Source organism: Pinus tabuliformis, chromosome 5_2 (assembly GCF_031772625.1).
Source record: "Pinus tabuliformis cultivar Carrire ecotype Pingquan chromosome 5_2, CPIR1, whole genome shotgun sequence".
NCBI lineage: Eukaryota > Viridiplantae > Streptophyta > Pinopsida > Pinales > Pinaceae > Pinus > Pinus tabuliformis.
In genome coordinates, this window is record NC_142306.1 from 1,085,334,423 (window position 1) to 1,085,406,511 (window position 72,089).

A 72,089-nucleotide genomic window follows, 5' to 3' on the forward strand; every position below is an offset into this window, starting at 1 on the left:
TTCTTTGACATTTGAGTCACTTGCATATATATTCTCAAGCTTGTCCCATACACTTTTGGTGGTTTTACAACCAAACACCTTATGATAAGAAAATTCAATAAGTCCACTGATAATAATATTCTTTGCTTTTGCATCATTTACCAAATTCTTCTTACCTTGTTCATTTGTAGTTGGTGTAAATCCATTTTGAATAGTGTCCCATACTTCGTAACCTTGTGCCAAGAGATAGACCTCCACTCTTCCTTTCCAAAGTGCATAATTATTGTCATTGACTAGAGGTACACCATTCTTGGTATGCTCCATGATCTCCTTCTAGTTGTTAAACTTCTATTGAAGGAACCAAGCTCTGATACCAATTGTTGGAAAATACTGGGGGGGTGAATTAGTATTCCTTAGCAATTAGCACTTTTAAATCTTTTCAGAGCATTAGTTAATCTTCAATTATCATTAATGTTTATGGAGTAACAACAGTGAATAAAATAACATAGGAGGCACAAAAATTTCAGGTGAAAACCCCCTCCTGGTCAAAAACCACCAAACTCTTTTCTAATATTTCTTTAATATTCAACTCCAGTTGAAAAGAAAGCTCCAACTTCCTAGAATCTAGAAAAGTATTCTTCTCTAGCTCCCACTGGATCGACACTCCAATGCCTGAGATTCTTCATTTGTCAACTAAACAGATGCCCCAACACCCAATGAGATACAACTCACCCTAGCTCCACCCTACCACCCTGAAGTTTTCACGGGCTTGAACCTGTTGGTGACTTCATGCACCAGCCTAGCACCACCCCACCACCCTATAGAAGAATAAAAGAAGAATGGACTCCCGTACTAGGGAAAATAGTCCACTTTACAACGATATAGAATGATGTAGAAGAAGAAGACACATTAGACCATAACCCAAACTATGACACACCCACATAATGATGATCCTAGACCTCTCAACACTTCCTCCTCAACTCTTGGTAGATAGACACTTGTACAACTTTTACAAAGATGCTTTTACAATGAATCTGTACAATGATACTTTTGCAATGTCTGTATGCAGTGCTGCCCACTTGAAGACTTCATGTGGTGAACTTCTTGCTGTTGTTCTACACCTTAATTTCTGCTCTTGTCATGCTACCCTTTCTCATTCTTCACAACATTGTATTATGCATTGAGTCTTCTCTTAATGAATATATAATACCTGCAAAAAGTCTTCAAGGAAATAACCATGACATGATAATAGCAAAACTTACCTCATCCTGCAGAGCATATGTCAGTGCTAAACAAAAACAACAAATCAGATTACAAAGAACCTAATGCAATTAAGAGATGAACATGCATATATAGAACATACTTACCTGTAGCTTACCTCTGCTGCATCATTTTTCTACACCTTGCTCTCTGCTGCCCTAGAAAGTCTGGTCCTTTTCGCCCCTTGAAAACACTTGATCTAGTTTTTCTTGCCTTCTAGGAGCACAATATTTAATCTAATGTATCTCTATGATTTCAGATACCAAAGATGTGATAATCAGTCCTATAGAAGCCCTCTGAGTCTTATTTCCGATGCCATAGGTCTGACCCGATTTGGACTCTTCAAGGAAAAGTGATGCCCAATCTCTCGTGGTGACCTAATTATGGACTAGTTGAGTAGAGTGAACTTGTGCGACGTATCACGTGTCATTGTTTCATCCTTTGGATCTAAAATTCATACAAAACAAACTACAGTTAGTGCACTGTCCACCACATTTTACATTGTTCCAATCCTCTTCTCCGAGAGAGAGTTATGACGATTGTCCCAAGGTCACTTCTTTGGCATGAAATTCGGCAGCCTGTAAACACCCTAATTTCCACAGATCATATCTCTGAAATACAGAGAACCAAGATCTTAAATTCAGTCACGACATTCATCAGTGTTGTGAATCAAATGGGTTTTAATTTTAGAATCTAATACTTCGTAGAAATGAAGTTATAGTGAAAATTACGTGATTGCTTAATTTGGAGCATATATGAGATTTCTTTTTATAGAGTTGAGAGGGGCTTCTGTAGAGAATGTCGAAGGGATTTCAGGAGCTTAAAAAATTATTAATTATTGACTATTTAATGACCAAAACCAATTATGATTTCCATGCCACAACCCCATAGGGTTTTAGCCCACTAATTGGGGTTACTAACTTGAAACATGAATATCTTTCAAACCGTGAAGAATTACTTGGCATGCCATATATCAATAGAAACATCTCAATGACTAGAATCTATCTAGAAGATCCTTGACTCAAAATAGAGTAAGTTTTCAAGTCAAAATTCCCTTGCAAGATCAGGGTAGCGCTTGGTTCTACTTGGGTTGACATCAATGAGAACCACAGATCATCTTTAGATCAACAATCACCTTGCTACAACCTACACACAATCTCCATGTACCTCAAATCCTATTGTTGTGCTTGCAAGATCCTATCTTGTAAATCTATCCCATAGGAGCTCATAACTGCCAAGTGATGTACCTGTATCCATCTACTGAGAGAATTTGACACCCTGTTCTCCTTACCTTTGATGTACCCAATCTCGAGATCAAAATCACTTATCTTGGCCAACCATCTAGCCTGGCTAGCATTTAGATTCGGCTAGTCAAACAAATACCTCAACTCAATGTGATCACTCATAAGCACAAACCACCTGTCAAGACGATAGTACCTCCACATCTTCAGTGCATGTATAATCACTGTTAACTCAATATCATGTGTTGGGTATTTCTACTCATGCTTGTTTAGTTTTCGCAACTCATAACATACCACATGTCTGTCCTACATATGGACTCCACCAAGCTCTCTCTTGCAATCGTTTATGCATACCACAAACTCTTGTCCAGATCTGGAATCTATAGTACTAGTGCATGTGTCAACAACTACTTAAGGTGCTCAAGCTAGCCTCACACTCCTCAGTCCATTCGAACTTCTTACCTTTCCTCTACATGGATGTAATGGGATAAGCAATCTACGGGAAATTCTTGATGAATCTATTGTAATATCCTGGCAAACCCATGAAAGATCTTACCTCATCTACACTCTTAGGAGCTACCTAATCCATGATGGCCCTTATCTTTTTCTAGATCTACTGTAATGCCTTTCTTGGAGACAATATATCCCAAGTAGTGCATCTCATTCTAAAGAAACTACACTTGTTGAGCTTAGCATACCACTGATGCTCTCTCAACAACCTCAATACTACTGCTAAGTGCTCGACGGCCTCTTACTCACTTTTAGAATATACCAGTATATCATCAATGAACACAATAATAAACGTATCCAAATATGGACACAACACATTATTCATGAAACACATGAATGTAGTTGAAGCATTAGATAAGCCAAATGGAAAAACAACAAACTCATAATGCCCATACCTAGTCCTAAACGTAGTCTTGTAAATGTCCTCCTCTTTGATGCATACCTGATGGTATCCAGATCTCAAGTCAATCTTCTAGAACACAGCTGCTCCCTTCATCTAATCAAACAAGTCATCAATCCTCAACTAAGGGTACTTGTTCTTGATAGTCACTTTGTTCCACTACCTGTGATTAATGAATAATCTAACGGTACCATCTTTCTTCTTCACAAACAAGACTGGTGTGCCCCATGGTGATACATTTGGCCTAATGTATTCCTTTATCCAACATTTTCTTCAGCTGCAACCTTAACTCAACCAACTCAGGTGTGCTCATCCTATAAGGTGCTTTCAATGTTGGAGCTTCCCCTGGCACTAACTCAATAGAAAATTCTACCTCCCTGTGAGGTGGCAACTCTATAATGTCCTCAGGAGATACATCCCTGAACTGTTTTAAAATCGGGTACTTGTTCATCGTGTTGGTTCAAAATACAAACAAAATCTCGTTTGTCTGCAGTAAACATTTTCCCATTCAAACCAAAACGACAAGATTGCATTTTATAACGCTGGTGAAGGTCGATCCATGGATTTAATTTTTAAGCGCTATTGAATAATCAATAGGTACTCAATTAGACAGTATTTAGTAATGAAATCCATTTTGTTTTTAAAAGAAGCAATTTTGAATATGGCTTAAAGTTTCTACCGTAAGTCACTAGGGATTTTCTTTGATTAGTTGTCTTCAAAGTTCTTAAAACACGGTTATTGAGCTAAATATTGTTCAAAGGGGCTACTTGAATTTAAATGGAAATAATTGAAGGCCTGTGATTTGAATGGCACCATGGTTGATTCTCTAAGCTAGAATTTTCTTTCCCTCTGATGTTATGTGGCCCATTGCATTTACATTCTATCCCCGTCTCTCATTACTTGTGATGCTTACAGCTGCCATTGTCCATTGACTACTTGAAGATCCTATTTTTGGTACCTAGAATAACGCAGTGGCTTTGAACATAGCTTATGAACCCTGATTGTTAATGTCTCTTATTATCGCTGAAAATAAATCCCAAGCTGTCTATTCTATTCCCTATTTCAATCTGCTATGGTGATCCTTTGATTTAGAACACATATTTTTAATTCTGCTCAGCCTTACTTCCATTAGGGAGTTGTGGTATTTATGAGTCTATTCGTTTCCTCTCTAGATAAAGCTTTGAAATGAATCTTGTTTTTGGGAATAAAACAATGTTAGTATTAAATAACACCCTTAATCGTTAAAAATCCTTTCTATGCTTTTAACTAATACAGTTTGAATCTATATTATCTTGCTTCAATTCTCTACACCAGTGCTTTAGAGTTATCAACTGAAGCAATCTATTTTTGGTTTGTTCCTTGTACAAGTTTTTGGGTTGTTAGATGATAAATGAAAAAAAGAAAGTAAACATATTATTGTTCAGACAACAAAGTAGTCATTGGGAGTGATTATTAAAATATGATACAAACATTCTGCTTATTTTTGGAGTGCCCGAGGAAATAAATTTTGTATTGCAGAATGAAAATTTATATCAAAGCTTTTGTAAGTGATATCTCCTTTTAAGATGATGAATAGGAGCTTGGAATGAGAATTTTGGTTCACTAATTTCAAAATCCTCAACCAGTCTCTTTGATCAAGAATATGTTATTGCTACCAAGGGCAAGATCAACGTGCCTTAAGCTTTTATAGTCTGAAAAGCATTGCTCTAAGTTATTTTCCTTCAGATATTTTAGTAACACGTGCTTCTTTTGAAATAATCAGTGTCAGCATGGACTTGTATAGTAAGTAAGAGGTGTAATGCTATGATAAATCAGTTAGTTTGTAAATTCAAAGCAATTAGTTTGTGTGGACCTTGATATCATGTTTTCTGAATATATGACAGTCTAATATGTTTTGTTATTTAAATTTTTGTGCTAGTAAATCCACATATTGACATTTTACTCAAAGTTAAATTATGCAAAAAAAAAAGGACTTGCATTATGAACATAGTATGAAGGATGATCATAACAAGGACAATTGTTGGACATTACAGCTCAAGCTCATGTTCGAAGGAACTATACTAGAAAGACATTCTTGAATACGCAAGAGGTTAAAGGAATGAAAAATAGAACCATTAGATTTTATGACAATGTTTCATAAGGGCCTAATAGACCTAATTAGGTAATAATAATAATAATAATAATAATAAATTAATTAATTTGTTGAGAAAATTACTTAATCCAAAAGATGAAAACGATTTTGTTGACTGATTTTTAATAGCGAAAATTTGCTTTAAAAAAAATAAAAAATAAAAAAAAATCAGAGATACTTGTTACCAGAAGGTTAGCATGAGTTTCAGGAAGGATTCCTAGGATATGTGTCGTCTTTTTCCTTTATGTTCTAAGGACTTCGGGATGAAGTCCATTGTTAAGAGGGGGTGTATGTAGTGCCCACTCTAATTTCCTGACCCTAATATGCCATTATCTTGGATACTTTATTCTTTGAGGACCTCAGGTTGAGGAATCCGAACACATAACTCTATTATTAGTGATTGAGATGTTTATGTATGTTCTCCATTGACATTATGGTGATGATAGTATTAATGGTTAGGTATGTTCTAACATTAATGGTTATGCACGTTCTCTATTGATATTATGATTATTGTGGCATAAATGGTTGTGTTTGTTCTCTATTGAATTTATGATGATGATAGTACTAAAGGATATGTATGCTCTCTATTGATATCATGATGATGATAGCTTTGATGGATATGTATGTTTCCATTGATGTTATGATGATGATAGCCATGATGGATGTGTCCCCTATGTTACCTACTTGCATTAGTTCTGGTTCACAATGAACGATGATGCGAATGACTTGGTGATGTTAATGATGCTATTATGACAATGACTAACACTGAGGAACCTTGTTACTAATGATTATTGAGTATGGTAGGAAACCATCAGAGGAATTCACATATGACGAGTTGATGACACCTGGTTTGATGAAAATTTATATTATTTTATCTTTGAAATTCTAAGTCAATTTTAAAACCTGCCATATATGTTTAACTATATTTTGCTGATATGTTAATGGTTGTAGGCACATATTAGTTGCTTGACCGAATGACTCACATATGGGTGATGGGGTTGTACAGGTGGATGGAACTACATGGGAGGGGTGGGACAGTGTCCCTGATCTCACCCACTAGCACTCTCGCCGTGACTTGGGCTGGAAGGGTTGAAACACCTTCACCTTGAAGATCACGATGCCATGAGGGCAGTTCCCAAAGTTGGGTCACTCATGAGGATTTTACCAAGGGGCATGCATCAAGGTGGATTCCTTGATCCCCGACACCATTAGTCTCACTATAGCAGGCAACATAAGAGATGATAGTGGTCTATGACGTTGCACCTATATTTTCCCCTCGTAGTCACTGAATGCTTGAAGGGCAAGTGGTGTGGCACCCTTGGAACTTCAAGGGAATTTCTTGAAGGGCACGACCAACTTGGCACCCTTGGCATCACAAATAAACTATTAGGTGTGGCACCCTTGGAACTTCAAGGGAAGTTCTTGAAGGGCACAACCAAACTTGGCACCCTTGGAACCATTAAAAATAAATTAAATAATAGATATAATCAAGGAATGAAAGCTAGATAAATTTACATCAAGGGTAAATGATGTTAGAAACCGAGGTAATTAAATCTAAAATAAAACTTGGGTTAAGAGGATCATAGGAAGAAATAAAATAGATTACCTTAAAAACTCTACCCTTCCCATGTTGGAAAATACTAGGAAGATTATGTGGTTTAATTAGGTAAAATGGGGAAAGAGCAACATAATTGTAAGGATAAAGATTAATCCTCAACTAATTAAACCTAATTAAGAAAAGAGGAAGGTGAATTAAAATAAGAATAATAAATTAAATTTAGAGAAATGTAAAGAACTCCATGTGGCAACAAACAGCATAAGAATATCCATCTAAGAGATAACCTGAGTTAAATTAGGGAGTAGATAGGGGATCAAATATTGACTCATTAATTGACTTTAAGTAATGAACACAAATTAAGGAATAAAAAGGGGGGATAAAGAGACAACTAGGAGAAGAAATAGGAATCTTGTTGAGGTGAGGAAAATATTAGTTTTAAATAAAAATTTAAGTAAATAATTTTGGGAGACCCTTGATGAGAGAGTGACACATGGGTGGGTGAATAATCAAGCTATTGAATTATAAAAAAATAATTAATTATGCATGACATGACAAGTGTCACCTATGAGGACTCTTATAAAAGAAGGGGCAAGCCATGGGAGAAGGGACTTTGGGGAACCCTATTGTTGGATGGATGAGATGATGTCAGAACAGTGATTACGAAACTATAGTGAGTTTGGTGAGGTAGAGGATTTTAGAGAGAGGGGACTCTTGAGCCAAGGAGTGCTCTCCTCTACCAGCTAGTGCATTCCTCCATTGTACAACCCCATTGCAACTTGGGGGTCCGTGGGGAAGAAGAGTACCCAAGGAGTAGGCTGGGAGGTTAACCGGTGGATCTTCGCATTCAGATCAAGTACATCATCATTCATTCGCGGAGGTGACTGGCGACAAAGGAATACCAGTAACAGCAAAGCAAGTGGAGTCTCGCCTTCTGGTGAATGGTACATATGTGTTTCAATACTATTTGATCTTAGTTACATGTATGTAAATGTTATGATATGTTTCCTGATATGTTTTTGGTTGTATTCTGCTGTGATTTATCAAATATATATATATTGGAAGATATAGGACCTTACACAACCTCCTTACCCTTATCACTAGAAATATGCACTACGAATAGCTTGCACCCTTTCCTGCAGCTACACTTTGCTTGCATATCTTTCACCATTCTAACTTATTTGGCCTTCTTCTTTCCCTATAATATTCTTGGTTCTCAATTGTCATCAGCACACTCAATATATTTATCATAGCAGTCTACCTTGGTTCTATGTAGATACAACCAATCCATCCCCAATAAAATACTATATGAAACTAACAGTTATTCATTTAAATGTGTTATGGTAGGCATACCATTAAAATCAATTGTGCAAGCTCTTACCCAATGATGCACTCGCTTCTTTGTACCTATAGACAACTGCACTAACCAAGAATCTGCATGCAACTCCTTATTCAAGCCACACTTATCCACCAATTCAGGACTAACATAGCTATAATTAGATCTAGGGTCAATCAAAATAGAATTAACTTGATCACAAAGCTTACCATCCATCTCGATGATAGATTCCTGATGCTCTGCTTGTTTGTTATCCAAGAGTACACAGATACGTGGAATATTATGACCAATGTCTCCAACAATCTGTGCCTCCTTTGCACTGTATATATGAGGCCTACCACCCTGATTCTACGGACAATCTCTCTTGCGATGATCTTTTCCACAACTCCAACACTTTATCGGCTTCCAGTCTCCATCCTTATTATTTTCTTTAGATTGATGTCCCTATCCTCTATCTGATGCATTGAACCTCTTAGTTGCTGCAACATTATCCTTGTTATCTGTACCCTGTGGCCTTACTCGCTTTTTATCCAATTTTCCTTTTTTCTTTACATTACCTCTCCAACTTGTCTTAGTCTCAGTGCTACGCCTCGATTCTTCATAGCATTGCTTTAGCTTTTGAATGGCCTCCTCTAATGATCTAGGCTCATCGAATTCAATCCTATATTTGAATTAAACCAGTAGTCCACTAATGAATCTATGAATCTTAACCTTCTCCTCCTTGAGGTAAGGCACATACCTCAACAGTTCCAAGAACTTACTGGTGTACTCATCATTTGTCATGGATCCCATCTTTAGTTCATAGAATCATTTTTCCCTGCCATCAAAGTACCTCTCTGATAGATAATTTTTCTTTAATAGCCATTCAAATTCCATCCATGTCAGATCTTCCTCATTTATGTCCCTGAAATTATTCACATCTTCCCACCAGATGTCCACTTCACCTTTAATATTGAAAGTAGCCACTCTAACTTTCATGTTCTCTGACTAGTCATGCAACCTGAAGAACTTCTTCATACCGAGTAACCAAGCTTCTGCATCCTTTGATCTCTTTGCCTTTCCATTAAAATTAGGTGGATTTTCTTTCTTAAACTTGTTTGGAAAGTATCCCCTATCACTCCTCCTGTAAGGATGACAATGGTGATGATCATAGTGCTTATCTGAATCAGAACTAGAATCATACCTGTGTCTATCCATTCTCCTGTCCAAAGCATCCAAAAATTTTCCATCTCGGATTGTGTCATCTCTATTTGATTAGTGACTTCCATGCGATCTACTGCCATATGCCCCATTAGTTTTGTCTTCTTTCTCATCACTGGTCTGAAGTTGTCCTTGCCACTGCAAATCTGACAAGCTCTGGAGTATCACTACATTTACCTCTTCTAACATTTCCTATGTCTGTATGATCCGATCATTATCTACCTTACAACTCCTTATATCTTCCTTTAAACTTATTAGTGTTACTGCCAAATTGGAAGAGTTCCCAACACCATATTGCTCTTTAGATTCATAGGGAGAGTCTTTGTAGTCAACCATCTTGCTAGCCATTTGATATTTCTTCCTGCAAGGCATAATATGTTAGATAAACCAAATCACAAAAAATCAACACACCTTAGCATAGCTCGAGGAGGATAAATTATCTGTAAGATTACCAAATCAGCATGATACATGTATAACATAATCATAATAGCATATCAACATATGCAAATAAGTGTATCAACTCATAAACATCATTATAGCTACGGTCTTGTCATGAATGCAAGGCCATATCAGCAATGCATGTTATGACCTCATGCATGACAACAACCATTATTCCATTATACACATGACTACATCCAACTAACAATATGCATAAGCAATGCCTCGTCAACTACAAATACAGATAAATGCATGTAGTCAAACATAATTGATTAGTTCTTGCAATCAATCTACAAGACTGATACATGTAATCCAAATATTCAATAATGTAACCTAACATACAAGGATGTAAGTAGGCGACATAAAATAAAGATCTAAGCGACATATAATCCATATGAAACTATTCACATGCTCATGACAAATATGTTTCATGAAATCAATATCAAATCCTCCATGATAACCATACTACAACCCTAATCCAACATCAAGCAATTGCAATAAGTATATAAGTGTAAGAGACACACATGCAACTAACATGCATGCATCACTAACACATTCAACCCATCCAATCCAATAGTTGAACCATGCTTTGATACCACTCCGTAACACCCTTGTCTTAGGGCTACCCAAAGTAACCATGTCAACCCTGGTAAACATGAGAAGAGAGACTACTATGATCAGATTCGACCTCCTAGGTGACCTTAAGGAAGTGGAATCGACAAAACATCACATACAGTCATCCATCCTCATCAAAAAAACCCTAAAGACACAAGTTAGCCACTCATACAGCCTTTCCCCGAGTCCCACTATTGTTTTAGGTCTCTTAGGTCATAGTCAATCTCATGCTATGGGCAAGGGAGTGGCAAAAAACCCGAAGTCGCTCTCATAGGCCTTCCTGCCAATGACTGTGGACCAAACTTGCAAGTTCTGTGCCAGCAACCCCAAGAATTAAGCCAATTTTTCAAGACCAGAGCCCAGGCCACTACCAAAAATGGAATGAAAGCTCAAAATCAAGTAAGGTATAGGGAAACAATGATGCAAAATTAAATAGTTGATCAAGACCTTAACTAGACCCCTAATAGACATGATAGGAATTTCATCAAACATATTGTCAACATGTAACCTACAGGTGTAAACAAAAAAACTAAGTATAGGGATCTCATTCCTCCTCTAGAATAGGTCATTCCTCCTCTAATAAAAATCATGCTCACCTGTATGGATTCATTATTTAACAATCTCATACTTATCTGAGAATCGCTATGAACCATTGTTCCCTCATCCCATTTGCTGTATATCATCTATTAGGTCATAGAAACATTATCCATTCATATAGAAGTAAAAACATGTTGAGAGCCATACATAGTTGCTGTCATAAAATGTGCATCTAACCAACATAGTAGGAACATAAATATAATAAACATATCAATCATCAAAATCCATATATACATCAACACATTTACACATGAAAATCAAGGGAATGAATTTCTCATTAATGAATGCAATAAACCAACTAGAGATGGGACTACCACATTCCACCTGACCATAGAATGGTTGAGCCAAATCTCTCTTCAGCCATTCAACCCCATACCATATTCCAATCGTGAATGTGGGATCTCATAGAATACATCAATCAAAACTCATCCAGGGCTTCCAGAGGCCATCCAACTCAACCCATCAAATAGTGATTCCACCTCACGGTCAAACATCAAAAAACCATTATTACATTGGTCTCCATCCAAGCCTTCCAGGGCTTCCATAGCATTTTTGCAACCAAGGCTTCTAGAACTAGTAACTCAACCCACAACTTATATATGACTTTCAAAGAGATTTTCCAACCAAGGCTTCCAGGACTAGTAACTCAACCCACCAAGGGCTTCCAGAGTGTTTGTTCAACGAAGGATTCCAAGACTAGTAACTCAACCCAAGATGTTACAGGGCTTCGAGATAATTTGTTCAACCAAGGCTTCTAGGACTAATAACTCAACCTAAGATAAGGAAACATGAGACCCAACCACAAAAAAACGATGAAAGTAAACCCATAATCGCCATGGTTATATAGGAAATGCCAAGGCTGGGTAATCCACTGTCAATCCAAGAAATCCTCCATGCCAATGACATATCACAACCAAGAAACCATATGCATGTGCCATTCACTCCAAAACTAATGAAGAAATCATACATGCAACTCGGTACCTGCAAGAAAATCTGATGTAGCTGCTAATGTCGATGCCTTCTTGCACTTTCCTTCTCTTCCTTTGTATTTTTACTCCAAGAATCCAAGTATGCCTCACCATCCAAGGGTACTATAAGAAAACTGTACGTATCCAAGAGAATGAGAGAGAGAGAATAATGAGAGAGAGCTCCAACATTGAACTAAAAAATGATTATCGATTGATCCTCAGAAGCCTATTATGAATAAGGCCTCTATTTTCTTCATTTTCCATTATTTTCCTTCATTTTCCTCCTCACAAGTAACCCATGACCTTTCACCTCCTTTTTCTCCTAATTTCCATTATTTTCATAAATAAATGTGCCAAAAATGTCTTTTTTCCTTTTAATGCCTTAACCATTTCCTTTTCCAAATTCTTTAGCCATAAAAAACCAAATGAACACACCCTAGATTGTCTTGCCCAGCATTCAACTTGGAATAAGTATCCCATTCATCGGTGGTTATTATTTTTAACTTTTATTACATGGAATTTCTCCAGGGTTGTTACACACATAAATTCTTTATATGGAAGATATTAAAGGCACCAACCTATAAGGGACACCAATCCCCTTTATTTCTTTGGAGGAAACAACCTACTTGTCTTCATATGAAATATATTGAAGGCACCAACCTATTATTGCATCAATTTGTAGGCACCATCCTGTAAGAGACACCAATCCCCTTTGTTTCTTTAGAGGTGACAACCTACTTGACTTAGTTTTCTTTCTTCTGCACAATTTCTTTTAGTTTCTTTTTTTTTTCACCAATTCTTTTTTTTTCTTCTACCTTCACTAGGTCTATTAGTTGATTTTTCCTTTACTAGACCCACTTCCTACTTCTTCCTTCACTAGGTATACTTCTCCCAACACTTTTTTATTTTGTATTCTTTGCAAGAAAATAAATTCACAAGATGCTATGTATTCAATTTTTCAAATATGGTTCTAAAATTTCTGTCACAAGTACCTGATATCTCTTCTCTTCCTCCTCCATATTCTACATTATGGAACATCTCATAATTAAATTTATTGGAAAAATAACAAGCTAACATATTTGAAGCATGTTTCATGAGCATTCAAGAACAATAATGATCCGGATTTAAACAGGAATGCAAAAAATTACAGAGATAACCATATACACAAAGATGTAGTGGAAATAATACTTCATTTCATTAATGGAGAATACTGAAATATGCTTACAACCAAAAATGGAAATAAACCAGCTAGGGCGATGGTAGCTTATCTCTGAGAAGAGATGTGGTGGCTACATGCCTCTCAACTATGTTACAATGAGGCTCGAAGGCCTATTTATTGTTGAGAAACAATGGAAAACCCTTAACATTCCAAAACCTAACCCTAGGAGATGAAACGCCAAACTGTGGGCCCCGTTTGGGTAAATTGGTACATCAACTTCCCGGGGTCGTAACTTTGGCATACGATCTCCGTTTGACGCGTACAATAGCTCGTTAGAAAGATCTGTCCGAGCACTACCACTTTGGGAAGGGCAACATCGGTCCATGGACCCATGTTGCCCCCAGATTTCCCAAAAAACGTCGTTTAGGGCCTCAAAACGGCTCCAGAAGTTCAGGACCCGAAAAACTGCTAAAAATAGTAAGTTGTGCTACAATTAAGGAAACTGAAAATGCTGAGAGAAACAACGGTGGGGGTCCAGGTGGACTTGGAAGGTGGCCACCAATATCCACCTGGATCATTCCTCCCCCCTTAGGAAGCAATGGTCCCCATTGCGTTGAGTGCCTCCATGAGATGAGGAAACTTTTGTTGAACTTGTTCCCTGGTGAGCCACTTGCCCTGTTGAGGGAGTTGGCCTGCTTTGACAACTTGATACAGTTGGATATTCTGTTGGTGAGTGTTCTTGATCTGTGTGTCCATGATCTGATCAGTTGCAGCTTCTTCCATGCAATCTAGATTTAATTCTGTGGGTTTGAGCTATTCTGCAATCTCGAATGTGTCTAGCAATGGTGGAAAGTATGGTCGAAGGCGGTCCACATTGAACACTGGGTGCAGGCCAAGGAATGGGGGAATGCTGAGCTCAAATGCATTGTCTCCCATAGCCTTAGTAATGGTGTAAGGACCATATCGGAGTGGTTTGAATTTCCGATAGGCTTCAGTAAGGCATTCCTTTTGCAAATGCAACCAGACTTTGTCGCCCACCTGAAACTTGTGTGGCACCCGATGTTGATCATGTCGCTGCTTGTATTTGGAATTTGATTTCTCAAGAATGTCATGGACCTGCTGGAAAATATGTTGGATGTGCTCAATGAAGCTGGTGGCCTTATCTGTTTCGGACTGGACATGAGCTGAATTTATGTGAGTAGCTGCAAGTGGCATGGCCACATCAATGGAGCATAGTGGCTGGAATCCCAAACCCACCTGAAAAGGGCTATGGCCAGTGGAGCTGTGAAGAGCTCGATTGTAGCTATGCTGAACATAGGGGAGGCTCTCGTCCCATGTGCGTGGATGCTTTGAGTTCTACATGTGCAGAATGTGCACAATCATCCTATTGACAACCTCTGTCTGGCCATCAGTTTGAGGATGGAAGGCTGTGGACTTCATGGGTTTGGTGTCTAGCATTGACCAGAGACTGGACCAAAATGTGCTGAGAAACCGACTGTCCTGATCTGAGATGATAGACTCTGGGATCCCAAAGTGCACCCACACTCATTCAAAGAAGAGTTTAGCAGTGGCTTCTGCTGTGATATTCTTCTTGCAGGCCGCCATAATGGCCATCTTCGAGAACCTGTCGACGACCACAAAAACACAGTCATTTCCATGCTTAGTGGAAGGAAGGCCTGACATGTAATCCATGGAGATGGATTCCCAAGGTCGACTAGGGGTAGGCAACGGGGTATAGAGGCCGTGCTTCTTAATGGTCGGTTTGGCAATGGCATAGGCAGTACATGATCTGATGTACTTCCCAACATCCTGTCGAAGATTCGGCCAATAGAAATAATTTTGCAGTATTGCCACTGTTTTCTCGACCCCGAAATGCCCAGCAGCCCGACTGTAGTGTGCTTCCCAAATCATCTTGGCATGCTCACTTGAAGGAACACAAAGGTGACCCAAGTGGCATAACAGGGCATCCTGGAGGTGAAAATCTGGAACATGCCGACCCTCCAAGAGTGTCTGGTATGTGTGGCCGAATTCTAGGTCGCTTTTGTAGAGAAGTGGCCAATCAGAAGTCTCATGCCCACAAGAGTTGAGCACGGTGCTTAACGCCATGATCGGTGGTCGACTGAGGCAATCTGCAACATTATTGGTGCTGCCCTTCTTATACTTGATATTCAAGTGGAACTGTTGCAGGTATGTAGACCACTTCTGATGGCGATCATTCTGCAATTTCCCTTGGGTCTGTATGAACTGCAGGGGTCCGTGGTCTATGTGGATGACTGTTTCCTTCCCCAAAATGTAATGCTTCCATTGTCGGTAGGCCTGTACAATGGAATACATCTCTTTATCATAAGTGGGGTACTTCTGGACTGTTTCTGAAAGTGTTTCACTGTGATATGCCACTAGGTGTCCATGTTGAGTAAGGACTGCCCCAATAGCATAGTCAGAGGCATCTGTCTCGACCTCAAATGATTGTTGTAAATCTGGTAACGCGAGCACTGGTGCCATGCAGAGGCGATCCTTCAACTCCATGAATACCTTCTGTTGAGATTCATACCAAAAGAATTTTTCTTTCGCCCCTCCCTTGGTGACTTGACTCAAGGGCCAAGTAATATGAGAAAACCCCAACACGAACTTGCGGTAGAAGTTGGCAAGACCTAGAAAGCTGCGGAGCTCTGTTAGAGTTGTTGGAGATGGCCAATCCCAAATGACTTGGATCTTGGCTGGATCGACATGCACCCCTTGTTCATCAATGATGTATCCCAGATACTGAACCTGGGTCATGCCAAAAGTGCATTTCTCCAAATTGGCACATAGCTTGTGTTGCCGCAGTGTTTGGAGAACCTGTCGGATGTGGTGGAGGTGCTCTTCCCAACTCTCGCTGAAGATCAGAATGTCATCCAAGTATACTACTACGAAGGAGTTGGTGAATGGCCGCAAGATGTCATCCATTAGCCTCATGAAGGTTGCAGGAGCATTCGTCAATCCGAAAGGCATAACCAACCATTCGAAAAGGCCCTCCTTGGATTTGAAGGCAGTCTTCCACACATCAGAGGGTTCGAATTGTACCTAGTGATATCCTGTCTTCAGATCGATCTTGCTGAAATATTTCGCCCCCTTTAGTTGGTCCAGGAGGTCATCAATCCACAGGATCGGGTACCTATTACAGACAGTGATCTTGTTCAATGCCCGATAGTCAATACAGAGTCTCCACATCCCATCCTTATTCTGTACCAACACGATCGGGCTCCCACAAGGCGATGAACTCGGATGGATGTGACCTTTCTGCAGGAGCTCCTGAATCTTCCTCTTGATTTCATTGTTCTCTAGAACGGAGCGCCGATAAATTGGTCCATTGGGTAGCGGCGCACCTGGGGTCAGATAGATGGAGTGCTTGACCTGACAGTGCAGAGGAACCCCTGCAGGGGAGGTGAAGATGTACTCGTACTCCTCCACAACCTTGTCCATCTGTAGTTGTCATGCAAAGGGACCCCGTCTAGAGGCCGCGACCACCGTCTTCTTCTTTCCTTCAGGGCATATCATCAGGAAAACAAATTTCTTGGTTTTGGAAATGATCTTACTGCATTGTTTTGCAGTAATCAAAGAGATGGCGATAGGTGGTGCTACCTCTAGTATCCTGTACAACTTATTTCCCAATGTAATAATAACAGCACGGGGCCTTGATTCATACACAACATGTCGCTTCCACAAGTATGGCTGTCCTAATAATACATCACAAACTTTAAGGGCAGCAATGTCACACAATACCTCATCCGTGAAGGGCTTGATGTTGTATGGAAGGCGACACTGCTGGCTCACGCGAAGATCTCGTCCTTGGTGAAGCCACCTAATGGTGTATGGTTGTGGATGCGCTGTGGTCGGTAAGCCCAACCGCTTCACGACCTCTGCCGAAATGAGGTTCTTTTGACTCCTGCTATTAACAATGAACTGTATCGGGGAGCCCTTTACCCACATCTGGGAGTGCAAGAGACGCTCCTCCTCCTTTGGATCTTCGGGTTCATTTTTCTGGATCTTGGCGGTAGCAACAGTGGCGTTGGGATTCGCATCAATGATCTACTTCCCTTTTTCATTCCCCTTATCGGGTTTTGACTCAGAGTCAGAACATGCATTTGATTATGAAACCTTTAGCTCAACCACCAGTGACTTCTTCGCCCGAAACTCACTTGTGTTGTGAGTGGAGCTCTTATGGAACTCACACCATTTTCCAGTGTCCTTTTTCGGCTTCGCGGCGCTGTTCTTTGCTTGCAGCTTGGGCAGGTTGTCTTGAGCTGTCCTGCCTTGGCTTTGTCCTCTGTTCTATGGTTTAGGGGCACCTTTCCCCTGCTTTGGATTCGCAGATCCAAAGTCTCACTTCTTTTGTTTAAACTTCTGCTCGACCTTGACAGCATATCGGTATGCTGCGCAGAGCGAGGAGATGTTCAGGAATTGTATTTTATTCCTAGATGTACTTGTGCAGGCAGCCACAGTATTTGAGTATCAAATGTTGTTCTGAATCCTTGATACCCAACTTTGTGCGAAAGGTATGGAAAAGATTGGTGAACTCCGGCACGTCTTGGTCCCTTCCCTGCCGCAGCGTGGTCCACTTTATGTATTCATCCTCATAGCTTCCGACAGGGTAGTATTACTCCTTGATGGCATCCCAGAATGAATTCCAGGTGGGTGCGGCTGAAAATAGTGAGCCAGTACTTTCATCCTTCTGCTCGCAGTAGGTTTCCCACCAGTCCTTGACGTGGGGGGCTGCTTTGAGAAGAGCAAAAAAATCTTTTCCCGACTCGAAAATTCATGAACAGAAAAATAACCCTCTAGCAGATTTAACCATTTATCTACGACATCTGCGTCTATCTGACCCTTGAATATGGGGATTTCAAAATTGACTTGTACCTTAAAGGGCGTGGCGTTTCCAGAGTAGCTGCTGGAAGCCGATGCATCGCTTCTGGGTAGCCGCTGAAGGATCTACGCAAAGCTGTCCATCATCGCGTTCCGTTGTCGCTCGAGGGCTTCTTCGAGCAAGATTTTGATGGGATCTCCTGCCCCCTCATCTTTCTTCTCATCCGCCATGGGAGGCCGTCAGGATTTGCGAGGCTGGTCTTGGAAAGGTTCAACCAGTTCAAGCCCTAACTCCTTATATCCCGACCTTCTTGGGGACATGCAAAGAAAAACAGAGAAAAAGCAGACCGCTCTGATACCATTGATCCGGATTTAAACAGGAACACAAAAAATTACAGAGATAACCATATACACAAAGATGCAGCGGAAATAATACTTCATTTCATTAATGGAAAATACTGAAATATGCTTACAACCAGAAATGGAAATAAACCAGCTAGGGCGATGGTAGCTTATCCCTGAGAAGAGATGTGGTGGCTACATGCCTCTCAATTGTGTTACAATGAGGCTCGAAGGCCTATTTATTGTTGAGAAACAATGGAAAACCCTTAACATTCCCAAACCTAACCCTAGGAGATGAAACGCCAAACTGTGGGCCCCGTTTGGGTAAATTGGTACATCAACTTCCCGGGGTCGTAACTTTGGCATACGATCTCCGTTTGACACGTACAATAGCTCGTTAGAAAGATCTATCCTAGAACTACTACTTTGGGAAGGGCAACATCGGTCCATGGACCCATGTTGCCCCCAGATTTCCCAAAAAATGTCGTTTAGGGCCTCAAAACGGCTCCAGAAGTTCAGGACCCGAAAAACTGCTAAAAATAGTAAGTTGTGCTACAATTAAGGAAACTGAAAATGCTGAGAGAAACAATGGTGGGGGTCCAGGTGGACTTGGTAGGTGGCCACCAATATCCACCTGGATCAAATAACTTCTTCAAATCATATCTTTGAATTTGTAAAAAAACTAAGGTCTGAAATTTATACCATATATACCCTCAAATCTCACCTCTATCTCCACCTATATTTAAGTGTCTAAAATGTCAAATAAATAATTTTATGGTGAAAATACCATGTTGAGTATATTTGAAACAAATTTTACAATTATTCTAAAATCCTAACTTCCTCACTAGATATCTCCAAAATTATGGTGAATAAAGTTTGAAATTTATACCACAAATAAATTGGTATTTCTCCTCTTTCTACTCGAAATTTTAGATTTTGAAACATCATAAAGAGAAAGTTGTGAAAATACCAAGCTAACCTATTTGAAGCAAATTTTAAGAGCATTAAGTAAGCCTAAATTTCTTAGACCATATCTCCAAAATTATAGTGAACTAAGTATGAAATTTTAACCATGTGTACATGAAGATGTTCTATATATAATATCCAAGTCTCACATTCTGAAACATTCCAAAAAAAAAATTATAGTGAAAATGTCAAGCTGACCTATTTGATGAGCATTCAGAAATCCTAACTTACTTAGACCATATCTCTAAACCTATAGAGAATCAAGGATTGAAATTTGAACCCCAGGTACATGAATACCTTCCATCTATATCCTCCATGACTCATGTTATGAAACATCTTAGAAGAAAATTTATAGAAAAAATGCCAAGATGACTTATTTACCCCATTAATCACATTTTTGCTGCCACCTTTAAACTCTAAGAATCGCCCAAAAGATTATTTATCAACCCCTCTTGCAACCTCATTTCTCTTCTTTCTTGGATTTTTGTACAATTGAACTCATATTCCCTTTATTTTTAGTGTTTTTAAGTTCACTTATGGGGTTGACTTGTAAAACTAGTTGGGTCAGCTTGCTTGTACTTTGCATGGGTCATCTAGATAAAATGTATCATATCTCCTCACTCCTATGGAGTTAGAGGAAGTGCCATATACTATTAGAAAGGTATAAGAATAATATTTCTAAAAATATATCTTATGCTCATATTTGGGCTATGAAATTAGAGTAAATATGCATTTAAATGTAGGGTATCTAAATGGGGCATGAAAAGACCAAAAACAATATTTCCAACAATCTTCTTTTTTTTAATATTTATCTTGGACATAGGTAGGCTCCCCTTATATTTGACATCAATGAAAACAATATTTCCAACAAAATGTATTTTTCCTACAATCGTGAGCTTTGTGCCCAAATTTATTGCATTTGAAATATTCAACATGATATAATAAGGGGGGAATGAATTGTAATTTATGACACCATTCCCATTAAAAATTCTAGGACCGCTACTGGCACAAACATTCATTGAGATATTATATGATTTCCTACTCCTATTCCTCGATATAGTTATTTCTTACATATACCTTGCAATCTATTGCATTATGACCAAAATTATTACATCTGAAGGCATAGCCATAAAATATATTTTATACCTCAAAGTAAAAGACCTTAGTGGGGAAATTATTCTTCTATATCCATTATTTTGTCTCATATGGTTTTCACTTCCTTGAAAACTATTACTTTATTTCATTTGTAGATTAAATATCTATTGGCCCTCTCTTTTTTTCCTACTAGTATTTGCATTGATAGATATTCTGAGCAAATTAACATAGCTTTCAGGTTCCCTTTTGCATTTATCTTCTAATGAAAATGATCTTTCTTCTCCCTAGGAAATTTCATGACATGCAAGATTTGTTCTAATAAGTGGATATCTCTGGAAACTAATAATGTTATATAATGATTCAGTCCCTTTTACAAAATTTAATGTTAGATTCAACTAAGCATTTTCCTTCCCTAGATCCTTTCTTAAGGATAAAGTTTGTGTCTATCTTCTCACAATTTATTTCCTTTTCTTTCTGTCGATGTATCAGTGTATCATGTATTTTCTTAGCCTCTTCTAGTTTTGATTTTATTAAATTTTATCTACCTTTATAGAAATAGTTTTATGCATAGGATCAATATAAAAATATATTTATAACCTACTTCAATTTATAAACTACTTCAATTTAATTTATTTATAACCTATATATTTTAACATTTTATTTACAAAACAAACTTTATTTTCCTCTATAGGAATAATTTTATGCATAGATTCAATATAAAAATTGATTTTCTTCTCATTCCATTTAACATAGAAAGTATAAAAGTAACTTTTCTACTCAACATAGTAATCTACCAAGCTAACTTGTTTAATGAGCATTCAAGAGGCCTAACTTTCTTGAACCATATCTCTGAAATAATAGCAAACCAAATTCTGAAATTTGGATCACGTGTACATGAATATTTTATATCTGTATCCTCCAAGTCTCATGTTCCAAAACATCCCAGAATAAAAGTGATAGCAAAAACTCCAATATGATTTTTTCACCCCATAAATTACATTTTTGTTTGTACGTTCACTTATAGTGCTAATATGTCAAATTGGTTGGGTCATCCTTATTGTACTTTGGTTGGGTCATCTTGAGAAAATATTTCATATCTCCTCATTCCTTTGGAAGTAGAGGAAGTAGCATGAAATAGAGGGAGTAATATATACATTTTAAAGGTATCAAAATAAAATTTCCAACCATATATCATATGCTTCCATTTAAGCTAGGTGATTGCAGTAAAATTTCCTTAAAACATAGTGTATCCAAATGGGGCTTCAAAAGTCCATAAACAATATTTCCAGCAATCTTATTTCCCAATTTTTATCTTGGACATAAGTAGTACCCATCCATATTCTACATCAATGAAAATAATATTTCAAATAATCTCCCCCTTTGTCATTGATTGAAACCCTTATCCAATTATACAATAGTATTATATAACTCCCCCTGTCTACAATTTTTTTGTGCCTACAACTTCTTTCCCTTTGACATCAATGGAAAAGAGACGCTCCCCATCAAAAATTGCTTCTTCGTCTTTGTAACTTCTCTTCTATATTAATTTTTTCTTAGTGTCAATAAGTCTTCCTCTATTTGCAACTTCCCTTAGTGAAAACAACGTCTTTTCTATTTGTTATCTATGCTTATATCTACTTGTTCTCCCCCTTTAACATCAATGTGAAAGAGTTGTTTTTACTTCTGGATACAATTTATCCCCATGATATTTTAACACACAAAAATAAATCTTTGATTTATTATTTCTCCTTTGTATGCAACTAGGCTCCCCTTGTTAGTGTTATGTATATCTTTCCTCATACGCAATGGTTCCTCTTTTGTAGCTCTACTCTTAAAATTTCTCCGGTCCTTAAAATTCCTTTTATTTTTTCGTTTTGGTATTTCTCCCTTTGAATTGATTATTCTCCTTATTTAAAACTCTCCCCCTTTTTATTTTCTTTCCCATTGAATTTCACCATTCGCTTCATTTTCATCTTCTAATTCATATCCTACAAACATTTCATTTCATCATCTTTCTCCCACCTCACACTCTCAAAATTTACCATCTTCTTAATTTGGCCTAAAGTGGAACATTCACTCACTTAACTTATATGTATATTTTACTGATAATTTGTTAGGGATATTTCTCTGATATAGCATTTTTCTTTCTTTTAATTTCATTAAGAACATTTACATTGTTTGGATCCTTGATTGCATTTGTTAGCAATCTTCCTTAACCTACTTTTCTTACTTCACATCCTTTAGAATTGAATGTGAGATCATACCCTTCATCAACGATTTGATCTACACTCAATAAATTCTGCTCTAGACCTTCAACTAATAAACATTCTAAGTTTTTGTCCTTCCATCATAAAGGCTCACTATGTCATTTCCAACCATCCTTCTTGAATCACTATCTCCAAGAGTGACATTACCTCCTTTTAATTCCTTTACAGAGAGAAATTTGATTCTATCTCTTGTCATATGAATTGAACATCCAGTATCTATATACCATCAGCTATCTTTGTTTGAAAAAATAGAACTAGAATACATTCTACCTACTCCTCTTGCTTCCTTCTCCATACCTTTGTTCTTTGATTTATATTTTTGATAATATCTTCTTCTCTGCTTTGATTTGGATGCCTCAATGTGTTGAAATTCAAATATAAAATGGCATGGGGTGTGAATCAATATAATGCTAATTTTTACTTATTTAAAGTTAGTCAAACATTATAAAACATCAATCTCATAAACTAAACGAGTACCACATAATATATATGGAAACCGTACAAGAGAAAACGAAAGAAAATCTTTATATGAAATATATTGTAGGAACCAACCTACTATTACATCAATTTTCTGGAACTAACCCACATGAGACACCAATCCCATATTTTTCTTTGTAGGAACCAACCTACAACAGACACCAATCTTGTCTGCTACTTTGTAAGTATCAACCTACTTTACTTATTTTGCTTACTTCTTCATAACCTTTGTTAGTTGCTTCTAGTTTCACCAAGTTTTCTTGTTTCTCTTACCTTCAACAAGTTTATTAGTTACTTCTTCCTATAGTAGGTCTACTTGTTGCTTCTTCCTTCACCATGTCTATTTCTCCCAAAAAAAATTGATTTTGGCTTCATCGCAAGAACAAACTTTCCCAACATGCCATGTATTCAATTTTGAAAATATGAATATAAACTTTCTACCATGGGTACCTTGAAATATATCCTCTATCTCCTTCATATTTCACACTATGAAACACCTAAAAAACAATTTTTAGCAAAAGTAACAAGCTAACCTATTTGAAGAAAGTTATAGGAGCATTTAGAAACAATAAATTCCTCAAATCAGATCTCCAATATTGTAGTGAAATAAGGTTTGTAATTTCTACCATAGGTACCTTGAGATATCTCCTTTGATTCCTCCAAATTTCATAGTCTAAAATATAATAGAAAGAACATTATGGTGAAATACCAAGCTGACTTGTTTCAACAAAAGTTTAGGAACACTAACTTCCTCACACAATAACTCTGAAATTATAGTGAAATGAGGTTCAAAATTTCGACCAAAAGTACCTTGATACTTCTCCTTTATGTCAGCCAAATTTAAGATTCTAAAACATTATATAAATAAAATTGTAGAAAAAATACCAAGCCAACCTATTTGAAGCAAATTTTAGGAGCACTCATGAAGCCTAACATCCTTAGACCATATCTTTGAAATTATAAACAACAACCATGGGTACATGAAGATCTTGTATTGGTATCCTTGAAGTTTCAAATTCAAAAACATTCCAAAAAAAATTCTATAGAAAAAATGTCGAGCTTACTCATTTAATGAGCATTCACGAAGCCTAAATTCTTTAGACCATATATGCCAAATTATAGTAAATCAAGTTATGAAATTTGAACCATTGCTAAATAAATATATTCTATATATATCCTCCAGGTTTCGTGTTTTGAAACATCACAGAAGAAAAGGTATAGTGAAAATTCCAAGATGGCTTGTTAACCTCATAAATCACATTTTTGTTTCAACCTTTAGACTCCAAGAATCAACCCAAATTTTATTCCCCGACTCTTCTTAAGACCTCAAATATATTATTTCTTACAATTGTGTAAAAATTAACTCACATTCCCTTTATTTATAGAGTTTTTTATGTTCACTTATGGGGTTGACTTGTAAGTTTGGTTGGGTCATCCTACTTGTACTTTGGATGGGTCTTCTTGATGAAATATTTCATAACTCCTCATTCTTATGGAGTTAGAGGAAGTTGCATATACAACTATAAAGTTTTTGATATAATTTTTTTAAACATATATCCTCTACTCTAGTTTGAGCCATGAAATGAGAGCGAATATGCATTCAAATATAGGGTGTCCAAATGGGGCATCAAAAGTCCAAAAATAATATTTACAACAATCTTCATTTTCCAATCTTTATCTTGGAATAAATAGGCTCCCCCCGTCTTTGACATCAATGAAAACAATATTTCAAACAATCTCCCTCTTTTTTATTGATGGAAACCCTTATTCAATTCTGTAATAATACTATAGGACTCCCCTTATCTAAAATTATCCATGTGCTTGTAACTTCTCCCACTTTGACATCACTAGAAAAGGGATGCTCTCACTGAACCTATGTTTCTTCCTTATTTGTAACTCTCCTTCTATATACAACTTTTCATAGTGTCTAATACTCTTCCTTTATTTGTAAATTCTCTTAGTAACTTCAAATCTTCCACTTTTTACAATTTCTCTTAGTGACTACAACTACTCCCCCTGTCTATTTTCCCCTTTTGAAGTAAATGGAAAGGGTTGTTTTATGTGTTACTACAATTTATTCTATTGATATCTTAACAACAAAAGCATTACTTCCTCTAATTTTGTACCTCTCCTTTGCGTGTAACTAGGCTCCCCTTATCAAGGCTATGTCTATCTATCCTTGCATCTAAAATTTCCTCTTCTATATCTCTAATCATGACACTAATCCATGTGTGCTTAAACTTCATTTTAATTTTTCCTTTTGGGATTGCTCCACTTGGGCTTACACTTATTTTTTCTACAACTTAACTCTTTTGACATCAAATAGTTGCTCCCCCTAAACTTATGCTTCTCCTTATTTACAAATCTCCCACTTTCTCTTTTCAAGCCAATTGAATTTCACCATTAACTTCACTTTTAAATCTTAATTTATATCCAACAAGCTCTCCATTTCATCATACCTCTCGTGAAGTTTACTTTATAAAATCATTATCATCTTAATGCAACCTAAGGTACTATAGTCTCTCATTTATATTATATTTTTCTTTTATTGATCATCTATTAGCGATATTACTCCCATAGAGTATGTTTTATTTCTTTTAATCTCATTGAGGATGTTGTAGCCAGTTTTTATTTGTTCCAAAATATATAAAAAAATACATATATGCAAAAACATATATATAGATATATATGAAAAGTAAAAAAGAGAAAAAGGAAAAATACATAAAAGATCATGGGACTCTTATATGCAATATTTTGGAAAATCTAATGTTTTTTTCAAAGACAATTGAGGACCACTAAATGGGAGGAAAGGGTCCAATTGGCCATAATATTTTAATATCTTCCATCCGTAAAGGTGGGCCAACCCTATTGCGGTGTAGTGGAGAAAGAATTAAAAAACTTGCAACTCCAATGGTGAGTTGATGTTGCTCGTACCAAGACCTCACTCATAGTGAACCTGAAAACATAACTTGATCGAATGTTATGGAGGGGAGTTCCTGTTACCGGGAAAAGTGACTATTTAGAACTGCTCTATCCCACTAAGGTGTGACAGTTGCCTTAGAAACAAATAGAGAAAAACTACTTTTGTATTTCCTTTATGAATTATAGATAGAGAAGAATAGAAAGAACCAACCTGTGTCTTGCGCTAATCCTTTGATCCAATCCTTCTCTTCTTTGATAGTCTCCAGCTACCTACTCTCTTGCTTGCCCAGCTTCACAAAGTACCTGTAAGATCACAGAAGAAGAGCACTATACAAAGACATGTATCTATATTCATAAACAACTTATGATCAGATTTAAGTTAACCATACGAAATGTAACAAGCATCAATGATACAAAAGCATGGAGGAAAACTCAAATAGTTTTTATTGATAAACAAGAAAAGATCCAGGAGGAGTTACAACCAGTGGTTCCGACCCAGCATCAACCTCCCAGCAAATAAGCCCCTCTTCACCTCAAACAAAGCATAAATCACCCAACAATCTGATGTTTGTCTCTAGAAACCAACAACAATTCCTTACAATATGCAAAATTCCAGCCTCTGGATCTCTAGGATGAGGGATCCATATATAGATATCTGTAAGGAGGATGAGTCAGCTTGTGATTTGATTAGTGTCTTCTCTCTGTCAGTTCTTGCTTCCACTTGGAGACTGAAGTCTTCTTACTCATCCTTGGTCGAATTCAGTGAGGCAAGTGTCACAAGAGAAGATTCTGGAAGCTTCCATTTTCTCTCCACCTCGCGGAATGACACTGCCATTTGTCATTTCTCACCCATTGCACCCCACAGAAGGGAATTTTGAAATGCAACGCACCCTCACAGTGTATTTAGGTGCAATGCAACGCACCTAGCTAGTGGAGCAGCTGAAATGATCCTGTTTTGACCAATTCTGAGCAGTTTCTGGTGGAGAACTTCTGGGAGAAGCTGTAATCTGTTGACCTTATTCCTTTAGGGGTTAGAACAACACTTTTAGGGACTTAGGAGCCCTTGGTTTATGGACATTTCATGCTTGGAGTTGTAGGGCACAAAAATGTCTATAACAGTTGCCCCCTAAAGTATGAGGCCGTTAACCTTTTGGTGTCGGGTGAAATGCATTATTATGAGGATCTGAAGTTCTTTCAATGCTGGGAGGAGACCTGTAATAAGATACAATACAATACATTATCTTCATACTATTTTTCATGATCTAGCTGAGGCAGGCATTCCCATGCTCAGCTTTATAAATTCATTTCCATGTACATAGGACAGGCAATCGTCTGAGCGTAGACTGATGATTCTGATAGAGCCATCATCCTTTTGGTAGGATGATTATCTGTGCTGTAATGTTGTACATTTAATGTCTTTATTTCTCTGAATATATATCGCAGCCCGGATGGATGAAACTAGATCCAAGGTCTTCAATCTCGTCTGATCTTCACTCGAAGTACAAGTCAATCCATGTGAGAAATGTTCTGAAGTCGAACATGGAAAGACATCGCTTGATTACTAGTCAATGATGTAAACTGTTAACAAGCGCGAGAGGAATCACCGATAATGATAATGATCCTCAAGGTACTGCAGTACAATTCACGTGGTGTGAATAAAGGACTTGGTGTCGAACACCATGCAAAATCTTTCGGTCGATGGCCATTGATGTAAACCTGTTGCCGGAAGTGAGAAACTTGCCATTGAGGCATGCAAGCTTCAAAGTACTGAATGGGGTGTTCCTAGATCAACTTCTTGGATAATGAGCTGATGTCGACAAGAAGTGATCCGTCACTGGAGGGCCTTAATGAATCCCACATCAATGACACGGAACGGAGCAAATGATTTTGATGGAGGTGAAAACGATCTGGTGATATAAGGTTCAGGGCGGCGGTCATGAAAGAATGGAGTATAATGTATGGTAGTGGGTGAGACATAGGTGACTTCTCTGGATGACTTCTCTTGAACATATCGGCGACACTGATGTGATGGATTGGTAGCATTAACTCCAAATGTGGATGGTATGACGTGACCATGGCAATGTGACCGGTGAATGAAACAACCCAACCCGACTCGGACACGGAGTGGAAGTGTCATTTTCAAGAGCGACTTGCTACCAACAAAGTTTCTTTGAGTTTTCTTCCCAATTTTTCCCCAGTCATTGCTGACCAATACCTCTTTATTTTTTTCAAGCTTGAGGAGGATAACATATGCTTGTTCTATAATTTGCCCTTCGGGCAAACCCATCGCTATGTTTTCACGAGCCTAGCGATAGTGAAACTCGTTATCGTCTAAAGACAAGTTTGTCACTATTAATCTTTTTAACGAGTTTAACGACAAAGATAACTCAGTCCTTTTCAATTTTAGAGAGTCTGAAAAGAAACGTAAAGGTAACTCCAAAATTCTTTTTTCGTCATCTAATCCCTTAAGTCCGAAAAAGTATAAAACAATACAGAAGGGATGAATTTTCGATAGTTTTAACGAGCCGAACAAAACAAGCGCTCGATCTTTTTGTGTAATAATCCCCCAGGTCCAAAAAGATTAAAATCTAGAGGAGGGATAGCACTTCCTGTCCCTTTAACGAGCTGGAAAGGCCAAGGACTCAGCAATATTTTCATATTTTACGAGTCAGCTGAAAAGAGGTTAAAGGAGACTCATCTTTTGAGGAACGAGTGATAAAACGGGTAGCAGCTGATTCCAGGTAAGGTTTGGAATTTTCCAATCACGGCAGTGTTACAAGGATGGCTAGTGAAATCACTCTTCGCAGCTGTTCCTCAAAATGGGTAAACAGTCAAATGGAGGTGAATGATCGGCCAATGAAAAGTGGAGGTGACGGTGCAAACACGACTAAGGCTTTAATGGCTGAAGTACTACATTCACGATGGTTATTTACCGGGGAATAGTTCATTTTTTAATGAGCTTAAACACGGGTGGAAACATTTTCTCATGTATTATGTTTATTTTTTAACGAGCTTGAACTATGTGCTAAAACTGCTCGATTAATCCAGTCGTATGATAAGAATGTCTCATATAGAAATGGCAACTTTTAGAGTTTTGCCCCGCATCCTTTCTTTATGCAAGTTAGGAAACGACCAATCCTACGGGTTTAAAGGGTTAGAGGTCCTAAAAATTTTAAAAAAATAAATAGTCGCTCTTCGCTTGCATTCCAAAAGGTTTGCATGCCCCCAGGTATAAAACAGAGTTTCAAGGTTACCCCTTCTTTAGTCCGTTAAAACATTTGTTTTACTGAGAGAGGCCTACCTCTTACAGGTTACCCAAAGATTGTTCTATTCACAGCGCAAACAAAACACTTCTTCGGCGATGTCTACCGAGATAAACAAAGGTGAGCTGCGGTGCTCGCCAACTCACATAACTTTGACAAGAGAATCTTGTTCCAGTACAACTCCCTCTTCCAATCACGGACGGGAGTACGGAGGTCATATTCTCTCGCGGAAACCTATCCTATACCCGAAGTTTTCCTACCGAGGCAGACCAGGGTGCATGCCCCCTAGGTTTCAGTCATATCCCTTCGAATCACTCGCGCTCATCGGGAGGACGGACTGGAAATTGAGACATTTCTTGCGTGAAAAGACCATTCGGGGATGGTATATGACTATTTGCTCTGTATGATTCGGAAAATGAAAGCTGGTCCACGAGCTTGACCACTCTTCCTTTGTGCGGAAAACACATTACTCTAAAGAGTGAAGAGACAATTGCTCCCATGCAATAAATATAGTCTCGTCCAAGGAGTAGATTGTAATCTAGGGGTCCTTGAACTACCATTACATTCATGTGAACTGTTTTCCTTCTCAATGTTATGGGCACATCGGGAAGGATCCCTAACGGTCGACTGGTTCCTTTATCAAACACTGTCAAATTTCTCATCTCAGGCAAAAGCAATGGCGAACCAAGCGCTTTCCAAGCAATTGAGGAAAGGATACTCACAGAAGCCCCCTCATCTATGATGGTACCAGCCATAACCATTCTATATATTTGAACAATAATTCGGAATGGTACACTAGCTGGTAAACGGGGTCTGCCTAGTTGATTCCAGTCGAAGGAGACAACTAGGTTGCTTGGAGGTGGGACCGAATAGACGACTGGGTACGATTCTGACGAACTTCCTTCCTACGGTAAAGGAACGGGTAAATTGTCCCCATGTTCGTTAGAGTTTGTGCTTATGAAAGGAATTTGGACGGTGTCATCCTTGTTCTCTTCAGTGATTGTATCATCTGAAGATGGAACCTATGAAGGCAAGACCGGGTCAACTGCCGCCTCGACCTTTTGACTTTCATCTGGTGTGGATTCAGATGGTTCATCTTCAATGACAGATGCTTCGGCCGACCACCTAAGCGGGTCAGCCGGATTTTCAACTAGTGACGGACTCGGCAAGAGTTTTTTATATCCAGGAGGAAGTCGTAACGGTGAAACCGGACGATCATCCAAAACTCTTTTAGCTTCGTCTAAGAAGGGACAACGATGGACGGCATGATCGCCTTCGCACAGTTTACAAGGAAATCTACATTTCCCTTTTTGTCCTGGGGCTTCACTTTCACTAGTTGACAGTGTGTTTTCAACATGATCATCAGAGGTTGACGACACCGGGTTGTGCAAACGAGGAGACCAGTCCCTTAAGATTCGAGGGATGCAAGGACAATCTCTGTGAAAGTGGTCTCCTTTGCAAATGACACATGGCGATTTAGGCCTGGTCAGTGCAGTGTGTGGATTTTCGTTAGACGACACTCGTTTGCCCCCATTCGCTTTTGGCTCCTTCTTCTTCTTCTCTTTCTTCTTCTTTTCCTTCTTCTCCTTAGGAACTTGACTTTTGGCTTTACCAGCCCCATCAAGCGAAGAGGAAGGAGGAGAGGAAGAATTAGAGGAAGTAGAAGGCTGGTGGGCAACTCTGGACTCGTCTAATTGCTGATTCGATTGTTCAGGAATAGTGGTGTTCTGAATGACAGAGGTTGAGAAGAGCCATACAGGAAAACCAATTGTCAGTCCTGGAAGCGACAATGTGGCCATATGGGGTGCACCAACATCTCCCCAAGAGGAGAAGGGACTAGGATTTCCCCCAAGGGGAATTCCTTGGTTGGTTGACTCCATTTTCTCAACCCAAGATCAATGTAGGAAAGGGGTAATGAATATTCCGTTTAAAATAAATTTTTATACGCTTTGACACAACTTGTTTTTCAGTTTTTAAGAGTCGAGAAAAAACAAAAGATGACTCTAGTCTCCTTCGATTTTTAATGAGCCTGAAGTGACAAGTGCTCAGATGGACCTTTTCCATTAAGGTGTCTGAAAAGGAACGAAAGGGACTACTCTGGAAGTCTAGGTAGAGGGAGTACCAAACCAATCGCAAAACTACAAAATACTTTTTATGGTACGGCAGTCAATCTTCCCGAATGCTGTGTTCAGTGTATTGCGATCGATAGGGCGGCAGACATGACTTCCTATGGATAAAGGATTTAAGCCTATAGGGGTCTCCCAAAATATAATCAACGGTACGTGGGAGCACAAGTCTGTACTGGCACTTATCGTCTCAAAGTGGAGGAATCACCCAACCATCAGTGAGGACAACAGTTACCAGGCTTTACGACGCTAGAATACGTCTCTAGCCTAGACCTCTAAATGTTGTGCGTTAAGTTCCAAAGCGTTGTTAGATTCATTGAATTTATTTTAAGTTGATCTTGCTTATGAAGTTTTCCTTTTGGGTTCACCACGAGATGTAGATGTAATTCCTAAAATGCAATCTAAAGATGATAAACAAACTTTTATCTCTTTTGTGCAATGAAAATCCTAGCTACAAGGGGAAAAGAAAGACACAATATTTTCACAAAGAGCAAAGAGCACACTGTAAATGCACTTTCCTAAATCAAGCCAAACAGACTGTCTATATGCAAATGCACATGCATGTATTTGTTTTCGACTTTCTTAGTATTGATGCTAAAAATAAAGTTGATGTACAAATCTGAATTTCTTTTCAAGCGACAAATATAAACAAGCTCTTTTTCCAAAATCAAAAACAGAGATGATTACGACACCTTACGATTTTGAAATGAACACTTATTCTTGACACTAGAAAATCACAAATTCAGACCAAAGGCAATATTAAAAGTATAATCGACCATCAACAGCAATCAAACTTTCTCCTATGATCAAAATCGACACTTGCGACAGATCCAAATCAAAGGACGACAGTACGACTATTATACTTTTGCAATGGAAAACTGTAAATGACTCAACAAACACACAAAAACATCTACAGTTCTTTTGTACAAAGGAGGCAGAATAATAGCAAGGAAAAGAGGTTTCAAACAGACATATACTGATCACAGGCAACAAAATCCAGGGATAGAACTGGAAAGAATGAAGCACAAGAACCACAGCTGCACAGAGCTAGTCTGATCAGCGCACCTGTAACACAGAGAAACTGAAATGCAGCGCAGGTTGCCCCTTCGGGAAGTGCGCTGAAATTCAGTGTCTCTTAACAGTACCTGTGCTGGGCCAGAAACGAGACTCTGTCCGGGTTCTGGGTCACAGTTTGCAGTTCAGTCCTTGGTTTTTGGCCGAGTAAAAAGCAATCAGTAATGCGACAATCAGGGGTAGATCTAAGGAGGGTCTAAGAGCTATCACAAGGGCAATCAAATAGTTTGTGAATCAGTTGTTTAAATCATAAACATATCCAGTGAATGGATTGAAGCAGCAGTTATCTACTTTGCATTTGTTATGGCAAATGCAGTTCGAAAGCTACTTATAAGTTTATGAAACAAACAACAAAGAATGATACACAAACAAACTAATTAGACAATCCCCAGCGGATCGCCATTTTGTTACCGGGAAAAGTGTCTATTTAGAACTGCTCTATCCCACTAAGGTGTGACAGTTGCCTTAGAAACAAACAAAGAAAAACTACTTTTGTATTTCCTTTATGAATTATAGATAGAGAAGAATAGAAAGAACCAACCTGTGTCTTGCGCTAATCCTTTGATCCAATCCTTCTCTTCTTTGATAGTCTCTAGCTACTTGCTCTCTTGCTTGCCTAGCTTCACAAAGTACATGTAATATCACAGAAGAAGAGCACTATACAAAGACATGGATCTATATTCATAAACAACTTAGGATCAGATTTAAGTTAACCATACGAAATGTAACAAGCATCAATGATACAAAATCATGGAGGAAAACTTAAATAGTTTTTATTGATAAACAAGAAAAGATCCAGGAGGAGTTACAACCAGTGGTTCTGACCCAGCATCAACCTCCCAGCAAAGAAGCCCCTCTTCACCTCAAACAAAGCATAAATCACCCAACAATCTGATGTTTGTCTCTAGAAACCAACAACAATTCCTTACAATATGCAAAATTCCAGCCTCTGGATCTCTGGGATGAGGGATCCATATATAGATATCTATAAGGAGGATCAGGTAGCTTGTGATTTGATTAGTGTCTTCTCTCTGTCAGTTCTTGCTTCCACTTGGAGACTGAAGGCCTCTTACTCATCCTTGGTCGAATTCAGTGAGGCAAGTGTCACAAGAGAAGATTCTAGAAGCTTCCATTGTCTCTCCACCTCGCGGAATGACACTGCCATTTGTCATTTCTCGCCCATCGCACCCCACAGAAGGGACTTTTGAAATGCAACACACCCTCACAGTGTATTCAGGTGCAATGCAACGCACCTAGCCAGTGGAGCAGCTGAAATGATCCTGTTTTGACCAATTCTGAGCAGTTTCTGGTGGAGAACTTCTGGGAGAAGCTGTAATCTGTTGACCTTGTTCCTTTAGGGGTTAGAACAACACTTTTAGGGACTTAGGAGCCCTTGGTTTATGGACATTTCATGCTTGGAGTTGTAGGGCACAAAAATGTCTATAACCAAGGATAATTTTAGGGGCGAATGTTCGCCCTTTGGCGAAATTAAGGGGTTTTAAATTTTTAGTGGGCGAATATTTTGTATCATAGTACATTTTTACAAATCACCTCAAATAGCCCACCTTATTTTAAGGGAGAGGGTAAAAAAGGTAAATTTAGCCCTTGAAATTAGGATTTACAACCTTCCATTCGCCCATTTTCAAGAATAGGTTTTATTTAAGTGAATCCATTCGCCCATTTTCAAGAATAGGTTATCGGCCAAATACCATATTTATAAAAGAGGTATGGTAAATTAATAAAAATATAAATAAATGAGAGGTATGGTAAATAAATAAAACATTTTTTATATTTACTCCATAAGTCACCTTATATACATGTAAGGGTGTAAACAAATAAAAATATAAGTAAAGTGGAGGTATGGTAAATAAATAAAACGTCTTTTTATACTTACTCAAAAGGTATGGTAAATAAATAAAAATATAAATAAACTAGACGTATCGTAAATAAATAAAACCTCTTTTTATATTTAGTCCATAACCCTCATTCTATTTATGAAGGCTCAAGAAAGAGGTTTTATTTAAGTGAATCCTATGGGCCAAATACCATATTTGTAAAAGAGGTATGGTAAATTAATAAAAATATAAATAAACGAGAGGTATGGTAAACAAATAAAACATTTTTTTTATATTTACTCCATAAGTCACCTTATATTTACGAACACTCAAAAAATGGGTTATATTTAGGTGAAACCTATGGCCAAAATACTATGGGACAAATACCATGGACTATATTGTTATTAATACCATGCAAAAAATCATTATTAACCCTAATATTAGAATTAATAAAAATAAAAATGGCACATGGTATTGACCCATGGTATTCACCAAAATGGCACATGGTATTGACCCATGGTATTCACCTGGAATGTAGCCTATTTAAATGGGGGAATTAAACCAGCATGTAGCCTATGCTAAGATTCACTAGGACTTTACAAAGTTTTATTATTTAGTGAAAAACTCGCCAAGATCTTACAAGATTTTATAATTGAGTAAAATATTTGCCATGCCTGGTGAGAGATTCGCCAAAAAATTATATATACATATTATATTATTGATAAAATCGCCTTTAATTTTTCCTATATACCATGGAGATTCGCCCATTTATTATATTTATAAATTTAGGGGGGGTTCTTAAAATTTTCCCTGTCTATAACAGTTCCCCCATAGGAAGCTTGTGGAAATTTTTTTCAGGGAAATCTACAATTGAGATTAACCCCAACAACACCCTTTTGAGACACTGCTTACTGCTGAAGGTGCCCCCGAGAGCATTATATGTCTTCTACTTTGTCTATGGAAAATGAGCATGTGCCTAGTCACAAAATCCTCACCACCATCACATTGCTTCTCATCGATCCACCTTACCCATCCTTTCCATGTCATTTGACACATCCCCTGCCACATCATCCTTCCATAACTTTTGTCCATATTCACTTAACTCTATTTTTACCCTTCCTTCCTCTATAGAAGCCCTATTTTTCCCAAATTTACCCATTTTAACTTCTCTTTCACGATGACTATCGATGCCTCCAAAAATGTTAAAGCTTCCATATCATAACTTAAAATTCACTAAGTATTTAGCCAAATTCACCACTCTATGAATTTTTAAAAGAAAGCTAAATTTTCAAAGAAAATTGCCCTCTCTGGTTCTTCTACCCACATTCCACTTATGGATATTGAGCACAATATTTTTTACCCAGCTTGTCCTATTAATCTATTGGAACTTTGTCAAAATGTCTTGGTTAACCAAAATGAGTCAAAAGTATAAGCTAGAATGGTTAAATTAGGTTTGTTTTCTGCAAGTATCCCACAAACATATATTTCCCATATTTTGTCTCTTGGTTGACCTTATCTTTGTATCCTTGGTGATGTTATGTTATGAATTCCTTAGGAGAGCATATTTTACAGTTTTCTTCACTCGTAATTCACCAACTCTAGAGTTTCCACAATCAGACCACTATATTTTTTTCTATGATGAAACCCTCTTGTCAATTTTTCAAGATCTGTTAGGAGACGACTGTAGTAAAATATATTCCTATATTATGCCTCTAGATGCAGTTCTACCTTCAAAGTATGTTCAATTTCTTGTAACTTGTTTTGTTGAGAGTGTCAGGTCTATGTTGCAAGTAATTATGAGAATTTTGGGGAGGGATGATACTTTAGTAATAAATTGTCGAGCTATAGGGATTTTTCACTTGATGATGCAACCTAATGTGGTGTTGGATATTACTAACTTTTGGGAGCAAGCCATTAACTCATAGACCCTTAATTTCAGCATTATTGGTTGTTTTAGATTTCCCTCATTACTAGTGTATCTCTTCCGATATGTGCATGTTGAACAATTTAAGGACCTAGGACTAAATGTTTTGGATGCCAATAACAAGAAGAAAACAATTGTGAAGGTGGTTGATTTCTTTTTGGACATTTCCCCTCCTATTTTGGTTATTGATTACAAATTTGCGATGGATGCATTTGCTCGAGTTTGAGATGCCTCACTTGCTTGATTGAGAATCCGCCACTTATTGGACTGATCTGGTCAGAAGCCAGCCAAACAATGATGGGTTTTCCTATTATATTTCTTCCTTCATGTCTATTGTTTACATAGTTATCAATAATGTTGCCCCTCTTAGGAATTTTCCAAAGGCTCAGTCTATTTTGCAATCAAGCAAATATCTATAGGTTGGAGATTGGTTTTCATTTGAGGATTATACAGAAGTCAGATTGTACGGTGTTGAGATTCTTCCTTATAGGCTTCCATATTTTGTGTCTATGAGAATATTTGCATTATATTTCATCAGGCAGAGCCTAAATGTTGATAAAATACATTTTTTTCCATCCAAAAAAGGATATCTATTTAAATTTCCTAGGACTATTGGTCCATTCATTGTCAACAATAAGAAAGCAACTAAGGAGGTTGAAAAGTTGTTAGAAGCCATGAAATTCCTACATGGAGAAAAATGTTGTTATGATCCTCACCAAGTCATTTAAAGGAGTAGAGTAGAGAATACTTATGCCCCTTATACACATGAATCAAGGCTTGAGTTGGAGAAGTTAGCAAATGGTATCTTGGTTGAAGCACAAAGAAGTATGGAAGTTGAAACTCCTCTCCCTTATGAAAAAGGAATGAAAAGAGGGGCCATAAATGTTATTGATCTTGAGGGGGAGAGAATTCAAAGTAGAAAAATGCCAAGAATACAAAGTGGAGAAACAAAACTTGAATATTTCAAGGAAAGGCCTTCCAGTGAAATTGGCTTTCAGTTTCATATAGGAGGAGAAAAGTGTGCACCCTCATCTCCTATTCCTGGAGAAGAAGAGCATGTTTTCTTAAGTGTTTTGAAGGATTCTTATGGATAGATTGAGGAAATAAATAAGAAAATCAAAGAAAATTTTTCTACTAATTTGGAGGTTCAATAAATACCTAGTTATCAAACCAGGCCTCTTTTGGCCATGTGTTTGGAAACAAGCTAGTTGGAAATCTCCTTCACACATCCTGTTTCACAATCAATTGATTCTGGAGTTGATTTCAGGACAGGAAACTTGTCCATGAATAGAAAATACCTTCCTTTCCATAAAAATATAAACCTACATAGGTAGACTAGAGAATTAATCTACAATGATCTCAGTAAAACATCATTAGCAGTAAGAAAAATAGAGGCCTTGTTGGGAAAGGTGATTGATTAGTTAAAATTGGAAACAACTAATTACCGATATCTTCATACTAAAAATGAAGAATTTAAGAATCTAATTATTAAGGTTGGGGTGAATCCAAAATATAAGACAATTATTCAAACAATAGTACAAAGTGCAAAATCTGAAATCCAATCATTAAGAAGAAAACTGAAACTGCCTGCCATTGAACATGTCTTGGCTCTAGAATTGGCCCAAATTGAAAAATAGAAGGAGATTTTGACTCATGAATTGGTGGAGAGGAATAAGAAAGTGGCAAGGCTTCAAGAACTCAATGGAGAACTACAACACAAGATAGATATACATGTCTGCACAATTGTGGTGCAGCTATACTTTGAAGATCCTACTAACAAACTCACCAGAGTTATCACTGAGTTTAAGATTTCATAAGATAAGTTGAAGAATACACAAAAGAATATAGATGATTCTAAGGAGAATTTGAAATATAAAGAGAGGCAACTAAACATGGCCAGAGAAAATTCATCACAACATCAAAATAACTATCAGTCATCCTGTGATGAAGTGAAGGAATAAAAAGAGAAATTAAAGGGAAATATATCTCATATTGTAGCAAGGGAGATCATTTAGAATGACATTATTCAAGAAGTGAAAGCGGTTTTCATTCATCTGATGGTAATGATTGAGGAGAAATCAATGGTTAGGGATCTTGAATTTATTATCCTCACTAAAAAAGACAAGTAATAGTAGAGTGCATAGTTGGAAAAGAGGAAGAATGATTTTGTAAATGTTAAGTCTTCCTTGGAGTTGAGACCAATGGATATTGTAGACAGAACATCCATTGTCTCATAAATAGTTAAAATGGTGCAAAAAAACATCTATAGAAATAATGCAAAGGGCATACTAGGAGAAGCCAAGGAGTCAACATTGGCTTTCAATTCCAATTTCGACAAGAGAGTTCGAGCAGGGTTACCTTGATGTTGGGATCAGTGGGTAAATATCCTCCCTTGGGAAACATATGAAACATTGTTAGTGGAGGCTAAGAGTAAGATAAATTCTTCCCATGAAAGAACAATAATTCTCAAGGGATCAACGATTGTGAATTAATTACAAAGAGATTTTTAGTTTCTATGGTTAGTTAGAACTCTCTTTACTAAAAAGATAACATACAATAGGATAACTAATTTAAAGATGGCTTATGATAGAATGATAAAATGTCCAACTCTTGAATTCGCACTATGGAATAAATGTTGGGATTTAATATGACGAACAAATATTTGAGTGGTGGAACTTGGAGCCTCATCAAGCAAGCCTGCACAAGAGTTTGCAATGATTGAATGATGATAATGTACCTATTTTTGATTTTGAGGGGATACTACATTTTGTAATTTTAAAGTTAAAATAGCATTTTGATTCGTCATGAGGGCCAAATAAGTTAGAGGTATTTTTGAATCAGTTGTGATAGTTAACAATTTTGTAACTGTCCTCAATGTAAAAAAAGTCTTTAAAAAGACATGAAGGAACCAATTTTGGGGTTCTGAATTTTGGCCTTATAGAGTAAATCTTATGTAATGTACTAGACCTTTCTTGGAGAAATAATAAAATTCTTGGGTGATTCCAACTTTCTTTTAGGCCTGATATATTTCCTTTTCTTTACTGGAAGTCATTATCTATTATTCTTCTTTTGAAAATGTTTAAAGAAGTTGTTGGTTATTTTCATTAAACATATTTACTTTGCTTGGAATAACTTATAGTACCTGTGCATATTTAATTAAAATAACCTTAAAACTCTCTGCATATTTTCATAATTTTAGTTCTTTAATCTTTCATGGTTTCTTCCAAGATTTGGTATAGAAGATTTTGTTACTGCAACCTTCTATTTTGAATCTTTCACTGTTTCATTCTTTCATCCTACTACTACTTTGAAAATCATTTTCATAGAAAGTGTGGCCATATCGAAGGGTGTTTCTTTTTTCTAAGAGCTACCCCTACATCACATATCCATACAAGATCTTTGGGCAACCATATATGGGATATTAAACACAATTTTCGTATTTTTTCAGGTATGTCCTAGGCACTGACCTCTTCTCAGACAGAGGTTGTCTCTAGTATTACAACAGAGGACATATACATTATTTGAAGTCTTAGTTTCTTTTTCCACTAATATTTTACAACATTCCTTCCTTAGTTTACAACCTTTAGAATCAAATGTGACCTCATGTCCTCAACCATTTGACTTACACTAACAATATTGTGCTTTAAACCTTCAACAAATAGGAAATATTTAACTTTAGCTTTTTCATTATGAAGGCTAACTATTCCTTTTCCCATTATTTTGGCAGATGTATTACCTCCATGAGTGACACTACCAAATTTGACTTCCTTTAGAGAGAGAAATATACATTCCTCTCCTGTCATATGATGTGCATATCCACTATTTATGTACCATTGGCTTTCTTTGTTTTGAACACACAGAGCTATACGACATTCTTCCTTCTTCTCTTTCTTCTTTCTCCATCCCTTTATTCTTTGATTTTTATTATTTTTACAATATCTTCTTCTCTACATTGATTTGTAAGGCTCAATGTATTGCTCCTACAATATTGATTTTTTTCCAAAAAATATTGCACTTAAAGCATTCAATGTGACCTAATAAGGGAGTTAATTAATTGAAACATATGATTTGGAATGTATTTCTTTATGAACAAAATTATTAATGTAAAATAATAAGCATAAGATATATTAATACTTAGACGTAAATGCCTTCTTTGGGGAATTATTCTTCTAAATCCATTCTTGGTTCTTGACTGGTCCTTACTTCCTTTGAGGATTAGATATCTACTAGTCCTCTCCTTTCTTGCTATTTTTTTCATTAATGGATCTTTGGAGAAAATTAATATAGCTTTCAGGTTCATTTTTTAAGTTTTCTCCTGATGACATAGAGTTTGATTCTCCCTGGGAAATTTCATGATATCTAAGACCTGATTAAATAAAAGGGGATGTCTAGAAACTGAGAATGCTATTTAATGATTTAGTCATTTTTACAAACATTAAGTTTAGATTCAGGTAAGCACTTTTCTTCTCTATATCCTTTCTTACGGGTACAACTTTTTCTTCTATATTCTAAAACTTTCTTTAATTTTATTTCAGTTGTGTTATCAGTGTATCCTCTATTTTCTTAGTCTCTTCTAGTTTTGTATTTAGGAGGATGATGAGTGCATCATCAGAATCATGAATTTTCTTGTCATATTTTTGTAATAGTTTCTTCTGCTTTTTGTTCTTTCATATCAACCTTTTTATTTCTTATATTGAACTCATTAGATATCATTTAAGATATACCTCACATTCATATTCTTCCTTTGTGTTTGAATCTTAATTTTGATGATTAGTATCTTGAGCATTCATGGATAGGAGTTCTTCTTCATCATCACTATTTCTGGTTTTGTGTATGGACATTTAGAAGCAAAATGACCTACTTTAGTACAATTAAAAAAACATGATAGTTTAACTTTGGATTTTCTAGTTCCTCTTGAGATATCTTTCACTTCTTCTACATCTAACACATTGCTAGAGTAATCAGAAGATTTGAACTCTCCCATATTCTTTTAACCTTTGGAGGTTACTTCCTTTTGAGCTAACTTTTTTGTCCTCGTTTCATAAGTAGTTTTTATGTCATCTCCCTCATAAATGCTTTGTAACTTATCCACTATTTGTTTTGGTGTTTCAAAATGAAACAATTTATAAGAAACTAGTTTTGGTAGGTCACTCAAGATGGTACTCATGAATACTACGTTATGTTGATCATCCTTCCTTCCATCTATAATATGCTTCAAGCATCAACACCAAAATACATTAGATATGCCCTCATCCTTATCTTCTAGAAACAAAAATTTGATCCATCCAATAATGTAGTTTTGTTTATGTAAGATCCATCCTAACTAGTCATGGTCCCTTTGAGATATTCCTTCCAATTGTTAGATTACTTCTAAAGGAACTTTCCCTCATACAAAGTGTTGAAATTCATAATTATACTCAGAGAGGGGTGAATCAGTATAATGACATATTTTTCTTATTTAAATCTAGTCAAACAAACATCATAAAACATCAATATCCTAACTTCAACAAGTAACATATGATATGCATGGAAACCCTTACATCATAGAACCACAAAACTTCTTCAAATGAAAGATATTGAAGGTACCAACCTATAATAGACACCAATCCCCTTTATTTATTTGGAGGCAACAACCTACTTCATTTAGTTTGATTTCTTCTACACAATGTCTTTTAGTTTCTTTTGTTTTCACCATTTTCCTTTTTTTTTGCTTCTACCTTCACGGTCTATTCGTTGTTTTTTCCTTTACCAAGTCTACTTCCTACTTCTTTCACTAGGCCTATTTCTCCCTAAACTTGTTTATTTTATATTCTTCACAAGAACAAAATTTCACAACATGCCATGCATTCAATTTTATAAATATGGTTATAAAATTTCTATCATAGGTACCTTGATATCTCTTCTCTTCCTCCTCCATATTCTACATTATGAAACATCTTAGAAATAAATTTATTTAAAAAATAACAAGCTAACATGTTTGAAGCATGTTTCTCGAGCATTTAAGAACAATAACTTCCTCAAATCATAGTGACGGGCCTCTAAATTAGACATAAATTAAGGCCCATGCCTATAAATTAAACATAAATTAAGTTCCATCTAACCATCCTTTTGCACATTAAACCTCTGTTCTTACATTAGATAATTTATTTTTAACTTTAATATATTTGTTAGGAAGGTTTATGTTGGATATTTGTGCCTAATATTATTTATTTTTGTGGAATATTATGAGAATATTGGGCAGATTATGAAAATTTGGAGGAGGAGATAATTTAGGGACTTGTTCCCTACTATAGGAGGACCAATAATAAATAATAAGTCAACAAGATATTATGGAATTATGGCATAGATTGTGGAACTCCAATGATTGAGAAAATCTAGGAATGTGTTCCACTAATCAAGGGACCAAATCCACTAATCAAGGGATTTTTTTGGGGAATGTTTTCTCCATTCACGGGGAATGATTCCTAATCATTTTTTATAAGTATCAAGTAGAATTTTCCTCTAGATGGAGATTTTCATTAGTGTTATTGTGGAGAGAGCTTGTATTTTTGCAGCTCCATTGTATTTTCTTGCATGGATGTAATTCTATTGATGAAAATAATGAAGATTGGTGTCATTTTCAGCTTCTAAATCTTGTTCTCCTCCATAAGTCTCTGAGTTTTCTTGGGCTTGGCCATCCCAGGAACCTCATAGCCCTTTTGTATAATTTTCTTTCCTTCTTTTCACTGCTTATTCACATGCATCTCTTGTTTTTATTTCTACATTTAGTATTAATGATTTCTTGTTGTAGGATTGAGTAAAATGGTTGATGTAAGTTATTTTGCAGGATAACAAGAATTATTTCAGCTTGGAAAAGATTTGGAATTTCATAGTAATCATTGAGCTGCTTGGATTAGTCTTCTTATTCCCAAATCTAGATTGTTGGACCTCCTTTTTAGTAAAGAATAGTAAATTTATGCTATTTTTTAGAGCATGCTAACAATCTTCAATCAAGTTGGTTCCACTTGCATTAGATCACAAAAGAATTCTAGTTCATAAGAAAACAACCCCATTGTATTTGCACTTGATTTGGTTAGGCATTTTTTAGATTTACTAACTCACTAGTTCTCGAATTTCTAGATTTTCGACTAGTAATGTTTTTTTATTTTTTATTTGCAAGGGTTAACAAAGGTATTTTTGAGTGATTCCACTTGGAATAGGTGTTGTGGGGAAAAGTATCCGATGCGGATGACCCTATCCCTACTCTAAAGGTGACAGTCTTTAGCAACAACTGAAAGTAAAGCTTTGATGTTTTCCTTTATGAAAGTACAGAGAGAGGTAAGAAATGATCAACCAACCTGGTATCCTTCGCTTAGTCGATCTTGATCCTCTCTCTTTGTCTCCTGTTCCCAGCTCCTTGCTCTCTTTGCCGGTCCAGCTACACACAAGATCCTGCACAAAACAAGAGAGGAAACTACAAGATACATGTACTCATAACTGATGCATGGATTAGAGTGAATCAAATATACATGTAAATACAATACATCAATGCAATACAAGTATATAGGAGAACATGCAAAACTTTATTGATAGAAGTAACAGGGTTCTGAGAAGGTTACAACCAATGATGGCTCCAATCCAGCAGCACCTCCCCAGCAGCAAGAACTCTCCTCTTCACCGCTAGTAAAACAATCACCCAATAGCTCTAACTGTAATCCAACAGCACCTCCTTGCTTTACGCAAAATTCCAGCCTCCTTAGACCTCATAGAAGAGCTCTATATATAGGAGAGAAGAAGAAAGGATGAGTCAGCTTGAGACTGACATGAAGCTGCCTTGTGTCCTCTCCCTCTTCAGTTAATCTTCAGTTCTTGAGTCCACTTGGAGATCCTTGCTTACACATGGTGATCAAGTACCTCTTACTCATCACAGGGCGAATCTCATGAACCAAGTGTCAGTTTGGAAGCTTCCTGGGCAGTTGACACCTTGCAGAATGACTGTGCCACTTGGCCAATCTCGCCCAGCGCAGGTAGCCTTCATTAGATTTGACTTCCAGCGCAGGTACAAAGAGGAGCAGTTGACATTCAGCGCAGTTGCTCAGTTAAGCAGCTGACATGATCCAAAATAAGCCTGTTTTGAAGTGTTTTCAGGTGGAGAACTGATTGGAAGTGCTGTTGTTTGATGACCTTGTTCTTTTAGGGGTAAGAACAACATGTTTAGGGACTGAGGATCCCTGTAATTATTGACATTCCATGCTCCATGATGCGAGGCACAAAAATGTCTATAACAGTTGCCCCCTAAAGTATGAGGCCGTTTATCGGGTGAAATGCTTTATCTAGAGGATCCGAAGTTCGTTCCAGTGCTGAGGAGAGTGCCCTGTAATACAATACAATACAATACATTATTTTTCATTCATCATTATTCTCATGATCTAGCTGAGGCGGGCATTCCCATGCTCAGCTTTTTATAAATACATTTTGGTACATATGACAGACGATCGTCTGAAGATAGACTGATAATTTTCTGCTGAAATTATCATCCTTTGAGTAGGATGATCATCTGCTGCAATGATGTACATGGCAAATGCTTTTATATTTCCTGAATATATATCGCAGCCCGGATGGATGAAACTAGATCCGGGGTCTTCAAACTCGTTCGATCTTCACTCTAAGTACAAGTCGATCCATGTGAGAATCGCGCTGAAGTCGAACATGGAAAGACATCGCTTGATTACCGGTCAATAATGTAAACCGTTAACAAGCGCGAGAGGAATCACCAATAATGACGATGACCCTCAAGGTACTGCAGTACAATTCACGTGGCGTGAATAAAGGACTTGGCGTCGAACGCCACGCAAAATCTTCTAGTCGAAGGTCATTGATGTTTACCTGTCGCCGGAAGTGAGAAACTTGCCATTGAGGCATGCAAGCTTCAAAGTACTGATGGGGGTGTTCCTAGATCAACTTCTTGGATAATGAGCTGAAGTCGACAAGAAGCGATCCGTCAAAGGAGGGCCTTAATGAATCCCACATCAATGACACGGAACGGAGCTAATGACTTTAGTGGAGGTGAAAACAAATTGTGACATATGATTCAGGGTGGCGATCATGAATGGATGAAGGATAATGTATGGCAGTGGATGGGACACGGTTGACACTTTCAGAATGACCCCTCTTGAACATATAACGACACTGATGCGATGGATCGGTAGCATTACCCCAAACAAGGATGGTGTGGCGAGGACCATGGTGATAAGACCGGTGAATGAAACAACCCAACCCGATGTGATACGGAGGAAAAGTGTCATGTTCAAGAGTGACTTGCTACCATTAAACTTTGAATGTTCTCCCAATTTTTCCCCAGTCATTTCTGACCAGTACCTCTTTATTTTTGTCAAGCTTGAGGAGGATAACATATGCTTGTTCTATAACCTGCCCTTCGGGCAAGCCCATCGCTATGATTTAACGAGCCTAGCGATAGGGAAACTCGTTCTCGTCTAAAGACAAGTTTGTCGCTATTTAATCATTTTAACGAGTCTAACGACAAGGAAAACTTGGTCCTTTTCATTTTTAGAGAGTCTGAAAAGTACAGAAAGTCAACTCCATGATTCCTTTTTCATCAGCAAATCCCTTAAGTCCAAAAAAGTATAAAACAATACAGAAGGGATGGCTGTTCGGTACTTTTAACGAGCCGATCAAGACAAGCGCTCGATCCTTTTGTGCAATAATCCCTCAGGTCCAAAAAGATTAAAATTTAGAGGAGGGATAGCGTTCCGGTCATTTAACGAGCTGGAAGGCCAAAACTCGGCAAACTTTTCATATTTTACGAGTCAGTGAAAAGAGCTGAAAGAAGACTCGTCTTTTGAGGAACGAGTGATAAACAGGGATAGCTACAGATTCCAGGTACAGGTTGGAATTTTCCAATCACGGCAGTGTCGCAAGGATGGCTAGGTGAAATCACTCTTCGCAGCTGTTTCTCAAAAGAGGTAAACACACAAATGGAAGTGAATGATCGGCCAAATGAACAGTGGAGGTGATGGATGAAAACACGATCAAGGTTCTTATGGCTGATGAATTTACGATCTCAAAAGGTTATTTACCGGTTCATTTTTTCCGTGAGCTTGAACTCTGAGGGAAACTTTTGCTCACACTTTTCTATTTTTTAACGAGCATAAATTCAGTCCTAAAACTGCTCGGATTTGCGTTTATTTTTTAACGAGCATGAACTATATGCTAAAACTGCTCGATATACCAGTCATATAAAGAACGCCTCTTGTAAGGACCAATTTTTATAGAGCTTATGCCTTACCACAGCTGTGCTCACTTTTAGCAAATTTTACTTTTGCCCCACAGGCTTTCTTTCATGCAAGTTTGGACACGGCTAATCTTAAAACCAGATAAACAACCGCCCCTAGCTTGCACTCCAGAAAGTTTGCATGCCCCCAGGTATAGGATAGAATTTCGAGGCTGCCCCTCCTCTCCCCTACTTCTGCTTTTCTTTGGGTGTTCACATTGATTTGTCATCTTGCTAATATAATGCTAACGATACTTGTCTTCTCGTTATTTTAAGGGGTCTTACGCAGTACTCAGGCTTCCCGTCGGCCCACTTTTAACAAACAACTATTTATGACAATAGAAGAACACTATTCAAAGATAAAACATTGGTATTATTGAGGGAGGCTTGCCTCTTTCTTATTATCCGAAGAGTGGTTCTATTCGCTGCCGCAAATCAATCTCTTTCTTCGGCGGTGTCTATCATTGGGTTGTCCTAAGATGGTTACCCTCTGTCACAACAATACGGTCTCCTTCTTAGTAGACTGCCCCTGCTTATCCTTCAAAACATATGTTTCGATGGGCGAGGCTTGAATTTAAAGATGGTGACTACTTGTTGTAATAAGGGAATTCCTACTTGGGCATTGCCCACTTTTTTAGACAAAGGTGAATGATTCCCAAACACATAACTTTAACAAAAGATCATTATTCCAGAACAACCCCACTTCCTACGGACGGGGTACGGACTAGTCATGTTCTTCTGCAGAAATTCTGTCTTATACCCGGAGTTTCTTCTGCCCGAAGCAGACCAGGGTGCATGCCCCCTGGGTCCTAGTCTTTCTTTCCGAATCACTCGCGCTCATCGGGAAGGAGGACCGGGGGCGGAGGCGAATCTTGAGTGAACAGACCATTTAGGATTGGTATTTGACTATTTGCGATGCGAGATCCCGGAAATGAAAGTTGGTCTACGAGCTTGACCACCTTTCCTTCATGTGGAAAACACATTACTCTAAAGAGTGAGGAGACTATCGCTCCCATGCAATAAATATAGTCGCGTCCAAGGAGTAGGTTATAATCCAAGGGTCCTTGAACTACCAACACGTTCATCCTGACGGTCTTCCCTTTCAATGTAACAGGTACATCGGGGAGGATCCCTAATGGTCGACTGGTTCCTTTATCAAAACCTGAGAGATTTCTCAACTCAGGTAAAAGTGCCGGGGAACCCAGTGCTTTCCAAGCAACAGAGGAAAGGATACTCACAGACGCCCCTTCATCAATGATAGTACCTGCCATAATCATTTTATAGATCTGGACAATGATTCTGAATGGTACACTGGCTGGTAACCGGGGTCTGCCTAGTTGATTCCAATCAAAGGATACAACCAGGTTGCTTGGCGGTGGGACCGAATATACGGCCGGATACGACTCTGATGACGTTCCTTCCTGCGATAAAGGAATGGGCGCATTGCCCTGATGCTCATCGGAGTCGGTGCTGATGAAAAGAACCTGGATGGTGTCATCCTTGTTCTCATCAGTGAGGGTGTCGCATGAAGACGACTCTTCGGCGACGGTGTCATTTGAAGACGGGTCTTCAATGACGGGGTCATTGGACGATGGAACCTCTGAAGGAAGAACCGGGCCAACTGCCGTATCGACCTTTAGACTTTCGTCTAGTCTAGATTCAGTAGGTTCATTCTCAATGACCGACACTTCAGCTGACCACTTGAGTGGTTCAACCGGATTTTCAACTATCGAGGGATTAGGCGCGAGTTTGTGATATCCAGGTGGAAGTCGCACCGGTGACACCGGGCGATCTTCCAAAACTCTCTTGGCCTCATCTAAGAATGGACATTTGTGGATGGCATGATGACCTTCACACAATAGACAGGGTGATCTTGGTCCCCTTCTTCGTCCTTCATTCTCGCTAGTTGACGGAATGCAATCAACTTGACAACCAGAGGTTGATGCTACCGGATTGTGCAACCTTGGGGACCAGTCCCTTAGTATCCGGGGAATACAAGGACAATCACGATGGAAATGGATCCCTTTGCAAATGACACATGGAGATTTAGGCCCGGTCGGTGCTGTGTGTGGGTTTTTGTCAGCTTTCTTCTTCTTGCCCCCAGTCGCCTTCGCCAGAGGCTCCTTCTGCTTCTTTTCTTTCTTCTTCTTTTCCTTCTTCTCCTTGGGAGGCTGACTTTTGCCGGCTCTACCTTGCGAAGATGAAGGATCAGAGGAAGTATCATAAGAAGTGGAAGGCTGGTGGGTAGTTCTAGATTGTTCTGACTGTTGATTCGACTGCTCAGGATTAGTGGCGATCTGGACTACATTAGTTGAAAAGAGCCATACAGGGAGACCAATTGTCAATCCTGGAAGAGACAATGTAGCCATATGAGGCGCACCAACATCTCCCCAAGAGGAGAAGGGATTTGGACTTCCGCCAAGGTTACTTCCTTGGTTGGTGGGCTCCATACTTTTCAACTGAAAGATCAACGTGGGAATAACAGGTGATTATGTTCCGCTTTAAAATAAATTTTATTAACGACGCTTTTAGACACAAACTTGCTTTTTCATGTTTTAAGAGTCGAGAAAAAGCTAAAGATGACTCTAGTCGCCTTCGATGTATTAACGAGCCCGAAGTGACAAATGCTCGGTTGGACTTTTTCAGTTATAGAGTTTGAAAAAGGCCAAAAGAAACTGCTCTGGAGATCTAGGCAGAGGGTGTGCCAAACCTTTCGCGAAACCACAGAATACGTTTTACGGTACGGGTGGTCGATCTTCGTGAATGCTGTGTTCACTGCATCGCGATCAGTAGGGCGGCCGACACGGTTTCCTAAGGATAAAGGATAAAAACCTATAGGGGTCTCCCAATATACGCGACGGTACGCGGGAGCTCAAGTCCGTGTTAGTGCCACCGACTCTCAGGAGGAATCACCCACCTTCGTAGAGATCGACAGTCACTATGTTTAACGACGTCGGAACACGTCTCTACCTAGACCTCTAGATGTTTGCGTTAAATTCCAAAGCGTTGTTATGTAAATTGAGTTTATTTTAATGTTGATCTTTCTTAACAGTTTGCCTTTCAGGTTCGCCACGAGATGTATATATACAACTTCCTATATGCAATCTAAGAATGAGAAGCAAATCTTTTCAATCTTTCAACTTTGAAAACCTTAATCTACTTGAGGGAAAAGAAGGACACAACTTTTTCCACAGATCAAAGAACACACACTAAAATGCACATCTTCTTAAATCGTCAAGCATATAGTCAAATGCAAAATGCACAATGCATGTATTTCTTTTCGTTATCCTTAATGTTGATGCTAGACAAAAAGGAAACTGTTGTATAATTTTGAATCTAATTTCAAGTAGAAATAAACAAGCTTGTCCACAATCAAAAAGACACCTTATGATAGACTTGTTTAAAAACACAGGAAATGTCTAGATTCAAACCATGAAATGAAAAGCAAACAAACTCAAACAGCCATGAACAGTAATGAAACTAGCTCTTAAGATCTCAAAGACACTTTTACAGTTCAGGATCTAAGAGGTCACAGCTATACTGGTTCGCTTTTTACAATGGGAAACTGTAACTGCAACAAGAAATACTGAAAGAACATTCACAGTTTCATCACACAACTGAGGCGGAATAATGTCAAGGAGAAGTGGCTTACAGCAAGTATAATAACCAGCAAGCAATCAGCCAAAAACAAGTGCAAACAGGGCCAAGACACAAAGGGAAAGCTAAGCAAGACAATGGTTAACTGGACCAGCGCAGGTTCTAGTCTGCCAATTTCACTCTCAGCGCAGTTCCCAAAGGGAGTACCTGCGCTGTAATGCAGACTGCCTGTGTACAGCCTGCACTGACTCACGAGAGTTTCGTCTACAAAGAATTCCGGGTCATAAAAAGCTCAAAAATGCACTGTTTTTGATGAAATAAAAAGCTATAGGTCAAGTACAGGCTAAGGGATGATCAAGAGGATGAAGATCTATCACAAAGAGTAAAGAGTCTTTTGTAGATAGGCTCTTCAAATCTTGAATTTGCTCAGCAAATGAGCAAGAGTAGCAGTCCCTCTACTTCGCTTTTGATATAGTCAAAAGCTTTTCGATTTGGTACTCTTTTCTTCAAGAAATGAATAGCAAAATGCTACAAACACCAACAAGATACTAGGCTCCCCAGCGGAGTCGCCAGTTTGTTGTGGGGAAAAGTATCCGATGCGGATGACCCTATCCCTACTCTAAAGGTGACAGTCTTTAGCAACAACTGAAAGTAAAGCTTTGATGTTTTCCTTTATGAAAGTACAGAGAGAGGTAAGAAATGATCAACCAACCTGGTATCCTTCGCTTAGTCGATCTTGATCCTCTCTCTTTGTCTCCTGTTCCCAGCTCCTTGCTCTCTTTGCCGGTCCAGCTACACACAAGATCCTGCACAAAACAAGAGAGGAAACTACAAGATACATGTACTCATAACTGATGCATGGATTAGAGTGAATCAAATATACATGTAAATACAATACATCAATGCAATACAAGTATATAGGAGAACATGCAAAACTTTATTGATAGAAGTAACAGGGTTCTGAGAAGGTTACAACCAATGATGGCTCCAATCCAGCAGCACCTCCCCAGCAGCAAGAACTCTCCTCTTCACCTCTAGTAAAACAATCACCCAATAGCTCTAACTGTAATCCAACAGCACCTCCTTGCTTTACGCAAAATTCCAGCCTCCTTAGACCTCATAGAAGAGCTCTATATATAGGAGAGAAGAAGAAAGGATGAGTCAGCTTGAGACTGACATGAAGCTGCCTTGTGTCCTCTCCCTCTTCAATTAATCTTCAGTTCTTGAGTCCACTTGGAGATCCTTGCTTACACATGGTGATCAAGTACCTCTTACTCATCACAGGGCGAATCTCATGAACCAAGTGTCAGTTTGGAAGCTTCCTGGGCAGTTGACACCTTGCAGAATGACTGTGCCACTTGGCCAATCTCGCCCAGCGCAGGTAGCCTTCATTAGATTTGACTTCCAGCGCAGGTACAAAGAGGAGCAGTTGACATTCAGCGCAGTTGCTCAGTTAAGCAGCTGACATGATCCAAAATAAGCCTGTTTTGAAGTGTTTTCAGGTGGAGAACTGATTGGAAGTGCTGTTGTTTGATGACCTTGTTCTTTTAGGGGTAAGAACAACATGTTTAGGGACTGAGGATCCCTGTAATTATTGACATTCCATGCTCCATGATGCGAGGCACAAAAATGTCTATAACAATAGGGACCTAATACAACCTAGTTAATAAGAAAATTTGTCCCATTGAATTTTGACTTGATTTTCTTGGTCATTAAACCCTCACCAATTTCATCAGTTCACAAGGAAACTTCTCCAAGCTTTTTGAGCAAATCCATCCATCTCCCAACTTTGGTTTTGAGTTCTGAAGTGGTCCTATGCACTCCCTTGTCTCATTCCATCCACCAAAAACCTTCTCTAAGCTTTCCATCACCTTCAACATCCATTATTTTTCTCTCAGCTATATCATGTAGGTTTTCAGGGGAACCTATAGGTTTTTAGTACATCTTGTAGGTTTTCTAGTAGTGGTTTGTTTTGAGGCTGAATTGAGGGAGAACCTCCAGGAAGCCACACAAGGTCACGTAAGGGTCTCCCAAGCCTTCCAAAAATCCACCATAATCTCCAAGGCACCCACCACATCACCAAAAGAGATTAGCTTTCACACTTGTTTTTCCATAAAAGAATAGAAAGAAACAAACATATTTATTTAAGTCCTTTACATGGACAGTAGTGATGTTTGATGTTTTGAATTTTCATGCTTAGGACAGTAGGATTGCATACATGTTAACTTAGCATTATTTTGAAGAAAATTCTCTTAGCAGTTAGTTATAAAATTGTGTTTTTTATCATTTGATTTCAGTCTCTTTCCTAGTACTTTCTTTCTTGAAATAGGTTAAGGTTTTGTTTTGAACATTTCATTTTCTACAATTATTTTAGGATTTGACTTAGTACATGCACTCCATTACATCATAAAAACAAAGGAAGGACACATTGTGTGCTACACATATAGTGTGTATACCTCTTAATTTTGTACGAACCCCGGGTTGGTAATTAAAGTCGGTAGCCTTGGGAGTTGCAGCATTCTTGTTGCAATACTAAGGCACATCACTTTTTGGCATCGTTGTCGGGGATGTGTCAAAGTATGCATTGTTTTCTTCCCTAGTTGATTCATTTCTTTGTAATTTATTTCAAAAACAAAAAATAAATTGCATTAGGCATATTTCATTTAAAAGTATAAAACTGCATTGCATTAGTGTTTTCATTCAATCATAAAAACAAAACAAAAATCTCCAACACCAACCCACCCCCCCATTTGATCACATGGTGTAGTAAGAGCCACATCACCATTGACTTTTGCAGGTAGAAGAACAATATGGCAAAGAATGTAGAAGGAATTTATGGAGATGATGACAATGAGGAAGATACTCTTGGATTTCCCATTCAAGATACTGATGGAAGTGTGGACATGAAGAACATCCCTCCATCTTTTCTTCCAAAATTTCATGCTCTAAGGTCAGAGGGTCTGGAAACCTTTCTCGTTGAATTTGAAATTGTTTGTAGATCTTATGGTTACTTATTAAAAACTCAAAAACTAAGATTGTTTCCAACAACATTGAATGATAGAGCTCTTAAATGGTTCATGAGTTTAGGGACTAATTCAATAAGATTATGGAATGATATGCAAAAGGTATTTATAGAAAAATATAAAGCTAGTGATATTAAAGAAGAAATATTTAGAATGAATCAAAGAGAAGATGAGAGCATTGAGGATCTAATAGAGAGGTTCATGTACAATGTTAAGAGGGGAAAACTACATCATTTAGGATCTGACACACTAAAAACCATCTTACTTAGAACAATTAGGGATGAGTGGATTGATCTCCTTGATCTCATGAGTAGAGGTGATGTATACCAATTATCATTTGAAGAAATTTGTGAAACATGCAAACACATATCAAGAGGAAAGGAAAGAGTAAGTAAATCAGCATCAAGATCGGTAAGTCAAGCTAAACTTGGAAATTTGTTTGATGATTTTAAAACAGAAATTCTTATCAATCTAACAAAACAAGTAGAAATGTTAAGAATGCAAGATGAAGGAAAAGAAAATGTTGATATTTGTGTTGCAGAATCACAGGATGTTAAACATTGTCCATCATTACCAAGGTTGAAGGAAGTTTACAAGGAGGACAATGGAGCAAGTCAATTGCCAATGCAACAATGTTATGTAGCTCCAAGAGGACCATGGCAGCCTATTCAGCCTGATATTATGCAAGATCCTAATTCAAAATTTCAAGCTTATGCACATCCACCTCAAAGTAATTAGAATGCACCCTTTCCTTGGCAACATTGACCATCTCAACCACAAAATCAATCTTGGCAACAAGGTTGGCAAGGAAATTATGGGAGCCATCCACACTATCCTCAGTATTTTCCTCAATATCCTCCATACCAAACTCCATGTTATCCTTACCATTCACCTCCACCACAACCCCAACCCCAACCAGATCCATCTAAAATATCCACTCCCACTCAACTACCTATACCACCATTTCCAAAACCACACATTGAAGTAGCTGAACCCACTTACAATGCTAAGGTACAACACTTCCAAACATCTCCTCTTGAGCTCAATTGTATTCACCATAACTCAGGAAGAGTATTGCAAAAAGGATATTCTCTTGATATCATTGAAGGACCACATCCAGAAGAAGAAGATTCAAATGAGAAGACCATAGAATCATGCGCTACACTTGATGAAGCGAAGCCAACAAAATCAAAGATCGAGGAAGATCCCTCATGTTTACCTTCAAATCCTCCATGTGTTCAAGAGAAAAATCAGCAAAAAGAGGAAGATCCAAAGGTCATGGAAGAAGAAGACATCCAAGATGATCCAAATCAGCAAGTGGACCAGGGGCATCACAAGTATATTGAAATATGGTTCCAAATAGTCATTAAGTTGTAGCAATACCCCCTTCTTCAACTATGCTTATATCATCAAATTCAAATCATTTGATCTTTCAAAGCCTCCACATCATTTTGTCTGTCATCTTGATGTGCACATGGCTCCATTGGAAGTATTCTTATACTTGAGAGTGATTTTTTTTCAAGTAGGGTAGGGTAGAGAAAAAAATAAAAATCTCAGGTAAAAACCTCTTTGGAGGTGCCTGAGATTGGCTCATTGATTGAAAACCTCCATGAGGTGGTCAATGGGTCAGGAAAAAAAGAAAAAAGAGGGAAAAAATAAAATATCCTAGGTGAAAACCTCCTTTGAGGTACCTAGGCAAACCTACTAGTTGAAAACCTCCTTGAGGCAGCTAGTAGGCCTAAGAAAAAAAAAGAGAAAAAAATAAAATATCCTTGCTCCATGTGTGTCTTTGATGAATGTAGGTGCTCTCCAACATTTACAAGGAACAAAAACAAGTTGTCACCAAAGAAAGGAAAATTGGTCAAGCATAATCAAAAGAAGTCAAATTTTGATTTTCTCCTCCTTTGCTCAAATACTCCAACAAGGCCAAGGCCATGCCAATTTATCACCCTCTTCTACTTCCACCAACCACCCATCATTCTCAAGCTTCTATCATTCAATTTGCTTGTTGTCCTAAAAAACTACAGTATGCTTTGTTTTACTACACGATACAAAAATACATAGAGAAGAAATTTGTTTTTGCCATAACTTCAAAAAAATCCATCCATTTGACAAGTTATTTCAGGGGGAGATGCATATGGATGGTGGTGACATGCTCAAGTAATTTCAGCAAATTCTAGTGCACTGTTTTTGAGAAATTAGTCTCCATCACCTACAACTATGTTTGCATTTTCTCGATATCCGTGCATCCATTTAAAAATTTATTTTATGGGGAGATAAATATGGATGATGGTAACATGCCCAAGCAATCTCAGAAAATTCCAGTGCATGGTTTCCAAGAAATTTACCTCCATCACCTTCAGCCATTTTTATCTTTTCTCGAGATCTATGCATCCATTGACCAAATATGTTTATGGGTAGGTGAATAATGATGATGGAAACATGCCCAAAAAGTTTCAGGTCAATCCATTCTATCATTTGGGAGGTATGGACAAAACAAATCGTTGTCCTAAAAACCTACAGGATTCCCTGAGATCCTACAGGATACAGAACAACACCTACAGGATTGGTAGTGAGTAGTTTAAAAAGGGAAAACCAGAGGTTCGCTTAATCAAGTAGTGATAAGGAACGGGAACCCATCAACACAGTGAGGATCCATCATTGCCCTCCTGTACTAGAGATATTCACAAGGAACAATTAGATGGGTTTGTTTGAAAAATGAGGGGATATGATGATGAAGTAGCCAGAGACTTGCAGTCAACTTCAGCTTGGAGATGTAGAGGTAAAATAATATCCTCCAGAGCTTAGCAGCAACATTAGGATCATAAACATCACCATCCAACACCTGCACATCAACATCAACTCAGCAACAGCATGCATGTCTCTCCAACAACCATCAGGTAGGTATAGGTATGCAATATTCTTGACCTCTTCTCTTGAGCATATTACAGTTGGAAATTTGTTGTGAATGCATTAGAGATGAGGTTTTATAAGCTAAGGATGGGTCAGCAGTCTCGACCACCTTCAACTAGTTAATTGTAGCTCACTGTTTCACTCATGCAATGTTGAAAAGTCAAATTATGAAGGGTGATGATTTCAAGGAATGAGGACAACAGTTAAAAGAAGAAATTTTTGCAAAGATCAAGTCACCGCAACAATCCATGCATTTCAAGCCCCCCATCCACTTCATATTCACTATCTATTCATCATTCATCCATCCCATTTCATTCTTGAAAAAAAAAATAGAGCATCCTCTCCATTTTCACAAACCTACACTACTCCCTTTGAGCCCTAGCATCATCATCCAATCCCTCTACCTAATTTCTCATCACTCCCATACATTTAGAATATTTTGAAGGAAGGATGAATGACTACTATAGGAAGGAAGAATGTTGCTACAAGAAAAAATAAATGAACAAATTGTGCTAAAACCCAAAATGGCAGTGCCTAAGAGAGACCTAATCAAAACAAAGAAATCCAAGGCCATTAGGGAATTACCTAGGCCACAAAAGAGAAGAAGAAGGCAACAAAAAGAAATAAGGCATTGACCATCAAAATAGAACTCAAACTGCAGTGATGAAAGGAGGTGTTCCAAGAGGTCTCCAATCTCTTTCTAGCTTTTGTCCAGGGCCTAAAAATGAGAGAAATGCATGGGAGTCAAGTTGAGGGCCTGCCCTAACCTCAGACTATCATTTATGCTCAAAATTGGTATCCTGTAGGGTTTCCTATAGATTTCCTGTAGTTTTTACAAGAATTACTACAAGATGTCCTAGTTCTCATCCCAATCCAATTTGAAAGTTTTAGAGGTGTCCAAATGGTGGAACAAGGTAGCAAAAGGTTGATAAAAATGTGGAAGACCTTGCCAAACTGAAAAAAATTCAAAAACCCAATGATCTTGAAAAAGGGGAAGGAAGCAAGCTAATGGTCTCAAGAAAAAACGATATTTCTTTGCACAAACATGTGTTTGGGCTTGTCCTTGCAGAACTTATGACCAATATTCTTAATGCACAAGAGAGAGGCCACTGGGGCCATGAATGAGGCATAATGAGGTCACTAAGTTTCTCAGAGGATGAGCAACACTTTCAACAGGGGGTATGATGGGCCTCTAAATTAGAAATAAATTAACGCCCATGCCTATAAATTAAACATAAATTAAGGTCCATCTAACCATCCTTCTTCATATTAAACCACTCTTCTTGCATTAGATAATTTATTTTTAACTTTAATATATTCATTAGGAAGGTTTATGAATAATTGGATATTTGTGCCTAATATTATTTATTTTTGTGGAATATTATGAGAATATTGGGCAGATTATGAAGATTTGAAGGAGGAAATAATTTAGGGACTTGTTCCCTACTATAGGAGGATCAATAATAAATAATAAATCAACAAAATATTATGGAATTATGGCACAGATTATGGAACTCCAATAACTGAGAAAATCTAGGAATGTGTTCCACTAATCAAGGGACCAGATCCACTAATCAAGGGATTTTGGTGGGGAATGTTTCCTCCATTCATGGGGAATTATTCCTGATCACTTTTTATAAGTATCAAGTCGAATTTGCCTCTAGAGGGAGATTTTCATTAGTGTTATTGTGGAGAGAACTTGTATTTTTGCAGCTCCATTGTATTTTCTTGCATGAATGTAATTCTATTGATGAAAATAATGAAGTTTGGTGTCATGTTCAGATTCTAAATCTTGTTCTCCTCCATAGGTCTCTGATTTTCCTTGGGTCTGGCCATCCCAGAAACCTCAAAGCCCTTTTGTATCATTTTCTTTCCTTCTTTTCATTGCTTATTCACATGCATCTCCTGTTTTTATTTCTTTTTATTTCTGCATTTAGTATTAATGATTCATTATTGTAGGATTGAGTTAAATGGTTGATTTAATTTATTTTGCAAGATCACAAGAATTATTTCATCCTTGGAAAATATTTTCAATTTCATAGTAATCATTGAGCTACTTGGATTAATCTTCTTAGTCCTAAATCTAGATTGCTGGACCTCCTTTTTACCAAAGAACAGTAAATTTCTACTTTTTTTTTAGAGCATGCTACAAAGGTTCAATCGAGTTGGTTACACTTGAATTAGATCAAAAAAACATCATAGTTCATAAAAAAAATTACCACATTGCATTTGCACTTGATTTGGTTAGGCATTTTTTAGATTTACTAGCTCACTAGTTCTCGAATTTCTAGATTTTCAACTAGTAATGTTTTTTGGTTTTTTTTTTTTGCATGGGTTAACAGAGGTCTTTTTGAGTGATTCCACTTGAAATAGGGACCTAAGAAATCCTAGTTAATAACAAATTTTTTTCCATGCAACTTGGATTTGATTTTCTTGGTCATTAAACCCTCACCAGTTTCATCATTTCACAAGGAAACTTCTCCAACCTTTTTGAGCAAATCCATCCATCTCTCAACTTTGGTTTTGAGTTCTGAAGTGGTCCTAGGCACTCCATTTCCTCATTCCATCCACCAACCACCTTTCCTAAGCTTTCCATCACCTTCAAAATCCATCATTTCTCTCTTGGTTGTATCCTGTAGGTTTTCCTGTAGTGGTCTATTTTGAGGTTGAATTGAGGGAAAACCTCCAGGAAGCCATAGAAATTCACCTAAGGGTATCACAAGCCTTCAAACCATCCACCATAATATCCAAGCCACCTTCCACATCACCAAAAGAGATTAGATTTCACACTTGTTTCTCCATAAAAGAATAAAAGGAAAGAAACATATTTATTTCAAGCCTTTACATGCACAGTAGTGATGTTTGATGTTTTGAATATGCATGCTTAGAATAGTAGGATTGCATACATGTTAACTTAGCATTATTTTGAAGCAAAGTCTCTTAGAAGTTAGTTATAAAATGGTGTGTTTTATCATTTGATTTTAGCCTCTTTCCTAGTACTTTCTTTCTTGAAATAGGTCAAGGTTTTGTTTCGAACATTTCATTTTCTGCAATTAGTTTAGGATTTGACTTCAGTACATGCACTCCATTACATCTTGAAAACAAAGGAATGACACATTTTGTGCTGAACATATAGATTTGATACCTCTTAAGTTTGTACAAACCCTGGGTTGATAATTAAAGTCGGTAGCCTTGGGAGTTGCAGCATTCTTGTTGCAATACTGAGGTGCATCACATATCTTTGAAATTGTAAAAAACCAAGGTCTGCAATTTCTATCATGTATACCTTCAAATCTCACCTCTATATCCAACCAAATTTTAGTGTCTAAAATATCACAAAAATAATGTTATAGTGAAAATAACAAGTTGAGTCTATTTGAAGGAAATTTTACAAACATTCTAGAATCCTAACTTCGTCACTGCATATATCCAAAATTATGACTAGTAGAAAATGATGAAATTAGTGAATAGGTGTCTAAAAACATTGATCACCGTAGCTTTTCCAAGTGAAATACTACCAAAATTGAGCAATCTTAATTGATCCAACTAAAAACGACTAACATAAATGACTAATTTTGTCTTGGGTTAAAATATATGACTAGTTAATAAGTAATACAACTAAAAATGACTAACATGAATGACTAATTTAGTCTACGAACAAAAATATGACTACCTAGAAAGTACTTCAATAATATAAATTAGTTGTTTATGTTAGTCATTTTATTTTTTCACTTCTTCAATCAAAACATAAAAGTGATAGGGGATTCAAAGATTGTTATAGATATGCTGAAAAGTTGTACTTTATTAAACACTTCTTTATTGGATCAGTGGATGATTACAATTAGGGAGTTGATTAAATTCTTCAAGGTTATATATTTCGATAACATTCACATAGAAGTAAATTTAAATCATTTTTCAAGTGTGCATGCACATAAAATTCTTGTGAACCCTCAACTTTAACAACAATCTCACACTTCTACACATCGTCTAACAATACTGATGGACAAATACAACAATGTCAACATCCAACAAAAATCCACATAATGAAGAGGAAACACTAATAAACACATGTAGAATCCTCAATTCTTAGTTCTAAAGATTACACAACCCATGATGCTCAATCAACCAAGAAAAATTTAGATTATTAATATGGTAATATGAATGAGAGGTGAAAATATTAGCGAATCATCAACTCCAACTTCATTCTCACCACACATAAATATCATCTCAAATGACCACTAATTACATACTGCTTGGCCCATGTTATGGTAAATTCTCTGCATTTAAATGAAAACTAAATCAAATTATTTCCACAAAATTTTGGTTCCACAATGTTATGGTAAATTCTCTGCGTTTAAACCAAATCAAATTATTTCAAAAAAAATTGGGTGCCACAATGTTATGGTAAATTCTTTGTGTTTAAACCAAAACCAAGTAAAAATACTTCTGAAATGAATTTGTTCCCATGCAATTCTTGTCTGTATTCGGCCGAGTTCTTAGTTGTTGATTCAGTTGAAAACATGAAGGCATAAGAGGAAGCAGGAGTTACATGGGCATAGGTAGACCCCATGATGGATTTGTTCCCATGCAATTCTTTTTGGTATCGGGGAGAGTTCCCAATCGTCAATTTAGTAGACCACGTGAAGGAATAAGAGAAATTAGGGGTTACATGGGCATAAGAAGACCCCACAAAGGCATATGCAGATGATTGAGTATAGTGTCCCTCAATTTGAATGAGTTGTAGTTTTATATGTATGTTTTAGGCTAAATTGTGAAAGTAAAAAATGAGATTTCGAGGTATAATATAGCGCTTATAAAAAATGATCATTTAAGCTCATAATATGCACAACAAAATCACTATAGTAGTCAGGGAGGGACCTACTCTTCATTACTTCCTTTAGGTGGAAACAATAAAGTGCTACCTAACCAACTTAACTTAGCAATATTCATTTTAGCCCCTTCACACAGAGGGACACTATTTCCCACATTCCCTGATTTCTCACATTCCCTGAATCACAATATGGTGTACCTAGGGGCATCTTTGGATGCCCATGGCGTTGATCATCTTGGGATGCTATTGCTCGACCCTATAACACAATCAAGGCTTTTAGTCCTCAAATTCCATTTATGGATCACCGCATCCCATCCTTATCATTCTTCAACACTCCCATATGATGCTCATTCATCTCTGTAGACGTAGAGTCCACTAATAACCTGTAACGTTATGAAGCTTTCTTTCAATTATGTCTTTGATATTTTTGCACTATAATGGTATAGATGATGGGCACAAATCTATTTGATTTGTTATTTTTTCTATTGAATATATTGTTTCAAATCATTTATTATTGAAAATACTCATCTGAGATTGAAGTATCTGGCTTCATCCTTTCCTGAGGTCTCATCTTTGTTTTGTCTAGGGTTTGTGCTAAAATCCTACTAAGTTATTTTAGTGTGGGGTTTTTGTTCTAATATTTTCTCGTCTTATTGCTTCATTTTATGCTACAAATAATTAGCAGGGTTTTAGTATTATTTCACTCAAATTTTATTCGAGTGTTACTGCAAATAAGATGATTAAATGGTATATGTTGCTTATCTTTAATAATGTCTTGGTTACAGATATTGCATACGGGTTCTTACTAATGTTACTACCATAACCCTTCTTATATGGCCTACAATGGCAATAATATCATATGGTTCTTGCTTTTCTTATGTTGACTATTGTCTTCAAAGCTTGACATTTTATCTAGATGTTCTGATAACTGTAGCTCTGAATTTAAATTTTTTTACATTATATCTTGATTTTCCCTTTCCTAGTGGATTTCTATTATCTTCTCCAATATATATTTTCATTTACAATTGTCGCACTAGCCAATTTTCTAGTATGCTTTCTCCTGGATTTCATGAGGATATACAGCTTTCCTAGAAATGTACATCCTACCTGAGATCTCCATAGCCAACTATGATCTGAAAATTACAATATTTCAAAAATGAATGGAGTAGTTAGATTATAAAAGGCTTCCTCACACCATCTCTTGCATAAGGAGATACATATCATTCTCATTGCATCCTGATCTAACACATTCTTTCCTACTTGTTGGGCAAACCATTTATCCTAAAATGAGGCCCCTTTTATGCAAATAATGATAATAGAATGAGTCATATACTCAACAGCAACCAATTATGCAAAACCTTTGGCAACGCTGTAGTTTCATATAACATTCTTAAATTTATTTGTTTGTTTTTATTTATTTATTATTTTTAGTAATGAGTTACCATGTGCACTGTCGAAAAAGAGGGCTTGGTCATGCTTATTTCATAGGTTTCTGAATAATATTGCTTCTACATCAATGTCTCTATGAGGGCTTTGTTTTGCACTCTAGAGTTGAAGTATATTTGTGTAAGGCTAAAGAGAAGTTTGTTAAAATTTTGAATGTATTTCCACTATGCCAACTTTGGCTTTGATCCATCCATGTTTAGGTTTTGATATATATACCTCTACAAAAGGTTTGATCTGTGCTCTTTATAAGAAGTAAAAACAAGTGTGAAGTTTAAGGGGAGCAATGATTGGATAAATTGAATGTTGTTTGTGAAGTGTAGGTCTCTTTATAATTGAAAGGTTTAACATGGAAGTGGAAATGAGCCAAAGTTGAGTGACCCACTTGAAGATTGACGATGAAGATCTCCTTCTTGTTTCTGAAGAGGCTTCTCCAATACCATAGAGAAAGATGAAAATGTTGAAGAGAGCAGGGAAAGCCCTTGGTAATGATAGAAGGTAAGTTCCTCTCACTGATCAAAATAATATTGTTGTTGAAAGTGATCTCATGGACTACGTGAATGCTAGTGAGTTCAAGAGCAATGGTCAAGGGTTTACTACTAGTTTGGAGCAAATACAACAGGTAGAGGAATAATGCATTTCCCAAAACAAATTTTGCAATTTTCTAGGTGAAGCAGACAAGGAAGATGATAAAAAATATCATCGAGTTGATAATGTCCATACTTGAACTGACATGCTTGAATGTTTGAAACCATAAACACATCCATGGATAACTCTGATCTTGAAAGCCGAAAAGATTATGCAAACTTGAAAGTCCATGCTTGTATAAATGAGCATACAAGGGGGATCTGTATCATATAAAATCAAATCATTTCTTACCAACCAAATGCCCCCTGGCACAATTAAAAGGAAAATCTTGGAACCCTTTGTATTTTCATTCTTGTACCATTTTTTGAAGCCTTCTTAAATTGAATCTCCTCACCAAACAAATCTCAACCCTATGATTCCATCCATCTCTTTCCACACTCATTGAGAGAAATGAAATGACACGTTGATATGAAAGTTAGATTCACCATTTTCTTTGCAAAGACTACAGTACCCAAGACCATGAGTATTTATCTTTTCCAAGATGTCTGATGCTAGTACCTCATTATTTAGGAGTAGCCACATGAAAAAATGGGGTATTGGAGACATTCGAATCTCCAGACCTTGGAACACCACCACTTTTTGAGGATCAAAGTTTCCCTGAGTAGCCAAGGCATTATATATTTTATTTAAAGTGTAATCCACAATGGGATTTAGAGACAAAACCATAATGTCATCTTCATCTTTTAATCAAACAAGGCTAGATTTGATCTTTTCTATATATTTTCCCAAATAGCATAATCCTCTACACTTAAGTTCCAACTTTGTCTAAGAGTCACTTCTTATGCCAAATCCAAATTATTGTCATAATGTTATTTGCCACCTATGATAAGGTGATTGTTCTATCGTATTTTTATGTAATCTTGTGCTCATTTCCACTCCCAACCTATGAATTGTGACAAAAATCAAGAGATTTGAACCATAAATATTTTCACATATGGATGGAAACATAAACTCAGAATAGCCTTGGAATGTGAACAATATTAAGCAGCTAATATGCTTCTTGAGAATGGATCAGTTGTGTGTGACTTGTATCTATTGGTAGTATTGCCTTGAAAATAATGATTGCATAATTGTAATGTTCCTAAACAAGAAATTAAGTGATAAACAAAGAAAGAAAATAGTCCAACAATCAGAAAAACGAAATACACATTAGGCACCAATGAAAACACTAGAAATAGAGAATTCCTAATCCATTTTATTAAATCTTCAAGGTAAAATACAATGATAAATAGAATGGTGCACGTAGGCTTGTCTCTAAGGACAATCATGACAAAACACATGTGATAAAATGTTGATCTGAAGGTTTCCCAACTGTTGCACCAAAACTGATCTGCGCTACACAAAAACAAAGTTGTTTGTTTGAATAAAAAGGCTAGAATCACTATTTCTCGTGCTCAAAAAATTATAATATTTCAGCTCTCGGATCCTCAGCCAAAACCCACCAAAACCCAGGAAGGGTTTGGCCTAGTTCAGACTTTTGAAAGTTTACCCCCAAGGAGCCCAACCTCTAATGTAACTGGTAAACGTGGCCTACTTGAGTGAAGCTGAGAGGCCTCCCAAAAACTGCACCAAATCACTGGGATGAGCCCTCCTACGAATTTCCTTCCTTCCCAACTACGATTCTAGTGTTGTGGCTCTTTCCCTTAAGACCCACAGGTTTCCCAGACTAGCCCTTTGCACTGTCCTCCAAGATTGGAATTTTAACTGCCTATTTACTGCACTCTCTTGCCCCAAAATGCCTCCTAAGTGTTGACCCAATGATGTCCTTCGAATCTCCTAGTTTCTCCGGTTAATCGTTGGCCCAATGAATCTCTCCCTTCAACTACATGTTCTCTATCTGGTGGCCCAGAAATACTCACTCCTGGATCATGGTTGAATGGACTAGATGTAAATATTCCTTGGTGCTCCTCAAAATGCTATGAGAATGCCTTCCTATGGTGGAACGCCTAGTCCCCTGAAGGTAAAGATGAATCTCCCTCTTGAGATATTGGTGGTTGAACAACCAGTTGACTCGGCTAAGCAACTTGAGCAAATAGTCAAGTGATTTTCAATATGCAAGAGTGAATGAATCCCCAAGTGAGGACCTCTTCCTCCTTATGACTTCATGGGCCTTGCTTTGCCTCATGTGGGCCCCTCCAACAGCTATATGAATTCCCTCCAATCCAATTCAAATTTCCTCGTACGCTTTCCCATGTGGGTGGCCCCAACGTTCCACTAGAAAAATAATCTGGCCATATTTCTCCTATGTCCCTAAGTCGAAACTTCTTAGGTCCTTTTCCTTATAAAAATAGTACAAAATTGTGTAGAGACAAAGCCTGTTACAAATTATTTTGGGAAGGAACATGATAGTCCTCCCCTCCCAAATGTTGCTTGCCCTCAAGCAACTTCAAAGCTAGTGCTCCAAAATGTGTTCACCTTCCCAGGTGGCATCCTCATCTAACAAGTTCTTCCATTGTACCAATAACTCCCTCATGGTCTGTTATGCTCTTAACCTGCAAGACGATACCAGAATACCAAATATGCAAAGAAATATACCCAGAACATAGAACAATGAGAAAAAACAGCAAGTATTTTATTATTCAGAAAGAAATGTTCACTTGCCTCTTCGAGGGGGCAACCTCTAATAGGGTTGAGCTCAATACAAAGTATGACACAATGCTCCTTGAAGGTAGTCTTTATCCTTTATATAGGATTCATACATGCAATACCATGGGGCAATACCATGGTTCTTATTAATACCATCTATCTAATACCATGGCCCATTTGCAACTAACTGTGGTCCCTTCATTTAATGCGGGTTAACCACTTACAATTATTAATATGGGCTTTATTGACTCTTTACTTAACTATAACTATGACTCGATCCTATTACATAAATAAGGGAGTTAGGGTGGGACCCTAACATGCCCTCCCCCATAAGAATAGCCTTGTCCTCAAGGATGAAGCTATGGAAACTACTGAAGAATAGTGGCTAGTTCCCAGGTTGCGTCTTCTAGAGAGGTGTCTTTCCACTTGACGAGGACTTCCTTGATCATGCGGCCATGCAGGTGCCATTCTCGTGTGTCAAGAACCTGTTCAAGTTGGATCTAGATTGAACTTTCTTCATCCAATTCAGGTAGACTGGTTTGAATTATGCTATTGATCCCAATCACTTTCTTGAGGCATGAGACATGGAAGACTGGATGGATTTTTGCAGTGGGTGGTAAAGCTAGCTTGTAGGCAACTTCTCCAATGCGCTGAAGTACTTGATATGGTCCATCGAATTTTGGAGATAGTTTATGACAACCCTTGTCCTTGAGTGATGTTTTCTTATATGGTTGTAGCCTCAAAAATACCTAATCCCCTTCTTGAAATTGGTGTTCTAAGCGATGTTGATCTACCTGTTGCTTCATTCGGTTTTGAGCTTGATGAAGATTCTAAGGTGGGCCAGCATGGTTGTGCGGTTCTATAGGAGTTGATCCACTGCTTGTACCTTCAAGAATCCCTTAATATAAGAAGTAGGGGAAGGAGGGAGTTGGCCATAAACTGCTTCATATGGAGTCATTTTGGTGGTGGCATGATAGTTGGTGTTATACCACCATTTGGCTAGAGGTAACCACTATACCTGGAGATGTTGCTTTTCTGAAGTGAAACACATAAGGTAGGTCTCCAAATATTTTTTGACTGCTTCAGTTTGACCATTAGTTTGTGGATGATAAGAAGTACTGAGTTGTAGTTGGGTACCTTATGGCCAGAAGAGTTCCTGCCAAAAGTTACTAGTGAAGATAGGGTCACGATTAGACACAATGGAAGTGGGCATGCCATGCAATTTGAAGATCTGATCCATGAAGGATTGAGCGACCAAATTCGATGTAAAAGGGTGGGGTAGGACGCAAAAATTAGCATACATAGAGAGTCTGTTCACAACCACCATGATGACTGACTTGTTTCCTGACTTTGGAAGACCCATAATGAAATCCATGGAAACCTTCGTCTAGATTGAGGCCGGGATGCTCAATGGTTGTAATGTGCCTGGGGATTTAACTGTTTCTCCTTTGTGGCACTGACAGATGTCACATTCAGCTACAAAAGTAAGAATTTCCTTTTTCATGCTTGTCCAAGAAAATGATCTTCGAGTTCGAGCATACGTCTTCTGAAAGCCTAAATGTCCTGCAGTGGGAGATGAGTGTAACTCCGCCAAAATGCAGCTTTTGAGGGTGGATGTTGGTGATATTACTACTCAGTCCTTGTAGTGAAGAATCTCATCCTGCCACGAGTAGCCCGCTATTTAATTTGGATCCGCCTGTAATTGATTAATGAGTTGGGAGAGCCAGGAATGTGAAAACTATTCCTTGTGAGCCTCTTCAATCCATTCTGGAATGGAAAAGGAAATTGCGAGCAGGGTACTTTCCTCCTCAAATGGGTAGGATAATGCATCTGCTACAATATTTTAGCACCCTTTCTTGTAAATTATCTCATAATCATATCCCAGCATTTTGGCGAGCCATTTATTTTGTTGTGGTGAGGAAGGCGTTGCTCCAAAAATACTTAAGGCTTTGATGGTCTGTGCAGATTTGGAAACGTCGCCCTAATAAGTATGGTCACCAAGTATCTACTGCATGTAAGATGGCCATCATCTCCTTCTCATAGGTAGATTGTCCCAGATTCTTCCCACTTAGTTGTTGGCTCATGAAGGCCAAGGCTCGACCTTCCTTCATTAACACCGCCCCAATACCTGTACTCGAAGCATCACATTCAATCACAAAATATTTGGTGAAGTCGGGTAGTGTTGAGACTGCAGTGGAACACATGGCATGTTTGAGAGCTGTAAATGCCTATTGTGCTTCATCATTCTAAAGGAATGAATTTTTCTTGAGGAGTTGAGTGAGAGGCCTAGCAATGCGACCATAATTGTGGACAAATTTGCGATAATAGCCTGTGAGACCCAAAAATACTCTCAGGCTCTTCAAGGTCTTAGGTTGAGGCCAATCCTGCATTGCCTGGATCTTTTTGGGGTCCACCCTGACACCTTCACGCCCCACAATGTGGTCCAAATACTCAACTTATTCCATGCCAAAAGAGCACTTTGACATTTTGACAAATAGTTTATGCTTGTGGAGCAGTTGCAAGAGCAGATCTACATGTTGAAGATGTGTGGCCCAGGTGCGACTGTAGATGAGGATGTCATCAAAGAAAAAAAGGACAAATTTTCGGAGATATGGTTTGAGCAAGTGGTTCATAAGGCTTTGAAAAGTGGATGAGGAATTACAAAGACCGAATGGCATGACCAGGAACTCATAATGGCCTTCATGAGTTTGGAAAGTAGTCTTTGGAATGTCTACTTATTTCATGCAAATTTGGTGGTAGCCCAAGCAAAGGTCGAGCTTAGTAAAGAATTGAGCCCCATTTAGTTCGTCCAGAAAATCATCAGCAACTGGGATGGGAAATTTATCTTTGATTGTCAACTTATTAAGGGCAATTAAGTCTAGACACATACGCCATTCCCCATCTTTCTTGAGCACCATGACCACTGGCGATGATAAGGAATAATGTTGGGACGAATGACACCTGCTTCCAAGAGTTCCTTGATTATTTTTTCTATTTCATTCTTTTGGCCAAATGGATATCTATATGGGTGCACATTTGGTGGTTGGGCCCCTGGGACCAAATTAATGCTATGATCATGTTCCCCTCTTGAGGGTGGAAGCTCATGAGGCTTGTCAAAGACTGGTAGATGGTTGTTTAAGATCTGTTGCAACTCAGGATGAATATGAAGAGAATTGGATTCTAAGGCCTGGATGGCATTAAATTGAGCTATAAATCCATGGTGGCCCTTTTTAAACAATTTTTCCATCCGATGTGAGCTGATGATAGAGGGAGCTCCCCCTTGGAGTCCGCAGAGGGTATGTGTGTGGTTGTTCTGCTTAAAGCTCATATATAACTCTTGGGAATCCATTGTGATTGTGCCAAGTGTGCGAAGCCATTTAGCACCAAGGACAATGTCGCACCCTCCCATGTGTATGGCAAACATGTGGGTCTTTAACTGATAATCCCCCATTTGAAGTTTGACATTTTCATAGTGGCCTTCACATTTCATTTTCCCCCATCAACAATTTGGACTTGGAAGTTAGAAACTGCTCGGACAAAACAATGCACTACTTCTATGACTCTTTGATGGATAAAATCATGTGTACTTCCACTATCAATCAAGACTACTGCTAGGTGATGCTTAATAAAACCTTTGATTTTGGGAGTTTGGGGCGAAGAAATCCCTACCAAAGCATGCAATGAGATAACTGGTTCCTCAGGTACATTGTTCTGCTGGTTGTCCTCTTCTTCCTCCTCTGGTTCCTCAAGTGGTGGGGCTTCCTTTGATGAACTGTGATCAGTAGCATCAATTTGAAAGAATTTGGGCTCCTTACATTTATGCCTGGGGGAGTATTTCTCATCACAGTAGTAACATAATCCTTGCTTTCTTCTTTCTACCATTTCTGCTGGTGACACCTTTTGAACCTTGAGTGTTTGGGTAGTGCTTTGAGCCTGTAGGGGGTGACCCTTGGCAATGAAATTTGGGCGAGTGGACTAGGCCGCTAATGCACGTTCGACTTCATGAGCTATCCTACAAGCATGCAGCTAGTAGCTAGGGTGGTGCAGTCAGACGTGGGCTTGTATAGCTTCTTTGAGACCACTGACAAAACAATCCATGTAGAACTCATCTTGTAGACCTCCAGTGCGGAAAGCTAAGGCTTCAAAGGCTATAATATATTCATTCATTGTTCCTATCTGTTGAAGCTTAGTGAGACGACCCAAAATGTCAGATTCATGGTCAAAGTGATCCATAAGAGCTTTTTTGAATGTCTCCCAAGTCAAGGGCCTTCCATAGCAACATTGATGCCATTTCCACCATTGCCATCTTTCATTGTCCAAGTACATGATACCCACACTAAGCTAAGTCGCATTATCTAGGATGTAATTTAGAGTGAAATATTGCTCCATTTGTGCTATCCATGTGGCCGGGTGAGAGCCATCAAATTTATACATGTCCAGCTTGGGTGGTCGCAGATGGGATTGTTGGTGGGTGCCAAAGAGGTGAAGAGTCTGGATAGACTCACCCTCACTATTTCATTGCCTATATATGCCTCTGCGCCTTCCTCCATCTTGCCCTTTGAGAGTGTTTCCTTGATGTTCTGTGGCGACAACAATACCTTGTTCAATGTTGATTCAAGTTTTTCGATCCTCTCATTGGCCATAGCTTGAGCTCTAGTTTGTACCATGCACCGATCCGATGCACTTGAAATTTGGGACCGCCGATTTTTTTTGCACTAACAATTGAATGGTACCACCTTGCTCATCTCATCGTCCTGATTCTTATGGGCTAAGTCAACAATAAGCACCTCGGGGGGGTCTCCGACCTTTTTTTTTTTTAATCTGAACGGAGTTTTACTCCTTGCTTAGGAATACTGCAGTTGCTGAATCACAGAAATGTCAATGTTGCCAAAAGTCCTGTGAAAATCATGCCTAGGTATAGGAACCCACACAGCTACTCAGATCTAGATGGCGGATCTGATGGATCTGAAAGATTTGAATGGCGCAACTGATTACGGCTATGAATCTGATGGATCTAATAGATCTTTATGGCTATTCTGATAGATATGAATGGCGAAACTGATTACCGTTGCTGCGACAAAACCCCACTTGCGAGATCTGATCTAACAAATATTATGCGTGATCCAAAGATAAAGAAGGGAAATATGGTCTCCAGGAGTGTCAGGTGCTACAAATCGCAATATACATAAGGGTCTGGTAGTAGTACTCAGCCCAATTTTTGAGGGCACTAACCAAGGAGGATCAACCGTACCCTTAGCCATACCACTCGAATACCCTATTGTACACACAAATAATCTCTCCGAGTGCTGTTCTCGGTGTACTGTAGCAGCAAGACGGCTGATAGTTTATCTATGGTGAGGTTTCAAGGGAGCTAGGGGGCTTCCGATATACCCAGAGGGTACTTGGAAGACAGTCTATGCGCGGTTCTGTCTAATGTGCTACTACTCGAAAGGGTATCCACAAGGGTTACAAGGGAGTCCAACAAGCATGACCACCTCTTGTATTTCCTGCGTGCATGCCTCCCCAAATCCACAAGTTTATGCGCTCAACAACAGATACCGTGGTTTAGAGACGCCGGAACACGTCTCTAGCCAAAATTTTTTTTTGCTAAAAATTGGAGATCCCACCGGCCTTGGAAAGTGCTTTGATACCACTTGTTATGCTCTTAACCTGCAAGATGATACCAAAACACCAAATATGCGAATAAATATACCCAGAACATAGAACAATGAGAAATAACAACAAGTATTTTATTATTCAGAAAGCAATGTTCACTTGCCTCTTCGAGGGGGCAACCTCCAATAGAGCTGAGCTCAATACAAAGTAAGACACGATGCTCTTCGAGGGTAGTCTCTATCCTTTATATAGGATTCATACATGCAATATCATGGGGCAATACCATGGTTCTTATTAGTACCATCTATCTAATACCATGGCCCATTTGCAACTAACTGTGGTCCCTTCATTAAATGTGAGTTAACCACTTACAATTATTAATATGGGCTTTATTGACTCTTTACTTAACTATAACTATGACTCGATCCTATTACATAAATAAGTGGGTTAGGGTGGGACCCTAACAGGGACATGACAATCCTCCCCTCCCAAATGTTGCTTTCCCTCAAGCAACTTCAAAGCTAGTGCTCCAAAATGTGTTCACCTTCCCAGGTGGCATCCTCATCTAACAAGTTCTTCCAGTGTACCAAGAACTCCCTCATGGTCCTGCTCGTCACCTTCCTCTCTCACTTCTCCAAAA